The 72089-nt window shown below is 47.8% G+C and overlaps 1 protein-coding gene across 2 annotated transcripts; it reads left to right on the forward strand.

Moving 5' to 3' along the window:
* The first annotated feature begins 2425 nt into the window (after window positions 1–2425).
* On the forward strand, window positions 2426–54540 carry LOC144607627 (uncharacterized). 2 transcript variants are annotated; one of them, XM_078424573.1, is made up of 19 exons: window positions 2426–2527; window positions 2643–2689; window positions 5240–5420; window positions 7730–7829; window positions 10989–11158; window positions 17635–17793; window positions 18592–18741; window positions 20110–20258; window positions 21275–21344; window positions 23335–23505; window positions 25323–25538; window positions 33132–33287; window positions 34644–34710; window positions 36877–36968; window positions 43251–43346; window positions 45480–45633; window positions 50319–50377; window positions 52079–52119; window positions 53130–54540. In XM_078424573.1, the coding sequence occupies exons 3-19, from the start codon at window positions 5250–5252 to the stop codon at window positions 53320–53322; spliced, it is 2214 nt and encodes a 737-aa protein (XP_078280699.1). In that variant the 5' UTR covers window positions 2426–2527; window positions 2643–2689; window positions 5240–5249; the 3' UTR covers window positions 53323–54540. The 2 variants fall into 2 exon arrangements, with proteins under 2 accessions (XP_078280699.1, XP_078280698.1); XM_078424572.1 differs by lacking the exons at window positions 33132–33287; window positions 34644–34710; window positions 36877–36968.
* Window positions 54541–72089: the final 17549 nt, after the last annotated feature.

A 72089-nucleotide genomic window follows, 5' to 3' on the forward strand; every position in this document is an offset into this window, starting at 1 on the left:
CCACGCTGACCAACAGTCACCCAATAACATAGCATTATCCTACACACCTGGGCCAATTGACATCCAAACCTGCACATCTTTGGAATGTGGAAGGAAACCATAGCCCCTGGAGAAAACCCACGCGATCTCAGGGAGATCGAACAAACTCCGTCGAGACAGCACCCGTAGTCAGGATCGAACCTGGGTCTCTGGTAATGTGAGGCAGCAAATCAACCACTGCGCCACCGTGCCATCCAGGTCCTTGTGAGGCCTTTAAAATTATAATGGGTTTGAACAAGGTGGACAGAAACCTCTTCTGGGTAGAGTTAACTAGAAACTATTAATCGCCCCTTACCTGTGACATCACAGGTGGCATTCAAGAGAGAGCTAGATAGAGCTCTTAAGGATAGTGGAGTCAGGGGGTATGGGGAGAAGGCAGGAACGGGGTACTGATTGAGAATGATCAGCCATGATCACATTGAATGGTGGTGTTGGCTCGAAGGGCCGAATGACTGGAGGAGACCTATTGTCTATTGTTTATTGTCTATTGACATCAGCATGATTAGGGCCTTGCAGGTCGGTGCAAGAACATGGTGATTATAGAAATGTCGCTGTTCCTGAAGCTGGATGTGTGGAACTTCTGGCTTCTGTACCTCCTGCCCGATGGCACCAGTGAGAAGAGGGCACGGTACAGATGGTGGCGATCCTCGATGATAGATGCTTCCTTTTTAATGCAGCGCCTCGTGTAGATTTTATAAATAGTGGGGTTAATGTAGCCATCTTCAATACCTCCAGGTACAATTCCATGTGTAGGAAGGAACTGCAGATGCTGGTTTAAACCAAAAGTAGACACAAAATGCTGGAGTAACTCAGCGGGACAGGCAGCATCTCTGGAGAGAAGGTATGGGTGACGTTTCGGGTCGAGGCCCTTCTTCAGACTCCAGAATTGACCCGAAACATCACCCATTTTCTTCTCTCCAGAGATGCTGCCTGTCCCGCTGAGTTTCTCTAGCATTTTGTGTCTATCTTCAGTGTAAAGCAGCATCTGCACTTCCTTCCCATGCTGCGGACCTTTCACCGTCCGGCACGGCCTGGAACGTGGCAACTTCAACAGCCTGACCGCGGGAGAAGAAGGCAGGGGAAGAGAAAATACATTCTGGCCTTCCATCACAGTGAGGAGGTGACTGGAGGAGACTCACTGTGATGGATGTTTCTTCTTTTTTTGTTTTGTGTTGGTTTGTGATTGTGTGTGTTATTGCTTATTTTAATTGCTCTTATTGTTGGACTGTGGGTAACAGAATTTCGTCCAAAAGTCTTGTTTTTTTGGATGACAATAAAGGCTATTCTGTTTCTGATTTTATACATTCACAAAATGCTGGAGTAACTCAGCAGGTCAGGCAGCATCTCAGGAGAGAAGGAATGGGTGACATTTTGGGTCGAGACCCTTCTTCAGTCTGCAGAAACGTCACCCATTCCTTCTCTCCTGAGATGCTGCCTGACCTGCTGAGTTACTCCAGCTTTTTGTGAATAAATAACTGATTATATACATATATTGTTTCCCATCATTTCTGCTCAGGCAGATTTATCTGAGATGAGGAAAAACCTTTTCAAGTCAAGTCAAGTTTATTTGTCACATACACATACACGATATGCAGTGAAATGAAAGTGGCAATGCCTGCGGATTGTGCACAAAAAAAAATTACAGTTACAGCATATAAATAAAGTTAATAAGTTACTATAGTGTAGACAAATATTTAGTCTCTGGAGTTATAAACGTTGACAGTCCTGATGGCCTGTGGGAAGAAACCCCGTCTCATCCTCTCCGTTTTCACAGCGTGACAGTGGAGGCGTTTGCCTGATCGTAGCATCTGGAACAGTCCGTTACTGGGGTGGTAGGGGTCCCTCATGATCTTGCTTGCTCTGGATCTGCACCTCCTGATGTATAGGTCCTGCAGGGGGACGAGAGAGTTGTGAATCTGTGGAATTCTCTGCCTCAGAAGGCAGTGGGGGCCAATTCTCTGAATGCATTCAAGAGAGAGCTAGATAGAGCTCTTAAGAATAGCGGAGTCAGGGGGTATGGGGAGAAGGCAGGAATGGGGTACTGATTGAGAATGATCAGCCATGATCACATTGAATGGCGGTGCTGGCTCGAAGGGCTGAATGGCCTCCTCCTGCACCTATTGTCTATTGTCTATCAAATTGTCTTATTATTCTGCAGGCTGCCCAAGGCCTAGCCTAGCCTGTTGCCAATTATCAGCTCTCATATTTCCATTCCTACTCTGGACTTGGTTTCACTCCAGGGACAAACTCCCCCATAACGATGTCATTAAGTCCCAGTGGGGAATGGGGAGCAGAGGCTGCCGGGTGTTGTAGTCCGCCCGGCCTGGGTCTGCGCAGGCTCTGTGGGCGAGAGGCCGACTTGGGGACTACAGCCCCCAGCGTGCCTTGCGGCAACAAGCCCGGCAGGTGGGTTTGTGACGCACTCGGCATTGGCTACACCGGGAAACTTTCTGATGACTTGAAGCATAACCTGGGCCAGCGCAGAAAAGTTGGTATCTTATTTGTTTCCCCCCCCCCCACCCTCCTCCATCTCCTTTTAATCCTTTATTTCTGTTATTGTCCTATGTGGCTGCGTATTAAAAAAATTGTGCTTTCACTTTCAGTTCTAATCCTGGTGAGTCAGGTCCGTCCTTTCACACGTCTCAACTCGGTAAGGTTGGAGTTGCTGCACTCTCTGTTCAATGTCCTTCACTCGTGTTTGATGCGGTTAATGGTCATGGCATTGGGGGAGAGAGGGAGGGAGAGAGGGAGGGAAGGGGGGAGAGGGAGGGAAGGGGGAGGGGAAGGGGGAGAGGGAGGGGGAGAGGGGAGAGAGGAGGGGGGGAGAGAGAAGAGGGGGGGAAGGGGAAAGAGAGAAGAGGGAGGGATGGGGAGAGGGAGGAAATGGGGGAGAGGAAGGGGAGGGAGGGAAGGGAAGGGGGAGAGAATGGAAGGGAGAGAGAGAGAGAGGGAAGGGGGGAGGGGTGAGAGAGGGAGGGAGAGGGAGGGAAGGGGAGAGAGAGAAGGTGGAGAAGAATGGGGGAGGAGGGAAGGATTTGGGTCCCTTCCACAAATCCGTTCATTGGAGTTACCAGGGGTGTGGTAACTGGAGATTGGGGATGAAGATTGGAGATGGCATTGGGTGGTGCCCCCAAGAAATTGGGGTGGGAGAGACTGGAGATTGGGAGGAAAAGACTGGAGGAGGTGATTGGAGTGGGGGGAAGGGGTGATTAGAGATGGTTGGGAGGAGTGGTGACTAAAGATGCGGGTTAGTGGGAGACTGGACATTGGGGGGGGGGCGCTGTAGATGGGAGTGGGTGGGTGGTGAATGGTGGGGAAGGGGGTGAGTAGAGATGGGGAGGGAGAGGTGACTGGAGATGCAGGGCTTTCCAGATGTTGAAGTGACTGGAGTTCACCATTTATTGCTAACGATAAGAAAATTAAAAGGCCTGGTGGATTGCTGCATTTGGAATTTCTTTGTACCTGAATGTAGAACACAGAAGGAGCAAGCCCACGATGCCTTTGTCAAACACAATGCCAAGATAGGCTAGTTTAGATTAGTTTATCATTGTCATGTGCATTGAGGTACAGTGAAAAGCTGTTTGATGCGTGCTATCCAGTCAGCAAAAAAAACGATACATGATTATAATCAAGCTGTCCACAGTGTACAGATACAGGATAAAGATTATAATGTTTAGTGCAAGATAAAGTCCTGTAAAGTCTGATTAAAGATATGTAGAAAGGAACTGCAGATGCTGGTTTGCACTGATAGACACAAAATGCCGGAGTAACTCAGCGGGACAGGCAGCATATCTGGCGAGAAGGAATGGGTGATGTTTCAGGTTGAGACCCTTCTTCGGACTCTATCTAATTCTGTCTATCTGATTAGAGATGTTCATAGGTCTCCAATGAGGTAGATGGGAGGCAAGGACCACTCCCTAGTTGGTGACAGGGCAGTTAGTTCATGGATGTTATCAATCTAATATTCAGTTCATGGGAAGGATCAATGTGCTAAATGTCTCTGGGCTTGGATTGTCCCCTCTCCCCCCTCCCCCCAACACTCAGTAAGCAAACCCTTGGTTTTGGCAATAATATCACTGACTACAGAAAAAATGATTTACTAGTTCTATTATTTCCAATTTGTATTAAATTGACGGCTCCCTGGATTTCTGACATTAAAATAACATGTGGTGTGCAGGTTTTGTGAAGCACTGTGTATAAATATCAAAGACATGTGTATTACAGGTGCTATGGGATATCTGCTCGTCAGTGCGTGTTGGAGAGAACACAATAGTTCACGTCCATCTGGGGATTTCTGCTATTTGATTGAATTCTCTGCATAAACTCGTAACACCCTTTATTCCTCTCGCCATCTTGACATATGGGGAAAAACAAATATGGGGAACCAACTTTTTTTATTCAGTTGTTTCCGAGACACAACTGAAATTCATTCTGGTGTTTAAAAAAAAATATTTTCCCAATATGCCAGTTGCCTTGGAGACCCCTGGATATGGTCTTCATCTCTGTAGTGATACAAAATAGTATCCACACTGCAAAGATAGTCCATTGCTTGCGGAGCACTTTTTGGATAAGGATAAGGCAGATGCTACATGACAGGATGTTTTTTCTTGTGCACACAAGGAACTGCAAGCACTGGTTTACCAAAAACGAGACAAAGTGCTGGATTAACTCAACGGGTCAGGCAGCATCTCTGAAGAACACGGATAGGTGACGTTACAGGTCTGAAGAAGGGTCCTTAAACTTTAGAGAGATATACAATGTGGAAACAGGCCCTTCAGCCCACTGTGTCCATGCCAATCACCCCCGTTCACTATGCGACTCACTAGTTACAATTTTATCAAAGCCAATTAACCTACAAACCTGCACGTCTTTGGAGTGTGGGAGGAAACCAGAGCGCTGGAGAAAACCCACGCGGTCACAGCGAGAACGTGCAGACTCTGCACAGACAGCACCCGTAGTCAGGATCAAACCCGGGCCTCTGGCGCTTTACAGCAGCAACTCTACTGCTGTACCACCATGCCTCCCTGATCCAAAACATCACCTATCCATGGTATCTCGTGATGCTGCCTGACCTGAGGAGTTATTCTCCGAGCACTTTCTGTCTTTTTAAGGTGTTTTTCTTTTTTCTGAACTCGAATTCTCAAAGAGTCGGTGGTGTTTTTCGGTTTACTAAATGCAATTTATTTCTGTGTGTTGTCAGACCACTCACAATGAACGAAGATCTAGAACATGACATCGCGACAATGTATTCCAGCACCTTTGCCCAGGTTATCTTCGTCAATGTGGAAAAACTGTACATGACCGACATTCCAGTAAAATGCAACTACACTCTGACATCCAAGATCGCAGCCCACAAGAAGGATTGGATTGGAATTTTCAAGGTAGGAATTTTTTTTCCGAATGCATGTTGGAGTGAGGTGTGACAAAAAGGAACAGTGTCACAGTATGCATGCTCATGGTTTACTTCAGAGACACAGCGCGGGAACAGGCCCGCACCGACCAGCGATCCCCGCACATTAACACTATCCTACACACACCAGGGACAATTTACATTCATACCAAGCCAATTAACTTACAAACCTGTACATCTTTGGGGTGTGGGAGGAAACCGAAGATCTTGGAGAAAACCCATGCAGGACAAGGGGAGAAGGTACAAACTCCGTACAGATAAGCACCCGTGATCAAGATCGAACCCGGGACTGGGTAACTGGCGCTGTAAGGCAGCAACTCTGCCGCTGTGCCACCGTGGCGTGCCGCCCATTGTTTTTTACTTATTAATGAAAAGAAAACGGGCGTAGATGTGACCAGAGGGAGAACATGCAAACTCCACACTGACAGCAGTGGAGGTCAGGATCGTACACTGGGTCTCTGATGTTGTGAGGCCACTCCTCCACCAGCTGGGTTTGTTGTCTTTCCTGGCATCCAGCATCATCAAAGACCCATAACACCCTGGCCACACTCTCATTTCACTCCTACCACCAGCATGAAGGCATAGAAGACTGAAAACCGTGAACTCCAGGCTCATGAATAGCTTCTTCCCAACAACTGTTGATTAATTTTGGCATTTTCCTTTTTAATTTCAAATATCTGGCATTTCCAGTATTTCATAAGTTCATTAGTCGTCGGAACAGAATTAGCCCATTTGGACCATCAAGTCTACTCCAAAACTCAATCATGTCTGATCTCTCTTTCCCTCATAACCCCATTCTCCTGCCTTATCCTCATAACCCCTGACACCTGTACTAATCAAGAATCTATCCATCTCCACCTTAAAAATATCATTTGATGGCTTCCACCGCCTTCTGGGGCAATGAATTCCGCAGATTCACCACCCCCTGACTAAATAAATATCTCCTATCTACGGGTACACTCTTTTATTCTGAGCCTTTGGCCCCAGACACTCCCACTAGTGGAAACATCCTCCCCACATCCATTCTGTCCAGGCCTTTCAGTATTCGGGAAGTTTCAATGAGGTCCCAACCTCATCCTTCTAAACTCCAACGAGTACAGGCCCAGTGCCGTCAGACGCTGATCATATGTTAACCCAATCATCCCTGGAATCATTCTCGTGAACCTCCTCTGCACCCTCAACGTCAGCACATCCTTCCTCAGATGTGGAGCCCAAAACTGCTCGCAATAGTCCAAGTGTTTTGCTTTTGTGTCATAGAAACATAGAAAATAGGTGCAGGAGTAGGCCATTCGGCCCTTCGAGCCTGCACCGCCATTCAATATGATCATGGCTGATCATCCAACTCAGTATCCCGTACCTGCCTTCTCTCCATACCCCCTGATCCCTTTAGCCACAAGGGCCACATCTAACTCCCTCTTAAATATAGCCAATGAACTGGCCTCAACTAACTTCTGTGGCAGAGAATTCCACAGATTCACCACTCTGTGTGAAAAAAAACTTTCTCATCTCGGTCCTAAAAGACTTCCCCCTTATCCTTAAACTGTGACCCCTTGTTCTGGACTTCCCCAACATCGGGAACAATCTTCCTGCATCTAGCCTGTCCAACCCCTTAAGAATTTTGTACGTTTCTATAAGATCCCCCCTCAATCTTCTAAATCCCAGCGTGTAATTTCTAGAAGTGTTGTGTTTTGGATGAGCCACTGCACTGACCTTCTAGGTTTGTAACATGAGATGGGTAGCAGTCAATGTGTACACAGGCACCTCCTGTACACAACAATGTGATCACCACTGAACAAAGTCTGTTTGTGCTGGACAATCAACGACTCGGTGACCTTTCTGCTTGCCATTTCTGTCCTGAACCTTCTGAGTTGGCAATAAAAATATCCTTGCTTGGTGCCGTGGTAAAGTTTCTGCCTTATTGCGCCGGAGACCCGGGTTCGATCCTGACCACCGGTGCCGTCTGTACAGAGTTTGTACGTTCTCCCCGTGACCCGCGTAGGTTTTCTCCGGGTGCTCCGGTTTCCTCCCACACTCCAAAGACTCACAGGTTTAGAGGTTATTTGGCTTCGGTAAAATTGTAAATTGTTCCCAGTGTGTAGGATGATGTTCGTGTACGGGAATGCTGGTCGGCACGGACTCGGTCTGTTTACGCGCCGTATCTCTAAACTAAACTAGACTTATTCAATCTTTTTTGACTTTGAGAATAAACTTTCCACCGATGCGTTTCCACAGCTGTTTGGTGAGGTCGGTTTATTGTTGTTTATTTTCCTTTGCGTGTAGGTTGGTTGGAGCACAGCCCGAGATTACCACACTTTTGTTTGGGCTCCTCTGCCAAAGGGGGACGGTCATGTCGAGCGGCAACAACAAGTGACGTTTGAGGGTAAGAACTTTCAAAGTCTCCAATCTCGCCAGCGTGCAGTCTTGCCTCATTGTTACAGACCTCTTTACAATGGATAGTGGCGATAACAGAACATTTTCACAGTCATGGTAGATGCCTGGAACATGCTGCCAGAGGTGGTGGTGGCGGCAGATATGATAGTGACATTGTAGAGGGATTTACACAGGCACATGGATATGCAGGGGATGGAAGTATATGGATGGACTGCAAGCAGCGGTGACTGGTGTAGGAAGGAACTAAAACAAAAAGCTGGAGTAAAGATGAGGAAAACCTTTTTCACCCAGAGAGTTGTGAATCTGTGAAATTCCCCCCCCCCCCCCCCCCCCACCCCTCAGAAGGCAGTGGAGGCTAATTCACTGGATGTATTCAAGAGAGAGCTAGATTTAGCTCTTAGGGCTAAGGGAATTGAGAGATTTGGGGAAAAAAGCAGGAATGGGGTACTGATTTTTGATGATCAGCCATGATCATATAGAATGGTGGTGCTGGCTCGAAGGGCCAAATGGCCTCCTCCTGCATCTGTTTTTCTATGTTTCTAACTCAGCAGGACAGGCAGCGTCTCTGGAGAGGTGACGTTTCAGGTTGAGACCCTTCTTCGGGCAGCGGAATTTAGTTCAACTTAGCATCATGCTTGTCACTGACTCTTTAAGAACACAGGCTGCTGGTTACACTGCGGGAGGCCATTGACATTGACAAGCGATTACTTAGATCGACGCTAGTGCAATGAGGAAAACCTTTTTCACCCAGAGAGTTGTGAATCTGTGGAATTCTCCCCCCCCCCCCCCGGATAATCAGTCATATCAAGGATTATCTGTATTGGCCAAAAGGGAGCCTCATGTTGCACATGGTGGAGATCTTAGTTCATGTTAATTACTCATTCTGTGAATGCAGGTGATGTTGGTGAGGCTGGAACTTATCACTGACAATGTGAGGCTGGTTGTAGTTATAAATTGAGTGGTTAGTTTGGCTATTCTGGAAGACGGGTAAAGTTATGGCTGGTAAAGCCCAGAGATGAGGCCTGTCCCGCTGAGTTACTCCAGCATTTTGTGTCTATCGAAAGTCAATAGACAATAGGTGCAGGAGGAGGCCATTTTGGCCCTTCGAGCCAGCACCACCATCCAATGTGATCATGGCTGATCATTCTCAATCAGTACCCCGTTCCTGCCTTTTCCCCATTGCCTTAGAGGGAGTACAGAGCAGGTTCACCAGATTGATCCCTGGGATGGCGGGACTTTCATATGAAGAAAGACTGGATAGACTAGGCTTGTACTCGCTGGAATTTAGAAGACTGAGGGGGGATCTTTTAGAAACATATAAAATTCTTAAGGGGTTGGAGAGGCTAGATGCGGGAAGATTGTTCCCGATGTTGGGGGAGTCCAGAACCAGGGGTCACAGCTTAAGGATAAGGGGGAAGTCTTTTAGGACCGAGATGAGAAAACATTTCTTCACACAGAGAGTGGTGAGTCTGTGGAATTCTTTGCCACAGAAGGTACTTGAGGCCAGTTCATTGGCTATATTCAAGAGGGAGTTAGATGTGGCCCTTGTGGCTAAAGGGATCAGGGGGTATGGAGAGAAGGCAGGTACAGGTTACTGAGCTGGATGATCAGCCATGATCATATTGAATGGCGGTGCAGGCTCGAAGGGCCGAAGGGCTTACTCCTGCACCTAGTTTCTATGTTTCTATACCCCCTGACTCCGCTATTGTTAAGAGCTCTATCTAGCTCTCTCTTGAATGCATTCAGAGAAATGGCCTCCACTGCCTTCTGAGGCAGTGAATTCCACAGATTTACAACTCTCTGACTGAAAAAGTTTTTCCTCATCTCCGTTCTAAATGGCCTACCCCTTATTCTTAAACTGTGGCCCCTGGTTCTGGGCTCCACGCACCAGACTGGATAACAAAGCTAATGTTCTTCACACGGAGAGGATAATGAAGTGGGTCCTTTTTTTAACAGCTGCACATTCACGGTTGCCCACAATAGATTTTGATTTCCATGTATCTGAAAATGAATTTTCAATCTCTCCATGGTGCAACTTAAATACACTTTTTGATTATCAATATAAACAGTATAAACAACTTTTCACATGATTGTAGAAACAAAAAACTGCAGATGCTGGTTATTACAAAAAGTGCTGGAATAACTCAGCAGGGCAGGGAGCATTTCTGGAGTACATGAATAGGTGACATTTCGGGTCGAGACCCTTCTTCACAAGTCTTATGTTTTGCACTACCTGATGTGCTCATGGAAAGTATGTTTTGCCTGGAAAGCATGCAAAACAAAGTTACCGACTGTACCACAGTCATGTGACAACACTAAACCATTGCAAGATCAACTTTGACCAATACTTTATCAATAGTCATGCAAAGGTACAATATTCTTGAATTGAAAAAATAATGCAATGAGTACTTTAGTTGCAAAGTAAAAGGGTAGAAATGTCAAAGGCCAGAGGGCATAGCTTTAAGGTGAGGGGGAGAAGTTTAAAGAAGATCTGTAGGGCACGTTTTTTACACAGAGGGTGGTGGGTGGGTGCTGTCAGTGGTGGTGATGGCAGTCGGTACTAGAGTGGCATTTTAGATGCTTTTAGGCACATGGATATGGATTGCCTGCAGGCTGTGGAGATTAGACTCAAAAAGCTGGAGTAACTCAGCCGGCCAGGCAGCATCTGTGGATGGAAGGAATGGGTGACATTTTGGGTCGAGAGCCTTCTTCAGACGGCAGTGGAGACTAGTTTAACTTGGCATCATGGTTATCACGGACATTGGGGGCAGAAGCGTCTGTTCCCGTACAGTATGTAAACATGATCATGATGAGGGTTTCGTCTGTACCTTTGTTTTGAAGATTATTCAGTCAGAGAGTTGTGAATCTGTGGAATTCTCTGCCTCAGAAGGCAGTGGAGGCCAATTCTCTGAATGCATTCAAGAGAGAGCTAGATAGAGCTCTTAAGGATAGCGGTCAGGTGGTATGGGGAGAAGGCAGGAACGGGGTACTGATTGAGAATGATCAGCCATGATCACATTGAATGGTGGTGCTGGCTCGAAGGGCCGAATGGCCTACTCCTGCACCTATTGTCTATTATAATGCTTCTTGTGATGGAAACCATTAACCAATAAAGCTAATCATGCAAACGTGTGGGGTTTTTTTCCAGCTTATTATCTTCCAAAGGATGAAAATGACTTCTACCAGTTTTGCTACGTCACACAGAGGGGGGAGGTCCGTGGGGCCAGCACTCCGTTTGGGTTCCGGGTTATGAGCCACAACACACCTGAACGGCTGGAAAGTGATTCCGCTCAAGAGATGCTCATCATCACGACACAAGTGAGCTTTTTCTTTTAAAACACACTCCTTTTCTCAGTCATCTGAGTGGGCTCAGTGGTGCGGCGGGTGGAGCCGCTGCCTCACAGCGCCAGAGGTCCGGGTTTGGTTCCGAATAGTGAAAGGGCTGTGTCGAGTAGATGTGGAGAGGATCTTTCCACTAGTGGGAGAGTCTAGGACCAGAGGTCACAGCCTCAGAATTAAAGGACGTTCATTTAGGAAGGAGATGAAAAGACATTTCTTTAATCAGAGGGCGGTGAATCTGTGGAATTCATCACCACAGCCTGCAGAGGCCAAGTCAATGGATATTTCTACTGCAGAGGTAGATTCTTGATTAGTACGGATGTTGGGTTATGGGGAGAAGGCAGGAAAATGGGGTTAAAAGGGGAAGATGGATCAGCCATGATTGAATGGTGGAGTAGACTTGATGGGCCGAATGGCCTAATTCTGCTCCTGTCCCTTATGAACATAATTCTGACCTCTGATTCTGACTGTGTGGGGTTTGCATGTTTTCTTTGTGGCCCCCCAATTTCATATCTACATAGATACCTAGACAATAGGTGCAGGAGTAGGCCAGGCCAGGAAGGCCCTGCAGAGAGTAGTGTGTTCGGCAGAACGCACCATGGGAACTACACTCGCCCCCCTGCAGGACCTATACATCAGGAGGTGCAGATCCAGAGCCAGCAACATTATGGGGGACCCCTACCACCCCAGTAACGGACTGTTCCAGCTGCTACGGTCAGGCAAACGCCTCCGCTGTCACGCTGTGAAAACAGAGAGGATGAGACGGAGTTTCTTCCCACAGGCCATCAGGACTGTTAACTATTATAACTCCAGGGACTATATTTTCTTTTCTGTATTATTTTTAATTTATATGCTGTAATTGTAACTTTTTTTTTGCACAATCCGCAGGCATTGCCACTTTCATTTCACTGCACATCGCGTATGTGTACGTGACAAATAAACTTGACTTGACTTGAGATTTGGCCCTTCGAGCCAGCACTGCCATTCAATGCAATCATGGCTGATCATCCACAATCGTGTCCCCGTTCCTGCCTTCTCCCCATACCCCTTGATTCTGCTAACCCTAAGAGCTCTTTCCTCCTACATCTTTAAGACTAACAGAATTGTAGGCTAATTGGCCTCTGTAAAACTACCCCTAGAATCTGGGAGTGGATGAGAAAATGAGATGACATAGAACTCGTGTGAACGGGAGATCGATGCTCAGCGTGGGTTCTCTTTCAAAGTCATGCACACTGTCACATTGCTGTTTATCTGACATGTAAATCATTAGGTCAATTCCTACAATTTCTAGGGTTTACTTCATCATTGTGTGTAATTATTTGAATAGGGCCTAAAAGGTGGGACCAAACCCTGGCCACTTGTGTACTGTCCCAGTGTGCTATTCCGATACACGTTTACTTAATCTAAGATTGTGCTTCTGTATAGTAATACTTTTACTGAACTATATGCAAGAAAAATAATTTCACTCTATCCTAACATTTCAGGTCGGTACCTTTCTCTAGGCCGAAAGTCTTAACCCAAAACGTTGCCTCTCTGTCCTCCAGAGATATTGCTTGACCCACAGTGCGACTCCAGCACCTTTTAGATTTAGATTTAGAGATACAGCGCGGAAACAGGCCCTTCGGCCCACCGAGTCCGTGCCGCCCAGCGATCCCCGCACATCAACACTACCCTATACACACAAGGGACAATTTTTATTTTTTTTTACATTTACCCAGTCAATTAACCTACAAACCTGTACGTCTTTGGAGTATGGGAGGAAACCGAAGATCTCGGAGAAAACCCACGCAGGTCACGGGGAGAACGTACAAACTCCGTACAGACGGCGCCCGTAGTCAGGATCGAACCTGAGTCTCCGGCGCTGCATTCGCTGTAAGGCAGCAACTCTACCGCTGCGCCACCATGCCGCCCTTTGTTCTCCACGCAAGATTCCAGCATGTGAAGTTCCTTGCCTTTACAAAAAGACAGGACAGGGTTAAAAATAGCATCTTCTTTGAAACAAAATGGATTGTCTTTGACTTTCATAATGCATAGAACCATTGAAGGGCAGAACAGTGGTGCAGAGGTAGAGTTGCTACCATAGACCTGGGTTCGATCCTGACTACGGGTGCTGTGTGTTTGGAGTTTGTCCGTTCTCCCCATGACCTGCGTGTGTTTTCTCCAGGTGCACTGGTTTCCTCCCACACTCCAAAGACCTGCAGATTTGTAGGCTAATTAGCTTTGGTAAAATTGTAATTGTCCCAAGTGTGTGCAGGATAATGTTCGCGTGCGGGGATCGCTGGTCGGCGTGGACTCGGTGGGCCGAAGGGCCTGTTTCCGCGCTGTATCTCTAAGCTAAATTAAATGTATTTCAGTGGAATTGTGGCCGGTAATCTAATTGGTATCTGGAGTTGGATGTGACAGTCCTGAATAACTCCAGAGTCAATGAACTGTGAAATGCCAGTGGTCATGCTTCCCCTGCCTCTTGCTACGATTAAAGTCGTATTACTCCTCGGGTTGATTTCGATATCGTTCATCTTTTCACAAGTCTCCTGGCAAGCACTGCTGAAGTTTGCAGGGTGGGTTTTAAGAGGCAGGGATTTATATTTTGACATTCTCCAAAAGTTAGGTGAGACTGCAGGGCTTCTCGGTGTGAATGTTGGCTGCGGTTACACTTTTTATCTAGGAATCTAAGTTGCGAATGTTTTAAATCAGTAATGCTCATAAAAGTGAGCCGTGGTCTGCTTTTCCTTTATCTGTGACCCTGAGTATGTGTTCTACTGCCAGATGTCATCAGGCAGTCCTTTCACCGGCCGGCCAGCACTCTGCGGAATGCTGACAGTGCTCTTCCTCACCGCCTTTTTTTCTTGCTCCAATAAAAAAAAAAGACCTGGGAATGCTGGAATGTTCTTGGGGGGACGGGACGGGACGTTCTTATCTCCAATTTCCATACTGCAAGTTAAACAGCCCCTTTAAAATGGGATGAAATGGAGCTGTGAGTCTAGCCCACCCCTGAGAGTAAAGCTGAGTTCACTTTGCAACGGACACGGTGGAGCAGCGTTAGATTTGCTGCCTCACAGACCCGGGTTCCATCCTGACTGCGGGACCCGCTGAGTTCCTCCAGCACTTTGTGATTTGCTCGAGACCCCACCATCAGCGGTCTCTTGCGTCTCCATTTCTATCTGTATCAACCAGCAATGAAAACCCAGTGGAGGAGTAACTCAGTGGGTCTGGAGAACAAGGATAGGTGGTTTCCGAATAAGACCCTTCTTACATAGAAAATAGGTGCAGGAAGAGGCCTTTTAGCCCTTTGAGCCAGCACCGCCATTAATTGTGATCACGGCTGATCATCCACAATCAGTAACCTGTGCCTGCCTTCTCCCCATATCCCTTGATTCCGCTAGCCCCCAGAGCTCTATCTAACTCTATTAAATTCATCCAGTGAATTGGCTTCCACTGCCTTCTGTGGCAGAGAATTCCACAAATTCACAACTCTCTGGGTGAAAAAGTTTCTTCTCACTTCAGTTTTAAATGGCCTCCCCATTATTGTTAGACTGTGGCCCCTGGTTCTGGACTTGCCCAACGTTGGGAACATCTTTCCTGCACCTAGCTTGTCCAGTCCTTTTATAATTGTATATTTCTCCATAAGATCCCCTCTCATCCTTCTAAACTCCAGTGAATACAAGCCCAGACTCTTCTTCAGACTCTTGACTGAACATCCTCCATCTATGTGTAGGAACATAACTGCAAATGCTGGTTCAAATCGAAGGTAGACACAAAATGCTGGAGTAACTCAGCAGGTCAGGCAGCATCTCAGGAGAGAAGGAATGGGTGACATTTTGGGTCGAGACCCTTCTTCAGACTACGTTCTCCAGAGATGCTGCCTGACCCGCTGAGTTACTCCAGCAATTTGTGTATGTTTATTTTGTTAACCAGCATCCTTATTTCTACAATGAATTGGTTGAATAAGGAACTAAGTGCTGTGTTTAGGGTGGAGATTAATTTGTAGATTCCTTGGTGGATTTTCATACCTGTCCTCCAAATCTGCTCCCAATTACGGATGTTTAAATAATCCAAACACATCGGCTTAAAGCCATCTGTATTAAATGTACTGTCCGTGGCTCCAGTTGTAGGTTGACTTGCTTGTAAGAGTTGATGAAGTCTTATTTATAATCTCAAGACTGTATCCGTTTGACCCAGGAAGTCCATGTTGGCTGGCAACTCGGTCCTCTGAAATGTACCACCGTATTCTGCATAGAAAAAAACTGCAGATGCTGGTTTTAACCGAAGGTAGACACAAAATGCTGGAGGAACTCAGCGGATCAGTTAGCATCTTGGGAGAGAAGGAACGGGTGACGTTTCGGGTCGAGACACACTCCTCTCCCGAGATGATGCCTGGCCCGCTGAGTTACTCCAGCATCTTGTGTCCACGCTGTTTCCTCTCAGTTTGCACCATCTGTTGTGGTCGTGTACAAATGTTTTTGATTGTAGCAGTGGCTGATCGCTTTTACCTGGCGAGCAAGCAAAACAAAAAGTGTTTAATTGCATCTCGGTACCAGGCAACAATGAACGGACAGAGTCACCTGGCTCGCACATACATCTACTCCCCCTTTGCCTCGCTGCTGCCCCACACCTTGGTGAACGGTGCAAACTTCTTGCATGCAGCACCTGAGGTTGGGTCCCTCAAGCTGTGGAGCATCCATGTTGCTCAGGAAGGAACTCTAGATGCTGCTTTACACCAAAGGTAGACAAAATGCTGGAGTAACTCAGCAGGTCGGGCAGCATAGAAACATAGAAAAATAGAAAATAGGTGCAGGAGGAGGCCATTTGGCCCTTCGAGCCTACACCGCCATTCATTGTGATCATGGCTGATCATCCACCATCAGTAACCTGCGCCTGCCTTCTCCCCATACCCCTTGATTCCACTAGCCCCTTGAGCTCTATCTAACTCTCTTTTAAATTCATCCAGTGAATTGGCCTCCACTGACTTCTGTGGCAGGGAATTCCACAAATTCACAACTCTCTGGGTGTGATCTCTGGAGAGGAGTAGTAGATGACTACTTTAAGAATAAGGGGTCGGCCATTTAGAACAGAGATGAGGAAAAACTTTTTCACTCAGAGAGTTGTAAATCTGTGGAATTCTCTGCCTCAGAAGGCAGTGGAGGCCAATTCTCTGAATGCATTCAAGAGAGAGCTAGATAGAGCTCTTAAGGATAGTGGAGTCAGGGGGTATGGGGAGAAGGCAGGAACGGGGTACTGATTGAGAATGATCAGCCATGATCACATTGAATGGTGGTGCTGGCTCGAAGGGCCGAATGGCCTCCTCCTGCACCTATTGTCTATGACGTGAAGAAAGGTCTCGACCCGAAACGTCACCAATTCCTTTTCTCCAGAGGTGCTGCCTGACCCACTGAGCAGCAATGCTGACTGCTGCCCCACCACACCAACAATGACTCTTTATTCTCACACGTCCCTAGGCACTGAACTTTGTTATTTGTGCGTACAGAACGCAAAGAGTCGCCATTTATGTGGGGCCGACAAAGTTACAAAAGTAAACAGACTCCCGATGGTCCCTCGATGTTCTCACGGGCTCTTTCCCACCCCGCCCCGCCAGGTCCCTCTTTCACCTCGGCGGCCCTCCGTCCCGTGGGTCCCTCTTTGTTCTCGACCACATTCCTCCCCCGCTCCCGCCAGATCTCACTTTGTTCATCGGCGAAACCAAGCGCAGGCTCGGCGATCCCTTCGCTGAACACCTGCGCTCGGTCCGCATTAACCAAACTGATCTCCCGGTGGCCGAGCACTTCAACTCCCCCTCCCATTCCCAGTCTGACCTTTCTGTCATGGGCCTCCTCCAGTGCCATAGTGAGACCCACCGGAAATTGGAGGAGCAGCACCTCATATTTCGCTTGGGCAGCTTGAGCCCAGTGGTATGAACATTGACTTCTCCAACTTTAGATAGTTCCTCTGTCCCTCCTGTCCCCTCCTCCTTCCCAGATCTCCCTCTATCTTCCTGTCGCCACCTATATCCTTCCTCTGTCCCGCCCCCCTGACATCAGTCTGAAGAAGGGTCTCGACCCGAAACGTCACCCATTCCTTCTCTCCCGAGATGCTGCCTGACCTGCTGAGTTACTCCAGCATCTTGTGAACAAATACCTTTGATTTGTACCAGCATCTGCAGTTATCTTCTTATACTACTTGTTCTCGGCGACCCCTTGTACGGTTCAGCAGCTAGCCATCACCCTCCTCTTCGGCCTTCGTGCCCTGGGTGGCACTTCCAGCAGCCAACCTTTGTCGGTGGTTCGATCCCCGGTCCTCCTACCGGCCCTTTGTGAAGTGTCGGCCGGCCCAATCACTGGGATGTTTGCTTGAGCAGCTCCAGTTTTGAGAGAGGATGCGAGTTGCCTCTGAAGCATCAGCCTTCTCCCCTTGTTCTCCAGTCTGCCTGACATTTTGTCTCCTATTTCCTCCTGCAACAGGAGAAACAAGAAGAAACGGAAAGAGAGAAAATTGAGCTGAACGAGAACAATCTGAAGTTAATAGAGGAAAATGCATCCTTGAAGGAAAAGATCAAAGAGCTTGAAACCCAGGCAGCGAAGGAAAAGGAGGAACATTGTACAGCGCTGGAGATAAATAAGGTACAGTCACACTCTGAATGGCTTGCTTGATTTTGCTCTCAAATATCCCTCCTGTTAATTCTGTTAAGTTAGATGTTAAGGATGTTGACAGGTCTTGAGGGCCTGAGCTATAGGGAGAGGTTGGGCAAACTAGGACTTTATTCCTTGGAGTGCAGGAGGTGAAGTGGTGATCTTACAGAGGTGTGTGTGGTCATGAGGGGAATCGATCAGGTAACTGCACACAGTCTTTGAGCCAGGATAGGGGAATCATGAACGAGAGAACGTAGGTTTAAGGTGAGAGGGGAAAAATTTAATGGGAACCTTTTTCACACAGAAGGTTATGGGTATGTGCAATGAGCTGCCAGAGGCGGTAGTTGAGGCAGGCACTATAACATTTGGACAGGTACATGCGCAGGAAAGGTTTAGAGGGATATGGGACAAACACAGGTAAATGCCACTAGCCTATGTGGGGCATCTTGGTCGTCACGGGTTAGTTGGGCTGAAGGGCATGTTTCCATGTTGTATGACTGTACCTCTACTCTAGGGTGATGGGAATGTCTCAGAGGAATAGATCCAGGCCATTTGGGAGCAAAGAAAAACAAAAATAGATGTGTGAATTCTGAAATAGGAAATATTCCTTCAAGTCAGGTAGCACCTGTGGGTAGCGTTTTGTGCTTTGTGCTATATTTCCAGGTGTTTGGCTGATGGTATGTTGGTATTCTTCTTAGTGTGGACAATGATTACTTTTGCTTTCTCTCCATCGCACGCCTCACCTCGCCCCCCCCCCCCCGACCCACTTAATTTTCTTGTGCACAACAGAAGGAGGTGACGGCACTTGAAAAGCAAACGCTGGAACAGAAGGTGAAGAGCGAGTTGGAAATGAAAGCCCAGAATGAAAAGGCAGAGCACCTGAGAAAGGATCTGACTGAGAAAGAGACTGCATGTTTCAACTTGCAGAAGGAACACAAGGTAATATAAGAAGATAACTGCAGATGCTGGTACAAATCAATTTATTCACAAAATGCTGGAGTAACTCAGCAGGTCAGGCAGCATCTCGGGAGAGAAGGAATGGGTGACGTTTCGGGTCGAGACCCTTCTTCAGACCCTTCTCCAGTCTGAAGAAGGGTCTCGACCCAAAACGTCACCCATTCCTTCTCTCCCGAGATGCTGCCTGACCTGCTGAGTTACTCCAGCATTTTGTGAATAAATCGAACACAAGGTAAACTTGGAATGTCACTCGATGCCATCTATTGCCAAGCTAATAATTTCAGACTCTCTGGAATCTACTCGCTGGCTTCAGAATTGTTCGTTAAGTTTGGTATTCCCCAAAACAGCCGCTCCTGGACTGGCGTAAGCTTGCAGTTGTGTAAAGAATTCTTTAAGCCAGCTGAGTGCACCAGTACAGTCGCACACGGCTGTTTCAGCGAGTCAGTCAGCTGTCCTCATGGATGCTCCCCTCCACCGTCTCCGCGTTGGAGCCCCTCACCGTGCTCTCCGCCCAGAAGCTTTCCCCCCACCCTATCTCCCCCCCCCCCCCCCCCCCCCCGTGCTCTCTGCCCCGGAGCTTCCCACCCCCATCTCCTCCCATGCTCCATGCTCTCCGCCCCGAAGCTTCCCCCCACCCCCATCTCCTCCCGCCCCCTCGTGCTCTCCAACCCGGAGCTTCCCCCCACCCCCATCTCCTCCCGCCCCCCCCCCCCCCCCCCCCCCCCCGTGGTCTCCGCCCCGGATCTCCCCGGTGGTCTTCACATCGAATGGGTAAATTTACTTGTGCGCTGTAGCACTTCCGTTTCTGACTTGCATGACATCTGACTTGTGCAAGGATCCGCAGAAGTCGAGGAGTGCCAGTACATCTAATTGCATGGGGGTGGCACAGCTGGTAGAGCCACCTGCTCGCATCGCTGGAGGCCCGGGCTGCGAACCTGAACTTGGGTGCTGTCTGTGTGGAGTTTGCGCGTTCTCCCTGTGACCACGTGGGTTTCCTCTGGGTGTACCGGTTTCGTACCACATCCCAAAGATGTGTGGGTTTGAAGGTTAATTGGCCTCCATGAGTTGTCCCTCTTGTGTGGGGAGTGGATGTAACATAGAACTAACGTGTGAACATGTGAACAATGGAACGCACGGACTCGGTGGGCCGAAGGGCATTTCCATGCTGTATCTCTAAACCACCATCAACCTTCCATTGCCTGTACTTATTGCCCCTGCAGTTGTGGAAGTGTCCAGCTGCCCCTTTGAGCCCCTTGTAACTGGGAAGAGTCTGTGAGGATTTAGACAGAACATTGATTTGGACAGAACATCGCTCTGTGCTCATCAGGTCCGCTTCCTTTTCTTTCTAAGAGCTTGCTGGCAAAGATGGAGACATCACAAGGCTGTCTTGAGCAACTGAAGCAGAAACACGAGAAAGCTGTGGAGAAACTGAAACAACTGCAGCAGGAAAGCAAGCGTCTCAAAGTGGAAATCAGTGCAAAGGAGACAGAGTTGACAAGGTAAAAGGGGAGGGTGTTCATTGTTCTGGCACCTTTCACTGTGTGGGGTCATCTCAAAGTAAGTGCAGACAACAAGGGGCTGTTACAATGTAGAGCGAGCTCCACACACGAAGATTGCCACTGCTTGCTTTGTCAGAAAGACACTAAATGTTGAAGTAACTCAGCGGGACAGGCAGCATCCCTGGATAGAAGGAATGGGTGACGTTTCAGGTCGAGACCCTTGTTGAGACTGGGAGTTGGGGGACTGGGAGACACCGAGATAAGGACGGGTAATGTGTGTCAGCACTAATTGAATGATAAACAGGCCAGACTGTTGGAGACTGCACCTTTGTGACTGCTTAAGAAAGCACATTCAAGCAGAGCTGTGATTCCTCATTCCCTGTTGGGTGTGCGCCTCAGAAAATTGTACTCTGGTCTCTTGAGTGAACTGCTTGTGAACCCACAAGCTTGTTGGCATCTCTGACTCACAGTCAATGCCTGTGGTAAATGTAGAACGCAAAGCGCTGGAGTAACTCAGCCGTTCAGGCAGCATCTATGGAGGACGTGGACAGAACGTTTTAGGTTGGGTCCCTCAATGGTTCCATGGGGTCAGTGAAATTCTGCTCTAAGGAGGAAAATATGCCCCTCTAATCTGGTATGATCCCTGTGTGACTCCAAGCAAATCCCAATGAGGTTTACTTTTAACTTCCTCCTCCATGCGGGACATGAGGAAGTATCGTACTTTCATACTCCCTCTCTCGCCCCCCCCCCCCCCACCCCTTGCTCTCTCCCACATCTTCCCATGGAAGACTTCATCAGAGGAATTAATCCAGACACACTATTGCTGGGATTTTCAGGTTTGGTTGAGTTTCACCTGGGTTGCTCTGTCCCAAAGTGGAATCTGATGTAAAGCATTAGGAATGCAGGTGTGAATGCCAGTATTCAACAAATAATTGTGAATGTTTTGCATTTTATGCAAACAGAATTTGGCGAAATGTATTTTGACTTTTATATATTTTTGGCGTTTTGATTTGCAGTTTGGCAGAAATAAAGAATAAGACCGCGATCGAGTTGAAAGTTGCACAGGAGAACCTCGAACTAGTTCGGGTAAGGCCATTAACATCCGGCACTGGCTTGTGTTAACATCCTGCTGAGTGTGGGAGAGATTGTGGGAAGATTTACTGAGACTGATGGTTGTAACGTAGCAAGAAATGGAGATGGGATAGACAGTGAGAACCTCCCCTGAACACATCTGTTCCCAGCGGGATCTCCCACTTCCAAGTTCCCTTCTGCAGCATGCAAGGAAAATGGGAACTCTACTCCAACAGCATCCTGGAAAACTAGCAAGAGTTTTGGTAAACTTGGTAAATGAAGGAAAGATGCACGATATCTGCTCAGTCCGACTCAACCAACCTGATCTCCCGGTGGCTCAGCACTTCAACTCCCCCTCCCATTCCCAATCTGACCTTTCTGTCCTGGGCCTCCTCCATTGTCAGAGTGAGGCCCAGCACAAATTGGAGGAACAGCACCTCATATTTTGCTTGGGCAGTTTACACCCCAGCGGTATGACTTCTCTAACTTCAGGTAGTCCCTGCTTCCCCCCTCTATCCCCTCCCCTTTCCCATTTCTCCCACTAGTCTTCCTGTCTCTGACTACATCCTATCTTTGTTCCGCTCACTCCCCTGACATCAGTCTGAAGAAGGGTCTCGACCCGAAACGTCACCCAATCCTTCTCTCCCGAGAAGCTGCCTGACCTGCTGAGTTACACCAGCATTTTGTGTCCACATACATGATGTACGAGCGCCTTTTCTGATCATTTCAGAATAATCAGTTCAGGACCTTTTGTCCTGCCCCTCCTCTCTTCCAAGCAGCTTCCCCCCCTCTTCCCCCAGTCAATCAGTCCGAAGATGAGTCCCAACTTGAAACATCATCGATCCGCGTTCTCCAGAGATGCTGCCTGACCTGCTGAGTTACTCAGTATTTTGTGCCTTTTTCTGTAAATTGGTCTCAGAGTGTGGAAGAGCAGTAGATTCTGAATGGGGAAAGTGGAGGGAATAGTTTACAGGGAAAACTAACAAAGAATGCAGTTGGATGGACAGAAATGGCCACCATCCGTGTTATAAGGAAATGTTGGCGATTTCCAAACAACCATCGTAAGGATAGCGGAGTGAGGGGGTATGGGGAGAAGGCAGGAACGGGGTACTGATTGAGAGTGATCAGCCATGATCGCATTGAATGGCGGTGCTGGCTCGAAGGGCTGAATGGCCTACTCCTGCACCTATTGTCTATTGTCTATCATAAGGTAGAGGAGCAGAATTGGGCCATTTGGCCCATCGAATCTACTCCACCATTCAAACATGGTTGATCTATTTTTTCTCTCTCAACCTTTCTCCCTCTTCCTTCTCCCAGTAACTTACGACACCCTTTCTAATCAAGAACCTATCAATCTCCACTTTAAAAACACCCAAAGACAGCCTCTACCACTGTCTATGGCAATGAATTCCACAGATTCACCACCCTCTGGCTAAAGAAATTAGTTTAGTTTAGGGATTCAGTGCGGAAACAGGCCCTTCATCCCACCATGTCCGTGCCGACCAGCAATTCCCGCACATTAATGCACTCTACTCACACCAGGGACAGTTTATAATTATACCAAGCCAATTTACCTACGAACCAGTACGTCTTTGGAGTGTGGGAGGAAACCGGAGCACCCAGAGAAAACCCACACAGCTCACGGGGAGAGCGTACAAACTCTGTACAGACGAGTACCAGTAATCAGGATTGAATCCGGGTCTCTAACACTTTAAAGCAGCACCTCCACTGCCACCCACGTAATCTTTGCTATCTCCTTTCTAAAAGTACATCCTTTCATTCTGAGGCTGTGCCCTTTGGCCCTATACTCTCTGCATCACACCATCAGTGCACAACCCTAACCTCAGCACCTGCGACACTTGCATAACGCACACTTAAACATCTACCAACCTGCCCACCAGGAGTCCACCAGCAGGTTGGTAGAGGCAGGTTAATTCCACCATCCTCCTCGTTTTATTTTCTGCCGAATAAGTGTCGTTCTCTTCCATTTTTGCTTGCTCGCCAGTTTGACTTTGAAACCCAAAAAAAAGAAAACGAGAAGTTGAAGGAGAACCTGAAGAAGTTGGTGGAGGTGCAGAACCTGCAGCAGGAGTGTGTGGCTGAGATCAGCCGCCTACGTCAAGCCCTGAGCAAGTCTGAGGAGCTGAAGGCTTCCAACGCCAAAGCGATCCAACAGGTACCCAGCTTGTGTACACTGGAATGTAGACGATGAGAGGGGATCTTACTGAAACGTATAAGATTATGAAGGGATTAAACGTAGAAAATAGAAACATAGAAAATGGGTGCAGGAGTAGGCCATTCGGCCCTTCGAGCCTGCACCGCCATTCAATATGATCATGACCGATCATCCAATTCAGTATCCTGTACCTGCCTTCTCTCCATACCTCCTGATCCCTTTAGCCACAAGGGCCACATCTAACTCCCTCTTAAATATAGCCAATGAACTGGCCTCAACTACCTTCTGTGGCAGAGAATTCCACGCTAGAGGCAGGAAACATGTTCCCGATGTCGGGGGAGTCCAGAACCAGAGGGCCACAGTTTAAGAATAAGGGGTAGGCCATTTAGAACGGAGATGAGGAAGAACTCTTTCACCCAGAGAGTTGTGAATCTGTGGAATTCTCTGCCTCAGAAGGCAGTGGAGGCCAATTCTCTGGATGCTTTCAAGAGAAAGTTAGATAGAGCTCTTAAAGATAACGGAGTCAAGGGATATGGGGAGAAGGCAGGAACGGGGCACTGATTGTGGATGATCAGCCATGATCACAGTGTTAATGGCGGTGCTGGTGCGAAGGGCCGAATGGCCTCCTCCTACACCTATTGTGGATTGTCTACTAACCCCAGCTCGTCACTCCCCTAACATTGCCTCTTCTGTACCCGCTGCTGCTTTCTCCCTCTCCTTATCACCTCATTCATGAGGGGAATAAACCGGGTAGACGCACAGAGACTCTTGCCCAGAGTAAGGGGACCAATAGTCAACAAGTGATCAATGACTGGTGCGGTCTCAGTGGGCCGAAGGGCCTGTTTCCATGCTGTATCTCTTAACGAAACTAAGCACTAGAAACCTGAGATATCACCTAGGCTATGATCAGCGTTCCCTGCACATTAACGCTATCTACACACAGTAAGGACAATTTATAGGATCTTCTAGCGGTGTACAAAATCATGAGAGGAATAGATTGGGTAGACTAGGGGAATCGAGAACCAGAGGATATAGGTTTAAGGTGAGGGGGGGGAACCTCTTTGACATTACCAAACAGTGAAAGACCTGGATAAAGTGAATGTGGAGAGGATATTTCCACAAGTGGGAGAATCTAGGACCAGATGGCACAGACGCAGAATAAAAGGACATGCCTTTAAAAAGGAGATGAGGAGGAATTTCTTTAGTCGGAGTGAGGTGAATCTGTGGAATTCATTGCCACAGACGGCTGTGGAGGCCAAGTCATTGGGTATTTTTAACATGGAGATTGACAGGTTCTTGGTTCGTAAGGTTGTCGGGTTAAAAAAAACATAGAAACGGAAAATAGGTGCAGGAGGAGGCCATTTGGCCCTTCGAGCCAGCACCGCCATTCATTGTCATCATGGCTGATCATCCACAATCAGTAACCCGTGCCTGCCTTCTCCTCATATCCCTTGATTCCGCTAGCCCCTAGAGCTCTCTTTTAAATTCATCCAGTGAATTGGCCTCCACTGCCCTCTGTGACAGAGAATTCCACAAATTCACAACTCCCTGGGTGAAAAAGTTTTTTCTCGTCTCAGTTTTAAATGAGACTGTGTCCCGTGGTTCTGGACTCCAACATTGGGAACATTTTTCCTGCGTCTATCTTGTCCAGTCCTTTTATAATTTTATACGTTTCTGTATGAAGGCAGGGTTGTGTGGAGAAGGCAGGAGAATTGGGGTTGGGAGGGAAAGATTGCATGGCGGAGTAGACTCGATGGGCCGAATGTCCTAATTCTGCTCCTATGACTGGTGACCTATTTTCTTGTTGGCACCGACAGCTCCAGGAGCAGGTGGAGAAGCTCCAGCAGTGCCTGAAGGAGATGGAGGAGAAAGTCCAGGAGTCCCAGCAGCAACAAGTTGAGACCAGGGAGGAGCTGAGAGCAGCACAGGCCAGCCAGCAGCAGAGTGAGCAGAAGCTGTCTGAGGCCCAGCAGGAGATCCAGCACTGGAAAAGCAAGTTTGAAACGGTCGACCAAATCTTTTTGAAGAAGGAGGTAATGATGCCGGAAAACTACTTCCAAATATGTCCACAACACACTAGTTGGTTAATGTGGCTGTAAAAGGAAATCAACAGAGCTTTATTTATTTGTCATTCGGTACCAAGGTACCGAACGAAACTACATAGCAGTCATACACAAAAAAGAACACAAGACACATAACCCCAACACAAACGTCCATCACAGTGACTCCAAACACCCCCTCACTGTGATGGAGGCAACAAAACTTCCACTCTCTTCCCCACGCCCACGGACAGACAGCTCGTCCCCGAACGACCCGCACAGTCCCCGCAAGGGGATGGAAGTCCCCGCGGCCGAGTCGCACCGGGCGCTGAGACGTCTCGCGGCCGAACCGGGCGATGGAAGGCCCCGCGACCGAGCCGTGCGCAGCTAAGTCCCGCGGCCGAGCCGCACCGGGCGATGGAAGGCCCCGCGGCCAAGCCGCACCGGGCGATGGAAGGCCCCGCGGCCAAGCCGCACCGGGCAATGTTAAGTCCAGCAGCCGAGCCGCACCAGCAATGAAAAGTCCCGCGGCCGAGCCGCGCCGGGCGATGTTAGGCCCCGCGGCCGAGACGCACCGGGCACTGTTAAGTCCGAGCCGCACCGGGCGATGGAAGGCCCCGCGGCCAAGCCGCACCGGGCGATGTTAAGTCCAGCGGCCGAGCCGCACCAGCGATGAAAAGTCACGCGGCCGAACCACGCCGGGCGATGTTAGGCCCCGCGGCACGGGCACTGTTAAGTCCAGCGGCCGAGCCGCACCAGCGATGTTAGGCCCCGCGGCCGAGCCGCACCGGGCACTGTTAAGTCCAGCGGCCGAGCCGCACCAGCGATGTTAGGCCCCGCAGCCGAGCCGCACCGGGCGATGGAAGGCCCCGCGGCCGAGCAGCACCCCGCTCGGAAGAGACCTAAAAGAGAAAGGTTTCCCCCACCCACACCACCACCCCCCACACCCACACCACCACCCCCCACACATACACAACCAAAAAAAAAAAAAAACCCATCCCAACACCGACACACAACAAAAAAAAAAAGGGAAAAAAGACGAACAGACTGCTAGCGAGCCGCAGCCGTTAGGCGCCGCTACTTGAGATTGGTCAGCTCAGCTCAGACTCGGTAGGCAGAAGGGCCTATTTCAAGAGTTCACTGAAAGTATCCAATCTCCTCGAAGATCTGGTAACAACTCCTTGCATTCATTTTTCTCGCGCTTTTATACTGTTCCAGAACTGTACATGCGAGCAGATTCATAACTGTGTAGTTTGTCCAATCTCTCTCTATGTAGCTTTAGGAGATTAGATGAGAGAGAGACAGCGCAGAAATAGGCCCTTCTGCCTACCGAGTCTGACCTGACCAGCAATCCCTGTACACTAACGCTATCCGACACACTAGGGACAATTTGCAATTTTTACCTAAGCCAATTAACTTGCACGTTTAGTTTAGTGTAGAGATACAGATTTAGTTGAGGAAACAGGCCCTTCGGCCCACCGAGTCCGTGCCAACCAGCGATCCCTGTTACACTAGCGCACACCACACACTAGGGACAATTTACAATTTTTACTGAAGTCAGTTAACCTACAAGCTTGCACGTCTTTGACATGTATAAATGAAACCAGGGCACCCAGGGAAAGCACACGCAGTCACGGAGAACATACGAACTCCATGCAGACAGCATCCTTTGTCAGAATTGATCCTGAGTCTCTGGCGCGGTGAGGCAGCAGCTCTACTGCACTGCTGTGCCCATCTCCCAGGTAACCAGACGTCCTGCCACACATCAATAGGTGTGCTAGTTACTAGGCCAATTTGCGATAGTAAATTGCCCCAAGTGTGTGTGTGTGTGTGTGTGTGTGGACAGCATGAGAATCAAGGGAACCTTAGAAAAGTACAGCACAGGAACAGGCCCTTGGGCCCACAGTGTCTGTGCCGAACACGATGCCAAAATGAACTAATCTAATTTCCCATATCCTTCCATTCTCTGCACATCCAAGTGACTGTTCCACACTGTCGTGCGCAATAACTAACGGAAAGAGAGTTCAAGAATGGAGGTCCGCTCTCGTAGGCTGTCGAGTATCGGGGGATCCTGCATACTGTAGCAAAACACCTAGGCAATAGCAGGTATCTCAAGGCAAAGGCATGGCTCCTCCAAACCTGCCTGAACAACGTTCTCCAAATCCATCGTCAGATGCCAGCATTCCGTCCGGTCAAGGTCGGGGATGTAATTTGTGGTTGGTCTGCTCCACTAGAAGGCCAGACAATTCTTGTGTGGAGGAAGGAACTGCAGATGCTGGTTTTACACCGAAGATAGACAAAAAGTGCTGGAGTAACTCAGCAGGTCAGGCAGCATCTCTGGAGAGAAGGAATGGGTGACGTTTTGGGTTGAGACCCTTCCTCAGATTCAATTCTTATGGCTGCCACCAAGTTCCACAGCATCTGCTCCCAAGATGAGGTTTTCCATATGAGGGCATTCGAGATGTCCTCGTTCTTTAGTGAAGGTGGATCCTCCCCCCACCCCCAGCCGTTGTAGATGGGTCTCTGACCCACAACTCTTCTGTGTCTCGCAGTTCTGCTCTCACTTCCTGTCCCCCTCAGATGCACCAAGGACAGAGTCCCCTGGTCCCTGCCTTTCATCCCACCAGCCTCCACATCCAACGCACCATCTTCTGACAATTCCGTCACCTCCAATGTGATCCCACCACGTATCACAACTTCACATCTCCGCCCCTTTCTGCCCTCCGCAGAGACTGCCCCCACCACACCTCCTTGATTCCCTCATCCCTTCCTACCCGAACCGCCTCCGTCCAGAGACCCCGACAGTCCCTCCAGGTGAGGCAGAGGTTCACATGCACTTCCTGGAACCTCATCTGCAGCATCGAGTGAGACAAATCGTAGACTCGGCGATGGTTTCGCCGAACACTCGTGTGCTGTCTGCCAAGGCCTACTGGATCTCCCAAATGCTAACCACTTTAGCTCCCCTTCCCATTCCCACTCTGATCTTTCTGACCTGGGCCTCCTCCATTGCCAGTGAGTGTAGGAAAATAACTGCAGATGCTGGTACAAATCGAAGGTATCACAAAAAGCTGGAGTAACTCAGCGGGTCAGGCAGCATCTCAGGAGAGAAGGAATGGGTGACGTTTCGGGTCGAGACCCTTCTTCAACTAGGATAAATCGACAAATCGGGCCGTCTACAGATGACCCAAGGCGTGGAGGTTCCCTGATAGGCTGTTTGTTGGGTGTAGACAGCATGAGCACAAGAGGGTTGCAGTGTGTCAATTGTGGAACCGGTTAGTGCACCTTTAGAGGAGAAAGGGGAGGAAAGGTGGTGGTGGGGGGGAGGGAGGGGCGGGGAGGGGGGGGGGGCGGGGAGGGCAGTGTTTGAAGTTAGCTAAAATGAGAGAATTCAACATTTACACTGCTGGATTGCAAGCTACCCTAGCAAAATAAGAGGTGCTGTTCCTCCAATATGTAGCCTCACTGGCAATGGTATCACAAAAAGCTGGAGTAACTCAGCGGGTCAGGCAGCATCTCAGGAGAGAAGGAATGGGTGACGTTTCGGGTCGAGACCCTTCTTCAGTCGTAGCTTGCAATCCAGCAGTGTAAATGTTGAATTCTCTCATTTTAGCTAACTTCAAACACTGCCCTCCCCGCCCCCCCCCCCTCCCCCGCCCCTCCCTCCCCCCCCACCACCACCTTTCCTCCCCTTTCTCCTCTAAAGGTGCACTAACCGGTTCCACAATTGACACACTGCAACCCTCTTGTGCTCATGCTGTCTACACCCAACAAACAGCCTATCAGGGAACCTCCACGCCTTGGGTCATCTGTAGACGGCCCGATTTGTCGATTTATCCTAGTTTTTTTATGCTCCTAGATTCTTCTCCCATTCCACCACCCCCCCCCCCCCCCCCCCCCCCCCCACCAACAATCCGACTGGTCCCGACCCAAAGCGTCATCTGTCCATTTTCTCAGAAGCTGCCTGACCCACTGAGTTACAATAGACAATAGGTGCAGGAGGAGGCCATTCGGTCCTTCGATCCAGCACCGCCATTCAATGTGATCATGGCTGATCATTCTCAATCAGTACCCCGTTCCTGCCTTCTCCCCATACCCCCTGACTCCGCTATCCTTAAGACCTCTATCTAGCTCTCTCTTGAATGCATTCAGAGAATTGGCCTCCACTGCCTTCTGAGGCAGAGAATTCCACAGATTCACAACTCTCTGACTGAAAACGTTTTTCCTCATCTCAGTTCTAAATGGCCTACCCCTTATTCTTAAACTGTGGCCCCTTGTTCTGGACTCCCCCAACATTGGGAACATGCAGCACTTTGTGTCTATCTTGAAATTGACACCCTGCTCTGATGTTTAATGTGGTAGGGAGATCCCAGGTAGACAGAAAACACATCCAGGATGTTCTCAAAGCCTCCTGATAAAATTGCTAACGTTGTCTTCAACTCATGGGAATCCTAGTCCCTGAACCACTCGAAATGGAGTAGGTGATTCCAAGATTGGCACTGAATATATGTGTAGGAAGGAACTGCAGATGCTGGTTTAAACCAAAGATAGACACAAAAAGCTGGAGTAACTCAGCGGGTCAGGCAGCATCTCTGGAGAAAAGAAATAGGTGACCTTTTTTCAGACCTGATCAGGTTAGTGCTTCTTCACACTGAGTATGTCAGCAATTGCAGCACATAGAGGCCAAACACTTGCAGCATCAGGAGCACTTAGCATCCACTGGCACCAACCATTAGTACTTGCTCAGAATGCGTAAAATATACCAGTCAAAATATATATGTCAAAATATACATCAGGCTCAGGAGTGGAAGCAGGTCATCCTTGACCCTGATGGACTACCTTTGAAAAAGGACTGCAAGATACACAACACTCACCAATAGATGGGCTTTTATTGATGTGTGAACCTGCAATTCCTGCAGGTATGTTGTTCTGTTGGTTCATATTACATGCACAGCCTTGCTTCTGAAGCCAACACGTTACTTGCTGTGTGGCTGATATCATAGATTTATGTCTGTTTGCTGAAGAATCTACTTCTGGTAAGCCACATGAGGGATTTTTTCATTTCCTCTCACTGTCTAACCCGCGGCGTGCTCAAAATAGTTTCCAGCACCGGTCCGAGACACACTTGCTGTGTGACGCTGTGAGCTTTTTCATGATATCACTGAATCCATCATTTAGTTGCAGCTCAAAATGTATTTTGGGCTAGGTTGATGAACTGCCAAGTGCGTGGCTACGAAAAATCAGTAAGTAAGTTTGCAATCTTAAAATAAGTTCAACTTCAGTTGGTCTGTGGTATCGTGCATGTGATTCTAAGTCAAGAGAACGTCTTTTAAGAAATCTTGTTGATTGATTAAGACTGATACTGTGCGGTCCAGTCTTAGCCAATTTCCTGCCGTGTCTAGTGAATGTTCAAACAGGAACTGCAGAGGCTGGTTTACACAAAAGGACACAATGTGCTGGAGTAATTCAGCAGGTCAGGCAGCATCTCTGGGGAAAAAGTGGCTAGGTGATGTTTCAGGTCCGAAGAATGGTCCCTACCTGAAACGTCACCTGTCCATGTTCTCCAGAGATGCTGCCTGACCCACTTTGTGTCCATATCAAGTGAATATCTTGACATATCTTGACTTTATATAGAACTTTCTCCAAACTCTAGGTGGTAAAAGCGGAGCATAATATAAATTTATGTACTATGATTTATTTCCCTGTCTTATCCACATTGGTGTTGTGTTGGATTCTTAGTTCAAATGCAGTTACCAATTGAAGTTATCATTTGATAGCCTTGTATTCTGCTTGTTGCCACGTTGGGTGGCTTCCCAAGTGCACAAGTTTCAGGTGGCATTGATTCCTGCCTTTCCACCGTGAACTCGGCATCTCCACCCTGTGATGTCATGGTTTGGTTTCATCGTGCTGGTCATACACAAACGATCTGTTTGTGGGCCATTCCTTGGACAGTGAACCAAAATGTCACACACGTGACCAGACGTTGTCACATAAAGTGATATATTAAAAAAATCTTGTAAACCATTAATCTTATTCATTGTTATTTTCCTACCTACAGAACTATAATGCATGTCTGCTAAAGATATGAGCATTCCAGCTTTTTTTAATTCACAGAGTTTGTAAGATAAATGTAGGCACAAAATGCTGGAGTAACTCAGCGGGTCAGGCAGCATCTCAGGAGAGAAGGAATGGATGACGTTTTGGGTCGAGACCAGTCTCGACCCGAAACGTCACTCATTCCTTCTTCCAATAGGCAATAGGTGCAGGAGTAGGCCATTCGGCCCTTCGAGCCAGCACCCCATTCAATGTGATCATGGCTGATCATTCACAATCAGTACCCCGTTCCTGCCTTCTCCCCATATCCCCTGACTCCGCTATCCTTAAAGTGACGTTTCGGGTCGAGACCCTTCTTCAGACTGTAAGTCTGAAGAAGCGTCTTGACCCGAAACTTCACTCATTCCCTCTCTCCTAGATGCTGCCTGACCTGCTGAGTTACTCCAGCATTTTGTGATACCGACTACGGGTGCTGTCTGTACGGAGTTTGTACATTCTCCCTGTGACCGTGTGTTTTCTCCAGATGCTCCAGTTTCCTTCCACACTCCAAGGACTCGGTTTGTAGGTTAATTAGCTTCAGTACAGATTGTAAATTGTCCCAAGTGTGTGTAGGATAGTGCAAGTGTACAGGGTGATCGCCGGTCGGTGCACATTTGGTGGGCCGAAGGGCCTTTTTCCGTGCTGTATTTCTAAACTAAACTAAAACCCTTGGGCCAAAATTGGGGCATTAAACTACTCTAGGGGGTCATATCTGGAAACTCAGGAAGTAACGTAAAGTGTTTGTGTAATATATGATCTCGCCTACACACAGTCACTCCATGGCTTGCCTAAGGGTAACGTTCTTTGAACCCACACATGTCAGACTTTGGTCAAAATCGCCATCCCCCTCCCCTGCCTGAAATAACTCGCTGAGATCGTTTAGGTCATAAGTGATAGGAGCAGAATTAGGCCATTTGGTCCATCAAGTCTACTCTGCCATTCAATCATGGCTGATCTATCTTTCCCTCTCAACCCCATTCTCCTGCCCTCTCCCCACAACCCCTGACACAGTCTCAGTGGTGCCCAGTTGTGTCCAGGGCACTTTCCGCAGCGCGCGGCCTTCTGGGTAAGTACTGCCGCCATTGCCGGCTTGTTGCCGATGTGAACTTGAGCGATCCGATCGTACAGCATGGTGGGAATTACAATCTGCCTTGATTGCACTGGGAACTGAGTACTGAATTGTTTAGGTAAGTGGCCTATTGCCTAAGTTGGGGAGTGTCCGTATAGCATGAACTCGGGTGTGTCATGCAGGCAAGAGAGTGCGCCAGTAAGTTCCACATTGAAGAAGGGTCTTCACACTGAAACGTCACCCTTTCCTTCTCTCCAGAGATGCTGCCTGTCCAGCTGAGTTACTCCAGCATTTTGTGTCTATCCACATTAAACCATACACCTTTTGGCTGAGCCTCGAGACTCCGCAATGCCACACACAACACGTTGTCTATAGAAGCCCTCCTGAGACTGCCGTTATGTATCCATGTGTGTCTGTTATGCTTATAGGCTTGTGCTGAGGGGGGTTCCACTGCAGACCATCACATCCAGAAGGAGATTGCAAGTTTAAAGACTAAACTGCTGACAGGAAAGTCTTGCTATGTACAAAAGTACAAGGAGTGCCAGAGACTGCATAAACAGATCGACAAGTTGAAAGCATTATTGGTAGGTTGCTAGGATCTTTGCATGAGAGTAAGCAGCCTACCTGAGAGCACAGTCCAGTTTTATTTTAAACATGCCCTTTATATGCATGATGAAATTGTAGTAACATCTATAGATAGATGTTCAGTAAGTGCCAATTCTGGGACTTGCTTGCAATATCATGTCCAAGATGTCAGGACTGCTGCTGTTAATTACAAAGTTTTCAGGTGATTTTATTATATGCTAATTTTGGGCTTCAGTGTTTACACTGAAGAATAGAGAGGCCAGTGGAGAGTAAATTCTTCCACACATTAATATTGGAAACCCTGGCCTTGCCACGCATGAAAGGGGAGCCTTTCCTGTGCTACTTGTACCCGTCGTGGCAGCTGCGAATGTGCCTCAACCAGTGGGCCCACTTTGGTCAGATTTGTCCTCGATATGTGACAATAAAGTATCATTGGACCACGTGGGATTCCAATGGGTGCTCCGGTTTCCACCCACATCCCAAAGACAGCGTGTTTGCCTCTGCAAATTGCCCCTACTATGTAGCAAATGGAGGAGAAAGTGGGACAGCATAGAACTAGTGAACAGGTTCTATCGGTACGGATTCTATGGGCTAAATAGACTGCTTTCATGCTGAATCTCTAAACTAAACTGAAATGTCAGAGATTACCAAAACATGGTATACTTTTATACCGTGTTGCCATAACCTGCGGCACGGTGGCGCAGCGGTAGAGTCCCTGCGATTCAGCACCAGAAACCCGGGTTCAATCCTGACTTCGGGTGCTGTCTGTACGGAGTTTGTACGCTCTCCCCTTGACCGCGTGCATTTTCTCCGGGATCTCCGGTTTCCTCCCACACTCCAAAGGTGTGCACGTTTGTAGGTTAATTGGCTTCGGTAATATTGTAAATTGTTCCAAGTATGTGTAGAATAGTATTAGTGTGCGAGGATCGCAGGTCGGCAGGGACTCGGTGGCCCAAAGGACTTGTTTCCGCACTGTATCCCTAAACTAAACTAGTGTGAACGGGTGATTGATGGTCCGTGCAGACTTGGTGGGCCAAAGGGCCTGTTTCCGCACTGTATCTCTAAACTAAAAATGGAATGGATCCAGAATTTGTTGCCACCATCTATTCTAAATTCAATTGGAGCGAGAACTAACGTGGAACTAGTGTTTAGGTTCTGTGACCAACTTTGCCATTGACACAGCCAGTGTCAGTCTTGGCATCTGCCACCTCGTGGGAAGATTTAGTGAGACCTCTGACCTCCTCTCCCTGCCTCCCAACTTGCTGAATTACTTTTGATTGTATGAAAACATTTTGTCGTAAGCTCTTTCTTGCATTTCCAAAATTAAAATCTGGTATCTGTTTTCTGTGCAACAGGAAGACAAGAACAAATGCAGCTTTCCATTCAAGGAGATTGTTGAGATCACGGAAAATGCAGAGACAGGTAGAGAAATGGAAAAATGTAGAAACAAGGAACTGGTTTATACTAAAGAGAGACACAAAAAGCTGGAGTAACTCAGCGGGTCAGGCAGCATCTTTGGAGGAAAAAGGATAGGTGGCGTTTTGGGTCGGGACCCTCTTCATAGTGGAATGATCAGGGGAAAGAGAAAGACTTAATTAATTGTTTCAAATAAGTTGCCTTAAGTGTGAAGCACGACTACAAATTTCAGTACATTATCTTGGGTAAATTGGCCAGGTTAGGATTTCGAGGATTCAAAATAACAGGACAGATTTTAATGCCTGTGTGTGTTTGTGACTGCATGTGTGTCTGTGTGAATAGACAGCTGTGCTGAAATACTGTTTTAATCCAGTCTGACAAAGTATCTCAACCTGAAATTTCACCTATGCCTTTACTCCAGTCTGACATCTTTCGCCTGACCCGCTGAGTTACTCCAGCATTTTGTGTCTTGTGTTAACGTTGTAGCTGTGGTACTTAGCTCACTGAGGACCCCTTATGCAGCAGCCTGGTACTGCAGTATTGCATAGCTCTGTCAGTTCGCTGCAAAGATAATAGAGCAGAGCAAGATAGACCACTCGACCCTAAAAACTGTAGTAAGTCACAGCGCCATTTTAGTAGGCAGAAACTTGCAGGGACATTTGAAAAGAAAAATAACAAAAATCTGTGAGTTGATGGATGAGATATATTCTGCATTTTAATGGTATCATCAAACATACTGTTCCCCCAAAACACTGATTACACTGCGAGAGGCATAGCGAACGGCGGGTTTTGCCTACTAAAATGGCAGCCGTTCCACTCCTTTGCGTACTACACTTCAGTATAGGCGATTTCAACGGAGTGGTTCATCTTATTACTCTAAGAAAATAACTGCAGATGCTGGTACATATCAAAGGTATTTATTCACAAAATGCTGGAGTAACTCAGCAGGTCAGGCAGCATCTCAGGAGAGACGGAATGGGCGACGTTTCGGGTCGAGACCCTTCTTCAGACTGATGGTCGAGACCCTTCATCTTATTACTCTAGTATCTCTCGTTCTCTGTGCCATGCCTGAACCATTTTGGGACTTGGGCTGCACACCTGCAAATACCACAACCATGGGTGTCACAGCTAGGAATGCGACTGCCTCACAACTACAGTGGCCCAGGTTCAATCCTGACCTTCAGTGCTGCCTGTGTGGAGCTGTGACCACGTGGGTTTCCCCCGGGTGCTCTGGTTTCCTCCCACAACCCAAAGACATGCGTGTCAGTAAGTTAATTGGGCTGCCTAAATTGCCCCAAGGATGCAGGGTAGTGGTCGATTCTGGGGGGAAAACAGATTACCATAGAATTAGTGTGCAAGGGCGCTCAATTGTTGATGTCGACAGTTGGCTTAAAGGGCCTGTTTCCGTGCTGGATATCTTTTTTCATTAAAAAAAAATTAAATTCCCTCCATCCCACCCCCCTATACGGCCAAGAATGTATTTCTTTCTGTGCTGCGTGATTTCAAAATGGGAAGAATTTTATTCTTCGGCATTTTCTGTAGCTTTGAAACCTCCTGAAGCCTCTTGTACCCAGTGGTGGTGCCATCTCGTTATAGTCAGAGAGTGATGTAGCGTAGGAACAACCCCCACCCCTGACATCAGTCTGAAGAAGGGTCTCGACCCGAAACGTCACCCATTCCTTCTCTCCGCAGATGCTGCCTGTCCCGTTGAGTTACTCCCGCACTCTGTGAAACGTCACCTGTCCATGTTCTCCAGAGATGCTGCCTGACCCGCTGAGTTACTCCAGCACTCTGTGAAATGCCACCTATCCATGTTCTCCGGAGATGCTGCCTGACCTGCTGAGTTACTCCAGCACTCTGTGAAACATCACCTATCCATGTTCTCCAGAGATGCTGCCTGACCAGCTGAGTTACTCCAGCACTCTGTGAAACGCCACCTATCCATGTTCTCCAGAGATGCTGCCTGACCCGCTGAGTTACTCCAGCATTTTGTGTCTCCCTTCGATTTTAACTAGCATCTGCAGGTTTTTTTTCCCTACACCTTAAAAATGACCAATCTTGCAATAGGTTTGCACGTGCTCCTTCAGTGGCTGTTTGTAGCATTGTAAGCGTGTACTCTACAAACTGTGTGCTGGTCTTTGTCTCTTTACCCTGTGCTTTCTGCCCCATGAGGAGAAGCGAGTTCAGTGGGGTTGACAATGCAACATCCGGGGACTGAGTTAGCTGAAATAAGGACAAAGCATGGGGACAGGTTGGAGGCTGTGGTGAGTGACGATTTACAAACAAGATGCTGAGTTCACGCTGGTTAGTGGTGTACTTGTCCATAAGACAAATGTTCACAAGAGCGGATGCAGTCCCGAGGCACAGAATGTGGCCATTCAGCCCGTTCATATTCATGCTCCTTTAGAAGAGTTTTTTCTAATTGGTTTCTCCCCAACCTATGGGGAGAAGAATGGGGTTATGGGGAGAAGGCAGGAGAATGGGGTTAGGAGGGAGAGATAGATCAGCCATGATTGAATGGCGGAGTAGACTTGATGGGCCGAATGGCCTAATTCTATTCCTATCACTCATGACCTCATCTCCAATCCTAGTACTGGATGCCTTACACATTTGCCATCGTCAGCCATTTTATTTTTGTCCGTTCTTTTTTAATCTTGCAGCTGTCGTCCTTCAAACAATGTGCTCCAGATCCCAGCCACGCTTTGAATTGATAAACTTTTCCTTGGTCCTCCTCTGTTCTTTGAGGCTTACCTGAAATTTTTGCCCCCGGTTGTTGATCCAGTGGCCGGTGGGAATTGCTTTTCCCTCTCGTGAGTTTTTGAACATTTTCGAACCTCGCATTGGGCCAAGTGCTTCGTGTGGTTTGCACAGCGAGGCTTTGAACGAGCTGCCTGAATGGGCTGGCCGCCATTCACGGTCCCATTGATCACAACTCTGTGCCAGGCTCTCTCCAGAAGAGAAAGAGGCACCACCCCGCACCGCCAGACTGCCCACATGGGGTGCAACTACTTGCAACGTCCGAGTGACTGTGTGGGTTTCCCCCGGGCACTCCGGTTTCCTCCCAAACTACAAAGACGTACAGATTTGTAGGTTAATTGGCTTCGGTAAAAATTGTAAATTGTCGCTAGTGTGTAGGATAGTGTTAGTGTACGGGGATCGCTGGGCGGGGTGGACTCAATGTCCCCACTGTATCTCTAAACTAAACTAAATAGACACGCCATCGTGCCGTGGAAATGTCTCACCGTTACGTCATTGTGTCTGGAATTAAATCCTTTAACTCCCTCCCCATCAGCGCTGGTCAAGGATGTTGACCACCCCCACCGACCCCTTCTCCGGGCCAATAAGGGACACGTATTAAATAGCGGCCTTATCAATGATACCCGCAAGTTGAAGATGAATAAATTGTTTATTTTAATAGTTATAAGTAAACTGTACATTTGGAGTCAAAATAACTGCAGTGTAAACGTCAACCGAGGTGACACAATGAGTTTCACAGCGGTAGAGTTACTGCCTCACAGCGCCAGAGACCCGGGTTCGATCCTGACCACGGGTGCTGTCCGTACGGAGTTACTACATTCTCCCTGTGACCGCGTGGGTTTTCTCCGGGTGCTCCGGTTTCCTTCCATATCCCAATGATGTGTGGGTTTATTGGCCCTCTGTAAATTGTTCTTACAATGTAGGGAGTGGATGTGAAAGTGGGGTAACACGGAACTGATCGATGGTTGGCGTGGGCTCAATGGGCCGAAGGGCCTATTTCCGTGCTGTATCTTTCCATCAATAGTCACAAGGTAAGAAAGTGTTTTAAGTTGGAAAGGGTGCAGAGAAGATTTACGAGGATGTTGCCAGGACTAGGGGGTCTGATCTATAGGGAGAGGTTGAGTAGACTGGGTCTCTATTCCATGGACTGCAGGAGGATGAGGGGTGATCTTATTGAGGTGTATAAAATCATGAGAGGAATAGATCAGGTAAATGTACAGTCTCTTGCCCAAAGTAGGGGAATCAAGGACAAGAGGACATAGGTTTAAGGTGAAGGGGAAATGATTCAACAGGAATCTGACGGGTACCTTTTTCACACAAAGGGTGGTGGGTGTATGGAGCGAGCTGCCAGAGGAGGTAGTTGTGGCAGGGACTATCCCAATATTTAAGAAACCGTTAGACAGATATATGGATCGGACAGGTTTGGAGGGATATGGGCCAAATGTGGGCAGGTGGGACTAGTTAGCTTGGACGTGTTGGCCTGTTTGGGCGTTGGGCTGAAGGGTCTGTTTCCACACTGTATCACTCTACGACTCCAAGTACTTACTTTGACATTGACTGAAAGTAACAAGAAGGACTCATTTCAACACTAATAAAAGTGCAGGTCCACTGGGAATGATTGGGCATGTTGTGATTTTGGATTTAGATTAGATTTTATAAATCTTATTAAAATGCACAGGTGCAACTGTCCTTGGGAACTGTCAGAAGGTGATTAATCCTTTGTATTTCATTGGTTTTATGTTGTTTGTTCATGAGTTGCCAGTGTTTCTCCAGGATTGAGTACCATCAATAACACTTTTTAACGAGGTCAATGATTCTCCGGTACTCAACAGTAAAGCAAAGTTTGACATTGAACAGCATCAGAAGTTGTTCAACCCATGACCAGAAAATTTGGTCAAGGAGTGCGATTCAGAAGTAGTCAGAGAGGAAGATGGGTTTTAGCAGGGCCAAGCATGTGCACTTGTGAGAACATTAATCAAAACATTCAATAGTCCGTAATACTTTATTGTCCTATGTTTAGCTGAGTTTAGAGATAGACGTGAAAACAGGCCCTTCAGCCCACCGAGTCCATGCCAACCAGTGGTCACCCATACACTAGTTCTAGCGGAGTCAGGGGGTATGGGGAGAGGGCAGGAACGATGTACTGATTGTGGATGATCAGCCATGCTCATATTGCCTTGCGGTGCTGGCTCGAAGGGCCGAATGGCCTACTCCTGCACCTATTGTCTATCCTACGTACTAGGGAGAATTTGCAGAAGCTAATTGACCTACAAACCTGCACGTCTTTTGAATTTGAGAGGAAACCGGAGCACAGGGAGAAGGTACAAACTCCGTACAGACAGCACACACAGTCAGGATCAAACTTGGGTCTCTTGCGCTGTAAGGCAGCATCTTTGCCACTGTGCCACCGTGCCAGACTTGTGCCTCGATACAGAAATTCTTTGTTTTGCATACAATCCTGTAAAATGATACCATACATAGCACAATCGTACACAAATACAAGAGTTTAGTTTATTATTGTCACGTGTACCGAGATACAATGAAAAGCTTTTATTTGCGTGCCAACTAGTTAAAAAAAGACAATGCTTGAATACAGCCAAGCTGTCGACAGGTCAAAGATAAAGGATAAAAGGTACAACATTTAATGCAAAGATAAAACATTGAAGTCTGAGGAGGTCTAATTAAAGAAAGTTCAAAGTTCCAATCAGGTAGACGGGAGGTCAGGACCGCTCTCTCGCTGATGGTAGTGTAGTGGGTGCGGTCACCGCGGTAATCAGGCCAGACGCCAGGTGAGTAATTAATAACTTTATTACCTGTGGTATCAAACACCGCACTCAAGAATAACGTGAGTCGACACACCCAAACCCTTTATAGTCCCAGACCACCTGACCCAAGGGGACTGACCCAGGAAGTGACCTAATCCCTCCCGTCCACTGAGTGCCGAGTGGAATGACCAAGGGAGTGGCCTAGCCCCCGGGTGCCGCCACAGGACCCCCCCCCCCCAAGAACCGAAGGCACGAAACGGACAGGGGGACGGACGAAACGGCCAGCCCGTGTGCGCGCCACGGCGGGCGCAGGAAGCAGAACCACCCCGCCAGGGGAAGGCACCCGCGGGAACTTCGGGGGTAAGGGCCGGGACACGGGACGACCCCGAGGGCGAGGCTGCGCCAGTAGCACCGGCTGGCTAATGTCCACATGCGCCGGCTTCAGCCGTGAAAGAGAGACCGTCTCAGGACGACCCCCCATGTCCAACACGAAGGTGGCAGAGCCCCGCTCAAGCACTTTGAACGGTCCCTCATAAGGCCGCTGAAGGGGTGGCCGGTGGGCATCCCGACGCAGGAACACAAAAGGACAGTCCTGCAGGGCGGAAGGGACATGTGACCGAACCGTGGCGAGACGTCGGCACTGGCGCCAGCGAGCCCACCGTCTCCCGAAGGCGTTGCAGGGCGGCTGAGGGCTGTTCTGCCTGACCCTGGGCGGGGGGAGCGAACTCTCCGGGCACCGTCAACGGAGCCCCGTAAACCAATTCCGCCGAGGAGGTGGCCAAGTCCTCCTTGGAGGCGGTGCGGACACCCAGTAAAACCCACGGCAACGCGTCAACCCAGTCCGGGCCAACGAGCCGGGCCTTCAGAGCGGCCTTGAGCTGGCGGTGGAAACGCTCCACCAGGCCGTTCGCCTGCGGATGGTACGCTGTGGTGCGGTGCAGGTTAACCCCCAGCAGTTGGGCCATGGATGACCACAGCTCGGAGGTGAATTGTGGCCCCCTGTCGGACGTAATATGGAGCGGAACCCCAAATCTGGCAATCCAATTTGCCGCCAAGGCACGGGCACAAGTAGAGGCACACGTGTCCGGCAGTGGAACTGCCTCCGGCCACCGCGTGAAACGGTCCACCATTGTCAGGAGGTAGGTGAAACCCCGAGAAGGCGGCAGCGGCCCCACGATGTCCACATGGATGTGGTCAAAATGGTGGCGAGGGACGGGGAACTCCTGGAGCGGCGCACGCACATGCCGCTGTACCTTTGAGGTTTGGCACGGGATGCAGGTGCGCACCCAATGCCCAACCTGCTTGCGTAACCCGTGCCAAACGAAACGGGAAGCCACGAGGGTCGTCGTCGCCCGAATGGAAGGGTGGGACAGCCCGTGGAGCACCTCGAACACCCGGCGTCGCCAGGCAACAGGCACGATTGGGCGTGGCTGCCCGGTGGACACATCGCAAAGCAGTGTCGCGCCCCCAGTGCCACAGGGAACGTCCTCCAACCTGAGGCCCGAAACGGCGGTACGGTAGGCGGACATCTCGTTATCGGACAGCTGGGCCGCCGCCAGGGCTGAGTAGTCGATTCCATCAGCCACTTGCAGGACGGCGTGGACAGCGGGTCGAGACAAGGCGTCGGCCACCCGGTTGTCTTTACCCCCGATGAAACGGATGGAGGTAGTAAATTCCGAGATGTAAGCCAGCTGCCGCTGCTGGCGAGCTGACCACGGGTCGGACACCTTGGCGAAAGCGAAAGTAAGGGGCTTGTGGTCCGTGTACGCGGTGAAAGTCCGCCCCTCGAGAAAATAGCGGAAGTGGCGGACCGCAAGGTAAAGGGCAAGGAGCTCGCGGTCAAAGGCACTGTAGTTCCGCTGTGCGCCGCTGAGGTGCCTACTGAAGAAGGCCAGATGCCAGGTGAGTAATTAATAACTTTATTACCTGTGGTATCAAACACCGCACTCAAGAATAACGTGAGTCGACACACCCAAACCCTTTATAGTCCCAGACCACCTGACCCAAGGGGACTGACCCAGGAAGTGACCTAATCCCTCCCGTCCACTGAGTGCCGAGTGGAATGACCAAGGGAGTGGCCTAGCCCCCGGGTGCCGCCACAGTAGGACAGTTCAGTTGCAACGATTGTAGTGTGAAAACAGCTCGTTTCTTCAGGCACCTTGTGTTTCAAGCGGGATGTGGGGGGGGTGGGGGGTGTTACGTGCTTGAAAAGCAGTGGTTCATTCAAAGACGTGTAAATTAAACATACACATGACGATGTTGCCAGCAGTAAACATTAGAGTGAGTTATTCCGAAAATATGGGGGCGTAAATCAAGCTTTAGTATTAAAGGAACAAACGTGCTATTTGAAACATCAAACGCGTACAGCACGTGACACCTGTACATAAAGAGATGTCATGTTCCCGTGCCATCTTGCACCTTTCAATTATCAACCTTTAAAATATCAAATCTTATCTTGGCCTTAATGGCGTGTAAATTTCCTAAGGCATTGGACAGGCTAGATGCAGGAAAAATGTTCCCCATGTTGGGGGAGTCCAGAACCAGGGGTCACAGTTTAACAACAAGGGGTAGGCCATTTAGGACTGAGATGAGGAAAAGTGTTTTCACCTAGAGAGTTATGAATCTGTGGAATTCTCTGCCACAGAAGGCAGTGGATGCCAATTCGCTAGATGTTTTCAAGAGAGAGTTGGATTTAGCTCTTAGGGCTAACGGAATCAAGGGATATGGGGAGAAAGCAGGAACAGGGTACTGATTCTGGATGATCAGCCGTGATCATATTGAATGCCAGTGCTGGCTCGATGGGCTGAATGGCCTACCCCTACACCTATTTTCTATGTTGTCCTGGTGGTGGCAGTGGGTTGATGATGTAGGCGTGTCTGTGCTTTCCACTGCTGTGGAGGACACCGAGAGACAGAGCACTTGTGCTGTTGAATAAGGAACTGCTGCTCGGATGTCGAAGATTTGATGCAATTGTGTCCTTTTGAATCACTGCAATGAAGTGAAATGCTCCTGCTCCTTTTGTAGATTAGGTACACAAGCATTGAACGCGAGCTGGAAGACAAAGCCCACATCGTGGACCTTCGAAACGTAGAGGTGACTGCGTTACAAGAGGAGATCAAGGTGTGTGCTGTCAGTCTCGTCATCAGTGTTGTGTCTGTGTTTTATTGTTAGAGGTACTGCGCGGAAACAGGCCTATCGTCCCAAAGAGCCCGCACCGACCAGCGATCCCCGCGCATTAACATTATCCTACACACATTAGGGACAATTTTACATTGACACCAAGCCAATTAATCCACAAACCCTGCTCTCTGGCACTGTAAGTGCTATAAGGCAGCAACTCTACCACTGCACCCTGTCGGCACCTCCAATATCCAGGGGGTGCATCTAACTTGGTTGGACATCCCAAATCTACTAGCAAAGCAAATTTGACATTGAGTCAAAAAAGGAGAGCCTTGGCCAAGTGTCCAGATCTTTGCCAGTGAGTTTGGGTTAAGTTTATTGTCTCAAAAGATTTTGTTGCATGCTAACTATTTAGTGGAAAAACAATACGTTTTCACTTTTAGTTTATTGTCACATGCACCGAGGTACAGTGAGAAGCTTTTGTTGCGTGCTAACCAGTCAGCAGGAAGACAATACATTATTACAATCAAGTCACCCACAGTGTACAGACACATGATAAAGGGAATCACAAAATGCTGGAGTAACTCAGCAGGTCAGGCAGCATCTTGGAGAGAAGGAATGGGTGACGTTTCGGGTCGAGACCCTTCTTCAGACTGATGTCAGGGGAGGGGGCGGGACAAAGAAAGGATATAGGGGAGACAGGAAGGCAGTGGGAGAACTGGGGAGGGGAAGAGAGGGAACTATCTAAAGTTGGAGAAGTCAATGTTCATACCGCTGGGCTGTAAGCTGCCCAAGCGAAATATGAGGTGCTGTTCCTCCAATTTCCGGTGGGCCTCACTATGGCACTGGAGGAGGCCCATGACAGAAAGGTCAGACTGGGAGTGGGAATGGGAGTTGAAGTGCTGAGCCACCGGGAGATCAGGTTGGTTTAGGCGGACTGAGCAAAGGTGTTGAGCGAAACCATCGCCGAGCCTGCGTTTGGTCTCGTCGATGTAGCGAAGTTGACATCTGGAATCATGTTTTGTGCGAGGTAAAGCCAGTAAAGTCCGATCAGAGATGGATATAGTCCAAGGGTCTCCAATGAGGTAGATGTTAGTTCACGACTGCTCTCTAGTTGTTGTTAAGATGGTTATTAGAATATCAGAATAGATATTATGCAGTGTTTTCTACTAGGATGGAATGATGATGGGGTTGTTGGAGGCAAATCCTTAGTTTAAGGAGCATTCTGATGAAGTTATAGCCATCAATGATAGAACATTACAATATCGGAACAGGCATTAGACCAGAACATGAATAAATGCAGAGACCTGGGAGGGTCAGATGGTTGGGGAGGTTTTGGAGACAGAGAAAACTGAGGTGCTTGGAGAGTGCGAAACAGAATAATAGAGTTTGGAGACACCAGGAACTGCAGATCCTGGTTTGCAATAAAAAATAAATGAAGTGCTGGATTAACACAGCAGGTCAGGCAGCATTTCTGGAGGTCATGGATAGGTGATGTTTTGGGTCAGGTGTAAAGAAGGGTCCTAACCTTTGCAACATTGCCTGTCCATGTTCTCCAGAGAGGCCACCTGATCCGCAGAGTTGCTCTGTTGTAATCCAGCATCTGCAGTTCCTTTGTGACCTTTTTTATGAGAAATTGGAGGTCGCATAACCAGGTTCGTGTCTGATGTTGTCTCGACATGACCACGAGCACTGCTTGTTCATCTGCCGGCTTTACGAAGAGCATTCTGCTTAAGAGTCTGTGGTGAGCTTCTGATCACAGGTGGGGTATTGGTAGCATTACTGTTGCCAATAACTGCACAGTGACGTAGCAATAGAGCTACCTCCTCACAGCGCCAGAGACCCAGGTTCGATCCTGACTACGAGTGCTTTCTGTGCGGAGTTTGTACGTTCTCCCCGTGTCCTGCGTGGGTTTTCTCCGAGATCTTCGGTTTCCTCCCACACTCCAAAGACGTACAGGTTTGTAGGTTAATTGGCTTGGTGTAAATGAGCAATTGTCCCTAATGTGTGTAGGATAGTATTAGTGTGCGGGGATCGCTGGTCGGCGCGGACTCGGTAGGCCGAAGGGCCCGTTTTCACACTGTACCTCTAAACTAAACTGCAACCAATAAATAATTTGATTTCCATTCACAGAAGCTGAATAAGAAGATTGATGAATTGAGGTTCAATTCAAACCATCAGGGTGGAACTTTTAAATTAGAGCATCCTAACCCCTACAGCCTGAGTGTTCCTAAGGTCCACGCTGCACATTCTGGGCTCCTGTTTGGCAACCCGTACTCCGAGTGCGGTAAGTAGTCTAACGTTCAGCATTAACTTTGCCTGTGTTCTTGCATGTCTGGTGTCGGCTCAGGCTTGCTTTGCCCTGAACTTAATGTGGGAGAGAGTAACAAATCCTCTGAGGTTTATCACAGAGAAGTTAGCAATGCAAAGAGAAAGGAGTTTGCACGTTCTCCCTGTGACGGTGCCTGGTTCCCCTGGGTGCTCCAGTTAACTCCCATGTCCCAAAGACGTGCGGGTTTGTAGGTTGACTGGCCCTCTGTAAATTGCACCTGGTGATGAGAATGTGAGATAACACAACTGGTGAGAACAGCTGATCGATTGTTGGCGTGGACTTGGTGGGCCAGAGGACCTGTTTCCATGCTGTATCTTTTTTAAATTGTTGCGATGATTATGAAAGAGATTGAAGAATTTTTAAGGAGGGAATCATGGGAAGTTGGCACTTGGGCAACTCAGGAAAGAGCCCAACTGGCAAGATGGGGGTGGAGGTGACCAGGGCGCCTTGAGGAAGGTTGCACTTTGGGCTTCAGCTGTAGCTAAGGGGAGGTCTTGTGGAGATCTGAAGGTGGAGTGAACATTTTGAAACCAATGGAGATCAAGTGATTGGTGAGCAGATTTTTGTGGCAGCAATTTTGTGACAGCAGAGCTTTGGATGAGGGATGGGAAGTGCTGGGGGTCGGGCAGTTTGCAAGGAGAGGGTGGGATTAGAGGAATCTGAGGAATTAGAGAAAAGCTTGGAGGCACTTCAGCACTAAGCTGCATGGGCAGGAGCAGAGACACAATGCCACAAGTGAGGAAATGGTCACCAAAGCACCACGAGTGGTATCTTGGTCAACAGATGAATTTTGACATTAGAGGTTTAGTGAGAATGTTCACAACATGATTTTTCCTATCTTTCTGAAAGTTGCAGTGTCCATTTGTATAGTTCATGCCTCTTAATCTGTGATGGATAGGGCAGGTTTAGAAGGATATGGGCCAAACCCAGCCAGGTGGGACCAGTGCAGATGGGACATGTTGGTGGTTGTGGGCAAGTCGAGGGCCTGTTTCCATACACTTTCACTCTTTGACTCCACGGATTTCAAGTTTAAATAATCAGTATGGAGAATAAATTTAAACTGCTGTTCAAGACAGTGGTAAAGAATGCATATGGAATGCTTGCTTTCAGAGGTTTGGGTGTTGAGTATAAAAGTCAAGATGTCATCATGCAGTGCTTTAGGACTTAAGGCTGCATTTGGAGTATTGGGACCAGTTCTGGTCGCCCTATTCCAGGAAGGGTGTGGAGGCTTTGGAAAGGGTGCAGAGGAGGTTTACCAGAACGAGTCTTGATCAGGGGGTATTAGCTACAGGGGTTGGACAGACTGGGATTGTTTTCTCTGGATTGCCAGAGGTTGCAGGAAGACCTGATCGAAAAATATAAAATTGGGAGGCATAGTTAGGGTAGATTCAGAATCTGTTTCCCAGTGTGGAAAAAATTATTATGAGAGGGCATAGCTTTAAGGTGAGAGGGTCAAGGTTTAAAGAGGGGCAAGGTTTGTACACAGAGGGTGGTGAGTGACTGGAACGAACTGCCAGGGGTGGTAATGGAAGCAGATACCTCAGAGGTATTTGAACTACTTTGGATAGGCATATGGATTTGCAGAAATCTGAGGGATATGTGTTAAACGCAGGTAGATAAGTGATGGTCTTGGCATCACAGACATTGTGGACCAATGGTCCTGTTCTTTTGCAGTACTGTTCCACAAAATGTAAACTGGACAAATTTCATAACCAGTGTAGGAAAATAACTGCAGATGCTGGTATATCACAAAATGCTGGAGTAACTCAGCAGGTCTGGCAGCATCTCAGGAGAGAAGGAATGGGTGAGGTTTTGGGTTGAGACCCTTCTTCAGACCAAATGGTCTGACAAATTTCATAACCAAATGGGTTCAAGACCCCTGTGTGTTGTCACCATGAATGATTGCGTAGATGTTCACCAATTCACTTGTGATTCTACCTGCATGTTGTACCTGATGTCTGAAACCTAAATGAGGTGTGTGTGTGTGTCTCTGTTTCTGCGCACATTTGTGTGCATGTCTGCACCTGTTTGTGTGCGTGTCTGCACCTGTCTGTGTGCACATGTGTGTATCTGTGTGTGGGTGCACGTGTGTCTGCGTTGGGGGTGTGTGTTATGCATGTGTGTGTGCGTGGTGTCTATGTCTATGTGGCTTGTGATGTGTGTGCGTGTTTCTTTCCCCCTCCTCAAGCAGGGCTAGGGAGATGGGGCTCACCTGCACGATAGAGGGGGGAACAAAAGGCGTCAGTAGTGTTGGAGTCGCATGCAAAGACAGCACCAGCCCAGCGAGTGACCGGCAGGAGAGAAGAGGCAGCACGCTTTGCAATTATTTCAATAAAGAGTCCAAAGATTGACATTTGCGTCTCTGCATTTGCGTTGTTCTTGTTTGCCGTTCCTAACCCGCACACTCCGCACCTACAATTGTCCACTGGCCACTTACTTTTGCCAAATAACTTCAACGCAGTGTTGTCGGCAAGGGAATAAAATGTTTTTTGGTACAATTGTTTTTGATACCTAAAATAATTCCTTGGTGTTAACCACAGGATAGTTTGGACAAACTGGGATTGTTCTCACTGGGAAAACATTCGCCCTCTTGTCCTTGCGATAGTGGCATTTAGGAGGATTGTAGATGGGCACATGGAAGTGAAGGCATAGGCATCGTGTGGAGGCAGAGGAGATTCATTCGTTGGCATCATGTTCAGCATGGACATTGTGGGCCAAAGGGCCCGTTCCTGTGCTGTACTCTTCTATGTTCTATGTAAATATTCCAGAGCCACCCACCCCCTCCTTCACGTTTTAAACAGACCAACAGCTTGAACCAACAAGTCTCAGCAGCTTCACTCGTGGACAGTCTTTCACTGGGTCTCGCCAGGTGTATCTCTTCTTGCACCTTTTAATCCAGTCTCGGACCCATCTGGTCTAAGCACACACCATAACCCTGCTGCTAACCACTGGTTTCCACATCACTTCCTCTGCATCCCCACACCCTAAACTGGTTTCACCAATTTGGTTGAAAAATCAGTCTTCCAACAGACAGTCCTCCCTTGCAGCCCCTCATCTTTCCCTTTCTCATTATCTCATTCTATCTATTTCCCTCTTTTTGGTCTTTCATGTTTCTTAATGTGTTCCACCCTCTGTATGAAAGATTTCCCGCTCCGGTTACTATTATCTTTTTCTCCCTCGGTAAACACAAAATGCTGGAGTAACTCAGCGGGTCAGGCAGCATCTCGGGAGAGAAGGAATGGGTGACGTTTCCGGTCGAGACCCTTCTTCAGACTTCTTCTGAAGAAGGGTCTCAACCCGAAACGTCACCCATTCCTTCTACCCTGAGATGCTGCCTGACCCGCTGAGTTACTCCAGCATTTTGTGTTTACCTTCGATTTTAACCAGCATCTGCAGTTTTTTTTCCTACACATCTTTTTCCCCTCTCTCTTTAAACTAATGCCCTCGGGTTCTCTGTTTCCCTGCCCTGGGAAAAAGACTGTCCATTCAGTTTTCATGCACTGAGCATTTTATTTACAGTTTGATTACTGTCACTGCGGTCAGAATTCATTCTTTATTCAGAATAGTTTTTTTTGGGGGGGGAGGGTAGAAAGAAAACCCATCTCTGACACCTCATTGAAACGTACAAAACAATGAAAGGCTTGGATTGAGTGGATGTGGAGAGGATGTTTCCACTAGTGGAAGTCCAGGACTAGAGGTGATAGCCTCAGAATTAAAGGACGTTCTTTTAGGAAGGAGATGAGGAGAAATGTCTTTAGTCGGAGGGTGGTGAATCTGTAGCATTCTTTGCCACAGGAGGCTGTGGAGGCCACAAGTCAGTGGATATTTTTAAGGCAGAGATAGATAGATTCTTGATTAGTACATGTGTCAAAGGTTATGGGGAGAAGGCAGGAGGGGGAAATAGATCAATCATGATTGAATGGCGGAGCAGACTTGTTGGGCCGAATGGCCTAATTCTACTCCTGTGACTTGTGATCTTATGACATGTTCAAAGGGGGTTCCAGTTTAGTGGCTTCAGCCAAAAGCTGCATTTGTGTCTTGTTTATAACAATGCAGGAATTCCTAGTTGGGGCCACCTTCAGATTTATAGAACAGAGAGCAGTACAGCCCAGGAACAGGCCCTTCGGCCCACAATGTTTGTGCCGAACAGCTGAATTGATCTCGTCTTCCTGCACGTGATCTATATCCCTCTATTCCCTGCACTTCCGTGTGCCTGCCTATCTGAAAGCCTCTTAATCGCCACTGTTGTTTCTGCCTCCGCCACCATTCCTGGCAATGCTTTTCAGGCCCCCAGCCTTGACGCCTGAGGCCTATCATCAAGGTGAATGGATGGCGTGGGGTGAAGGGCCTGTTTCTGTGCTACAGAACTCTTTGATCAGCAGGTGATGTGCTGTTACCTCAGTGCCCCTGCAGCTACTGCAGTGAAAAGCTTTTGTTGCATGCTAACCAGTCAGCGGAAAGGCAACACTTGATTACAATCGAGCCAGCAGCAATGTACAGACACATGATAAAGGGAATAACGTTTAATCCCTGATACACAAGCGCCCCACAACTGTAAAGTTGCATGAGTGTGACTGAAGTGAGACTGCAGATCATTCTCTTGGTTGCTCTTGATGTGTCTTATTATTTTAATTCTGCAGATATCAAGCAATCGCAAACCACTGAAGGTGTTGACCTTGAGCGAGATCTGGATGGCTTGGTAAATCTTGTATCTAAACTGACTTTTGCATTTATTTCCTCCTGTTGTGCTGCTTTTGTTGTTGGTGGCTGGTCGTTGGCAGGGAACTGCTGTCTGAGGCTATCAGCAGTCCCAGGTGCTGATATCTATCCCATTGCACGTATCATTTGAAATCCAGTCCCATTCCTCGCTCGAACTCACACTTGTACAGGGATGATTTTGGATTCAGCCACTCAAGTTGGTAGAATGTCGGAATAGATCGGTTAGACGCACCGAGTCTCTTGCCCAGGGTAGGGGAATCGAGAACCAGAGGGCATAGGTTTACGTCGATGGGGGAAAGATTTAATAGGAACCTGAGGGGGAACTTTTTCACACAAAGGGTGTTGGGTGTATGGAACGAGCTGCCGGAGGATGTAGTTGAGGCAGGGACTATTGCAACATTTAAGAAACAATTAGACAAGTATATGGATAGGAGAGGTTTAGAGGGATATATGGGCCAAACACAGGCAGATGGGACTAGTGTAGATGGGATATGTTGGGCAGTGTGGGCAAGTTGGGCCGAAGGGCCTATTTCCACGCTGTATGATTAATGTTATTTGGGCCTATTGCAAACAAAAAGTTTCAGTTTAAGAAATCTTAAAAATAAGAATCCCCTTAAAGCTCTGCCCTCTCGTCTTTCTGCCACTGAGGGCATAACTTTAAGGTGGGCGAGGCCACAATGTAAAAGAGATGCATGTGGCAAGTTTTTGTTTAGAGGGTGCTGAGCCTGGAACAAGCTGTCGGGGGGTGGTGGAGCAGAGCTACGTGATGGAGTGGAAATGATTCCCGTCCCATTTAAAAATTCCACCAGCTCTTTCTGGAAGAGCTTGTGTTTGAAATTGGACCCGTCCAAAGATGCATTTCGGCAGATCTTGATAGACCCAAGCTGAGAATAGTGAAAGTGCTGGAGTAACTCAGCGGTCAGGCAGCATCTCTGGAGAACATGGGTAGGCGACATTTCGAGTCGGTACCCTTTTTCAGACTGATTGTAGGGGAGGAGTAAAAAGCTGGAAAAGAGGACAAAGCGTGGCAGGTTGGAGGAGGACTCGAGAGAAGGGCGGTTACAATAGGCAGGTCGTTGGAACAAAGGCAAGAGATCAGAGCAGAAGATGGGAAGGGACCCCAGCATTCCTTCCAGGTGAGGCAGGTGCACCTCCTTTTTTAGTTTAGTTTAGAGATACAGCGCAGAAACAGGCCCTTCTGCCCACCGGGTCCATGCCGACCAGCGATCCCCGCACATTGACACCATCCCACACCCACTAGGGACAATTTTTTTTGCATTTACCAAGCCAATTAACCTACGCCTGTATGTCTTTGGAGTGTGGGAGGAAACCGTAGATCTCGGAGAAAACCCACGCAGGTCACAGGGAGAACGTACAAACTCCGTACATACAGCACCCGTAGTCTGGATCGAACCTGGGTCTCCGGCGCTGCATTCGCTGTAAGGCAGCAACTCTACCACTGCGCCACCGTGAACGGGCCTTACCTCTAACCTCATCTACTGCATCTGGTGTTTCCAATGTGGCCTCCTGTACATCTGCGAGACTTAGCGTAGACTCGGCGGCCGTTTCACTGAACACTTGCACTCGGTCCACCATGGAATGTTCCAAGGTGTTATATGCTTGAAGACCCAACACTTGGTGCATGTGATCACATTGGTCTAACTCTTGTTTCTGTGCACAGGAGAATTTCCAGGACATTGAAGAGGATCCACCAGTTGAAAGGTACAGGCTTATCATTGCAACCGTTCTCTGTTTACTGAATGAAATATATTCATTGGATTGTACGGAAATCTCTGAAATTAAATGTAGCAACTTGCAACTTTGCACATTCACCTAAGGGGCGGGCCCAATCCAGGTTTGATCCAGGTCGGGTGCTGTCTGTGTGGAGTTTGCACATTCTCCCTGCAACCACATGGCTTTCATCCAGATGTTTTGGTCTTAGTTCAGAAATACAGTGAGGAAACGGGTCCTTCGGCCCACCGAGTCCGCACTGACCAGCGATCCCCGTACACTAGCACTATCCTACATACTAGGGACAATGTAAAAACATTTACTGAAGCCAAATTAACCTACAAGCCTGTATGTTTTTGAAGTGTTGGAGGAAACCAGAGCACCCGGAGAAAACCCCACACAGTCATAGGGCGAATGTACAAACTCCATACAGACAGCGCCCATACAGGATCGAAACCGGGTCTCTGGCGCTGTAGGCAGCAACTCTACCACTGTGCCGCCCAAATGGTTTCCTCCCACATCCCCTAAATGTACATGTTTGAATGTCAGTTGGACTCTATAAAAATTAATCCGAATGTGTAGGGAACAGATGAGAAAGTACAATAACAGAACTAGTATGACCGGGTGATTGCTGGTCGGCGTGGTCTCGCTGGATCAAAGGGCCTGTTTCCATGCTGTATCCCTAACCTAAATTATTATGCTTCAACCTAAACAATGTGATATGTTTGCAGTCAAGGAAAGGACACAAAGCGTTGGAGAAACTCAGCGGGTCAGGCAGCATCTCTGCCAAACGAGTTGAGAAAGAGTTGAGGGATGGTGCCAGTGTCACTACTAACACCAACACCCAATGCTTTCTCCCAGTCTGAAGAAGAGTCCCAACCTGAAAAGTCATGTGTCCATGTTCTTCGGAGATGCTGCCTGACCTGCTGAGTTCCTCCAGCACTCTGTCTTTTTTTGCATACCGACATCTGCAGTTCCTTGTTTCTCCATTTTGTTTGCAGCCGAACCTGCCCAATGTGTTCTATACAATTCCAAGCCAACATGGATGAGTCTGAAATGGAGCAACACATCTCCACGCACTTTGGTCATGAATGTCCCATTTGCCAAAAGACTTTCCCGGAGAACAAACTGAATCATTTTGAAAATCACGTGCAATCTCATTTTGAGGAGACCAACTGGGAGATGGTTGATTAACTGATGGGAATTCTGCTCTGTGAAGTTGACAACACCTTCTGGCCTTTAATCTTAAATATTGTTTCTGACTCATTTCATTCTGTTGTGCATTAACATGTAGCATTTCCACCCAGATATTATCACACAGTCAAAGGATCGGGCAAGTGGCAGGTCTCTACCAATGCTGCCTTTACCTCAGCCATGTAGAAGGTTGACACTTGTATGGAGGGATGGTGCAGGGCGTGAGTCCATGTCAAGACTTCAACTAGACTTGGACTGCCACGATATAGCAACCAGAGGACTTTCAGTTCAAATAACAGCCAATTTTTCCATTACTGTTATTTTTTATGCAATAATATGCGTCATACTAAATGTAACCTGGTCTACTTAAAGAGCCAGGTACTTATTGTTCGGTATGTGCGACTTGAAGCATGAGACTTGCCATCGTTTTCCCATCTCCAAAATTTCTGACATCCATTAACTTGAATGTGCACCAATCCAAATTGGCAGCAAAGTATTATTTTTAAAGGGCATTGCAGACCCGACTATCATTTCCCCATTACGTAGCTCTTTTGAGTATTAGTTAATGCTTTAAAAGTTATAGTTATACAACTCAACAAGAAAACCCAATCTAATTTAAACCGTAGCATAAATCAGGATTTACTGAATATCATAAAGTCTCCTCTTTTTAGCAGAACAGTACTTTCTGCATTTATTTCTTTGCACTCATCATATTTATATTGTCATAGTATTCTTCCCAATGGAACTGCAATACGGCTTGCTACAAGCAACACAGCATAGCATCTTTTGGTAAACCAAAGCGACATCTGCCGCTGAGGATTCCACTGCTGGTCTGGGTCAGCTACACTGGTTTGTTGCATTAACAGGAAAGTAATGTGTGCTGACTTTCACAAGCTCACATTTTGAATTGCATTTAATTAGATTTTTACTTTGATAACTTGCATTTCATCTAAATAGCTTGAGATTTATGCTGCCGTTGCATTAACATTGTTTTATTGTCATTTAGTTTAAATGGTTTATGAGGAACCCGCTGTGCATCTGGACTATTAATATATTTCCGATCCTGTGTATTTATTCCTGATTGTGTTGAAAACGGTGACACTTTTGCTGAATTTTGGAATTCAATTGTGTTTATTCAAGAGATCTGATTTGCATTTTGCTCATGTATGTTGTGATCAATTGTTTACAACATGGAATTCACGGATCCTTAAATCGATATGTACAAAATCAACGGTTCAATGATGATTTATTTGTCACATATGAAACTGCACAGTGAAATTCCTTTTGCATGTATCACACATGCGGGCACTGCCATGTTTTGGTGCCATGTCTTCCTAGCTCGGGAAGAATGGATTCAGAACTGACTCACCGACAGAAGACAGAGGGTTGTGGTGGAAGGACAATATTCGGGCTGGGACTGCTGGTGTTTGGGTAGATGCACAAAGTCTCTTGCCCCGACTAGGAAAATCAAGAACCAGAGGATTTAGGTTTACAGTGAGGGGGGGAAAGAATCCTGTTTGCCCACCTTTGACCCAAATCTTTCTTATCCATGTACCTGCCCAAAATGTCTTTTAAATATTGTTATGCTACCTGTCTCGCTTACCTCCTCTGGCACCCACCAACCTATCTGTGAATCTTGGAATTCTCCACCACTGAGGTTCAGACATAAGCATTTTGTTCAAAGCAGAAATTGATGGGCTTCTGAATGCTAAAAACTATTCAAAAAATGGTCTTCATGATTCAGTGGCAAAGTGATAGTCTTTACCTGTGATAAGCCTTCATTGAGGGCTGGCTGCAACCAAGGTGTGTTTAAATAGATTTGCTGCAGATGCATCCCACGACTGGAACTTTGTTGTAGTGAAGCTGCAATCCATCCACCTCTATACTCTGCTGAGGAAGGGTCCTGACCCGAAAGAATAAAATGTCACACCTTTAGAAAGGAGATGAGGAGGAATTTCTATAGTCAGAGGGTGGTGAATCTGTGGAATTCATTGCAACAGATGCTGTGAAGGCCAAGTCAATGGGTATTTTTAAGGCGGAGATTGATAGATTCTTGTGTAGGAAGGAACTGCAGATGCTGGTTTAAATCGAGGGTAGACACAAAATGCTGGAGTAACTCAGCGGGACAGGCAGCATCTCTGGGGAGAAGGAATGGGTGACGTTTCGGGTCGAGACCCTTCTGATAGATTCTTGATTAGCACGGGTCACAAGGTCATTATGGATAGGAGTAGAATTAGGCCATTCGACCCATCAAGTCTATTCTGCCATTCGGCCCGGATTGGCCTCACCAGTCACTTCCTGGTGACCAATCCTCCAACTGAAAGTGAAGTCATGGTCATCTTCGAACCCGAAGGACAAACAACAAGAACAACAACACTCTGCCATTCAATCAGGGCTGATCTACCTTTCCCTCCTAAACCCATTATTCTGCCTTCTCCCCATAAACTCTGACACCCGTACTAAGCAAGAATTTCTATCTGGGTGTCAGGGGTTATGGGGGAAAGGGCAGGAGAATGGGGTTGAGAGGAAAAGATAGAACAGCCATGATTGAATGGCGGAGTAGACTTGATGGGCTGAATGGCCTAATCCTGCTCCTGATGAAACGTCGCCCTTGCATTCCCTCCACAGATGTGGCTCTGTGCTCTGCTCTGCGCTCTTCCCTGTTGCTGGAAGCGGGGCTCCCCCTACTGTGACAAGATGGAACTGACTGCCAACAGCACCGGGAACAAAATGTGTGCATTTCCCATGTGAACAACATCCCACATCCACAGAGGCTTCTATAACTGGGTTTGTGCCTCTGCAACCTGTCGCTCCCAGTCACTGTAGAAAGCTGCATTTGTTGCACTAAGCCTGCCGCGAGCGATGGTTTGTTTGGAACAACTTAACATAATTTATTTTTGAGATACAGTGTGGAATCAGGCCCTTCCGCCCACTGAGTCCATGCCCACCACTGATCACCTGTTCACACTAGTTCTAACCAACACTCACTAGGGTGAAGAAGGGTCTCGACCCGAAACATCACCCATTCCTTCTTTCCATTGATGCTGCCTGTCCCGCTGAGTTACTCCAGTATTTTGTGTCTGCCTTCGGTATAAACCAGCACCTGCAGTTCCTTCCCACAGGGATAATTTACAATTTTACTTAAAGCCAATTAACCACCAAAACCTGCAGGTCTTGGGGAGTGTGGGAGGAAACCAGAGCACCCAGAGAAAACCCACGCAGGTTACGGGGAGAATGTACAAACGCCGTACCGACAGTACCCGTGGTCAGGATCGAACCCGGGTCTCCGGCGCTGTGAGGCAGCAACTCTACCGCTGCGCCAACGTGGGACTTTTCTTTAAGAAAACACCTGCGATGCTTTGTGAATGCAGGCATAGTGTTTTGGAGAAATATTAATTGTTTCCTTGCATGCAAGCCAGTCCAACGGTTCAATTAGATAGCACCAAATCTGACTCTTAATTCACCGGTCTTGATTCCAAAGTATTACCTTCCTGCTACCTTCGGCACCTGCTGCCTCACAGCGCCAGAGACCCAGGTTCGATCCTGACTACGGGTGCTGTCTGTACGGAGTTTGCACGTTCGTCCTGTGACCGCGTGGGTTTTCTCCGGGTGCTCCGGTTTCCTCCCACACTCCAAAGACGTACAGGGGGGGTTTGTAGAAAAAATTGTAAATTGTCCCTAGTGTGTGTAGGATAGTGCTGGTGTACAGGGTGATCGCTGGTCGGCGCGGACTCGGTGGGCTGAAGGGCCTGCTTCCGTGCTGCATCTCTGAAGTCTAAAGTGCTCTGTATTGCAGCTTTTTTGCTGCCTTAAACTAAAAGCCGAGTTACTGACGAACCATTTGCTTCATTTACCATCGGATGGTCTCTCAAACTGAGACAAACTCCCTCTGCTCAGTTCATCGTGCAAACACAGCACCACCCCAACACAGACAGCTCATGGCTCGAGACAGCCTTCTTGCAAATAAAAATAAATTGAATCATAAATAATGTTGTGGTGCACTGCAGTAGATGACCATAAAAGCCAGGCCGTGCCGTGTGTCAGGTCCCAGCTGGTACATTACACAGTGCAAGTCCCTGCACCTTGTCTGCACTGTGTTCCTCTGCTGTTTTCCTCATCTGCATACAATGCCCTTTGGTAGACACACAATGCTGGAGTAACTCAGCGGGTGGGGCAGCATCTCGGGAGAGAAGGAATGGGTGACGTTTCGGGTCGAGAACCTTCTTTGCATCGGTCACACACTAGGAACAATTTACAATTATACCACGCCAATCAACCTACAAACCTGTACTACTTTGGAATGTGGGAGGAAACCGGAGCACCCGGAGAAAACCCACGCAGGTCACGGGGAGAACCAACGTACAAACTCCGTACAGGCAGCACCCATAGTCAGGATCGTACCCGGGCCTCTGGCGCTGTGAGCAACTTTACCACTGCGCCACCGCGCCGCCCTTTGTGCAATGGTTTTCCTGACCCGGCTGGGCGGCCGCCATTAGTGGAGCGGGAGTATGTGGCCGCTGGCTGGGTGAGGTCACCCTTTGTCCCTTTTTTCGGAGTGAGGAAGTTGGCAACCGTACTAACACGGGACAAACTAATTTAGCCCAAGATACGGGTGTCCCGGCTAATATGGGACAGTTGGCTACCCTAAATGGATGGTTAATGTTTGCAGAGAAGGTGGCAGGAAGCAGGAACACAAAGTAGGTACAGCCACCCCTATCTATGGAGGTGATAACGTTTCATGACAGCTGTCTCAATGTCAAGTGAAAAGATTGTGCGAAAAAGCCCTTTATTCCTCAGGTTTTCAGTGCAACCCAGGCAGATTAACTTCAAACGCAGCTGGGAATTTGGGGCTAAATCTCTTCCAACATAAAAGTTGGGCCTTTAAGTGCATCTGCAGATGCTGCAGGTTCAGATAAGGTGCCAAGGGAAGCAGGCAGCAGGCAGCTCGTTGTCCCATTCATTAATCGGATCAGTGGGGAAAGAGCAGGCAATAAAATTCACAATCTCTTGTCGAGCCCCAGAAACAAGCTGTTAAAAATCCAAGACTTTGTGAATTAACCTGTGGCATCCTTTGGGAAGGCTGTGCAGTGTTAGAGGCAGCCTGCTCTGACAGCTGCCAATGCCTTCTACCGCAGTGAGACCCAGTCTGCACCATACACAGAGGGGAGGCGGCTTACGAAGCTGCTGGAGGTAAGGCAGAAATTATAATTCATTTTCAGAAGTTGGAAGGTGAAGGCAGATTGTGTGTAGGGACCGCTATTTGCCCTGGGAACCTGTGTTCACACATTGTCACTGGTCGGTTAATGAGGCATCGGTGCGTGACTAAAGCAGAGACACTTTTATGATCATTTCTGAGAGTTATTACCCTCATTGCTTGAGATAAAAGCTTCATGCTTTTAACCTAGAGTGCAGCACATTCTGGATATTGGAGTGAGCGTGCTGCCAATAAAGGCAAGCATTCCTTCTTCGTCCCTGTTCCCCTCTCCGTCCCCTGTATCAAAAACCAGAGAGTGGAGCAGGAGGAGGGCCCACTGGCGACGACGGATGGGAGGAGTGGGCCGGTGGGAATAGGGTTGCCAACTGTCCCGTGTTAGCCGGGACATCACGTATATTGGGCTAAATTGGTTTGTCCCATACGGGACCGCCCTTGTCCCGTATTAGGCCCGGGGGGCGCTGTAGGCCCGGACACTGTAGGCCCGGACACTGTAGATCCGGACACTGTAGGCCCGGACAGCGTAGGCCTGGACAGCGTAGGCCCGGACAGTGTAGCTCCGGACACTTTAAGTCCAGACAGTGTAGCTCCGGACAGTGTAGGTCCGGAGGCCCGGGTGCCGCCTAACGGAGGTTGCGTAGCAACCCGCTTCCCAGCCCGGGCGGCCGCCATTGGTGGAGCTGGCTGGGTGAGGTCACGTGGGGCGCGGGGCGGTGACGTCACCTTGTCCCTTGTTTAGGAGTGAGATAGTTGGCAACCCTAGGTGGGAGAAGGAGCGGGGTGTTGCCCCAGCGCCTGCAAGACCGGCTGCAGGAACCTCCCCCCCACCCCCCACCTGCAACCCCCCCCCCCCCCACCTGCAACCCCCCTCCCCCACCCCCACCCCCCCCCCCCCACCCCCCTCCCCCACCCCCACCGGGACACGGAGACAGTCGGGCGTGTGAGGAGAGGAGAAGAGAGGGACGTCGGTCAGTGGGGGGTGGGTGATGGAGGAGGCCCTGCACCAGCCTGGAGCTCACCTGGATCGGGAGCTGCTCCAATACATCGAGCACGTGGACCGGATTTGAGACTTTTCGAAAATGGCGCCAAAATATGGTGACTCGCGTTTGTGTGATCCATGCAAGATGCATATCACGATGCAGAGCACGTGTGACAATAAAGCACCATTGTTGATCTCCACTTTTTATGTCTCCTCCACGTCTCACTTCATCTGATCTCTCTTCTGCTCCTTTACGTTGAGACGAGGGCGCTACACTGAAGCTTGATGCTGTCCTGAGAGAGTGTTGGAGCTGCTCACCTCCAGCTAAGTCATCAAACCAGAGTCAAGACTGTTTCAATGTCAAATGTCACAGATAGAACAATGAAACAATGATTGAGAATGATCAGCCATGATCACATTGAATGGTGGCGCTGGCCTCCTCCTGCACCTATTGTCTATTGTCTAAATTCTTACTTGCAGCAGTACAACAGAATATGTACTGGAAACATAGAATAAGATAGAATGTTTTTGGATGAAATTACGTTACCCACAGTCAACAATGAGAGGCAATAAAAAAGAAAGCAATAAAACACACAATCACAAAACCAACATAACAATATAATAAAGGAAAAGAAGTTCAGTATGTATACATATAAACACACATACACAGACATATATGTATATATGTGTGTGTTTATATGTATACATACTGAACTTCTTTTCCATATATATATATATATATATATACACACACACACACATATAGACACACACATGCATACAGTGTATGTATATATTTATATATATATATATATATATATATATATATTCATATATACACACAAACACGCACATACTGTAAAACAAACAAACAATTATAGTGCAAGAAGACAAAACCAGTGCCCCAAGTCTCTGCAGTTCAGAGCTTATAAATTAGACACAAAATGCTGGAGTAACTCAGCAGGACAGGCAGCATCTCTGGAGAGAAGGAGTGGGTGATGTTTTGAGACCCAACTTCAGTGTTTAACAGCCTGATGGCTGTAAGCTGCTCCTGAACCTGGACGATGCAGTTTCCAGGCTCCCGTACATTCTTCCCAACGGCTGGACTCAAATGAGAGTGTGGTGTGGGTCTCCGATGATGCTGGCTGCCTTTTTGAGTGTGTGGCCAGGATGGACAGCCTGAAGATCATTCTACACCTGAAACATCGCTTGTCCATTTCCTCCACAGATGCTGCCTGACCCGCTGAGTTCCTCTAACGCTTGTGTCTACATTAAACCAGGATCCCACCTGCTCCATCAAGGAAGGGTCGAGACGTGATCGTGAAGAAGAGTCGAGTGTGTTTAGATATCCTATGTGCCGACAAGGGAACCATGAAATTCTTCCTTGAAGAGTTGGGGAGAGCTCTCCAATGTCCTGGAACTAATGTACTTTTATTATTGCCGTGACGTTCGTGGGATCAAGTTGTGCACAAATTATCTGCCATGTTTCTACATCACACTTCCCAGTCACATGCAGTTTAGTTTAGTTTAGTTTAGGGATACAGCATGGAAACAGGCCCTTCGGCCCACCGAGTCAGCATCGACCAGTGATCCACAGACAGCAGGGACAATTTACAATTTCACCAAAGCCAATTAGCCGACAAACCTGGACATCTTTGGAGTATGGGAGGAAACCTGGGCACCAGGAGAAAACCCACGCAGGTCACAGGGAGAACGTGTGAACTCTGCACAGACATCACAAGTAGTCAGAATCAAACCCGGGTCTCTGGCGCTGTGAGGCAGCAACTCTACCGCTAGGTCCTTCACGGCAGAGGGGTAGTTGATGGGAGTGTGGTCATCTCCACACTGACCATGATCCCAAACTGTGGCATTTCATGTCAGTCGCACCCGTTGTCCTCAGCTGCGAACCACTGGAGCACCATTGCTGATCTGCAGTGCAATATGCTGAGGCACAGTGGCCCAGCGGTAGAGTTGCTGCCTTACAGCGTCAGAGACCCAGGTTCCATCCTGACTAACTGTGCTGTCTGTACGGAACTGATACTGGAGGGCGGGAGTAATTCAGCGGGTCAGGCAGCATCTCTGGAGAGAAAGGATGGGTGACATTTTGCGCCGTGTCCCATCTTCAGACCCTCAGTTTGAGTGGGAGGAGAAATCCCACAGATCCCACAAATCCCACAGATCAGTCAGAAAGTCACCCTTACATAGAGGGTGGTGGGTAGAGGGAGCAAGCTGCCAGAGGAGGTAGTTGAAGCAGATATTATTAAATAGAGGTAGATAGTAGCTCAGGACCGTTTCTTGTTGGTTGGATGCTTCAGTTACCTGATAACAGCTTAGAATAAACAGTCCCTGAATGTGGAGTTGTGCGTTTTCACACTTCTGTACCACTTGCCTGATGGGAGAGGGGAGAAGAGGGAGTGACTGGGGTGAGACTGGTCCTTGATTAAGCTGGTGGCCTTGCCGAGGCAGTGTGAGGTGTAGATGGGGTCAATGGAAGGGAGGTTGGTTTGTGTGTTGGTCTGGGCTATGTGCAAAATTCACTGCACTTTCTTGCGGTCTTGGATGGAGCTGTTCCCAAACCGTGCTGCGATGCTTCGCGATAAAAAGCTTTTTCAGGGCGCACCCTGTGGAAGTTGGTGAGAGTTGTTGCAGACACGCTGAACGTCCTAAGCCTTCTGAGGAAGTAAAGGCTTTCCGTTCCTTGTTTGAGGGGTGTCCCCACTGGACTCTGCCCCCCCCAATGTGCAGCAGCGGAAGGACCCTAGACTGTGGTCCTCTCCCACAGAGCCTTGGCGTTGGCTGCGTCGAGCATCAGTGCGTCCCTCAGCACGCACTCCTGCAGTCTGGAGCGGGCCAGTGGTGCACAATCCCTGACAACCATCTGACGGCGATGGCGTGGAGGGCGTGGAGGGCTGTCGTGCGGTGTGTAACAGGTTAACCATGCTCTTGTGTGCCAGTACCTCCACTGTGTGCGCTGCTCTCAGCCTGAAGTTTGGAGCCTGGAGCCAAAGTAAAAGCAGAGCCTTGGGCAATTACCCATCCCTTGGTAAACAAACGAGTAGAACTGCGGCTCTCCATCAATTAGCCTGCAGTCATTTATTTTTGCTCCAGTCTTCACACAACACCGCGGGTCATTAATCCCTACCATGTCTGCCTCAGTGTCCAGTATCTGCAGGGTGATGGACCGCTGGGAATGTCCACAGGAGTCCTCGCCATTACCCGCGGGCACGCTGAAAGGCGCTTCCATTTTTAGGAAGTGAATTTAAACATCCAATGTTTGCGGCCATTTTTTAACAAATGGTTCCTTTAGCAGCCCAGGTCTCCGCGTAAATGGGTCGGTAAACACAGGCCCAGTGTCACTGAGAGCCCAACACAAAGCAGCGACTTGTGTTTTAAGTTAGAAAGCTCTCAGAAACATCTCAAATTGCTGTACAAACTTCAAAGTCCTTTGAAGTGCACTCAGTGCTAAATAGGCACACACACGGCAGCCATGAAACACGTTGAGAGGCTAGCAATCAGCGACGTGTAGCACGGTGGTGCCACACCAAGGAACCACAAAGGATGGCATGGTGGCACAGCGTTAGAGTTGCTGCCACACAGCGCCAGGGACCCGGGTTGGATCCTGACTACAGGTGCTGTCTGTACAGAGTTTGTACATTCTCCCTCGTGACCATGCGGGTTTTCTCCGGGTGCTATAACATCTATGACATTTCTAGGTTCAGGTTTATTATTGTCACCCTGCGATGTAGTGAAAAGCTTTTTTTGTGCATGCTATTCAATCAAATCAGATAATACTGTACATGAATACAATCAGTCCAAACACAGGTACCAACGCTGGAGAAAAGACAAGAGTACTGGAGCACAGAATATTGCTTCTCCGACAAAATGTGTAGGAAGGAACTGCAGATGCTGGTTTAGTCCGAAGATAGACACAAAGTGCTAGAGTAACTCAGCAGGCCAGGCAGCATTTCTGGAGAGAATGAATAGGTAAAATAAAAACTTAAGGGTGAGGACCAGCTCCACTAGGTGGAGGAGAATGTTAGTAGAGGGAAGGGTCTCGACCTGAAACATCACCCATTCCTTCTCTCCAGAGATGCTGCCTGTCCCGTTGAGTTACTCCAGCATTTTGTGTCCATCATATAGTTTCTCAGCATTGTAGCGTAATACTTTAAGAGAAAATGTCCAATGTCCACAATGAGGTAGGTTGGAAAATCAGGCCTGTGCTCTAGTTTATGGAAGGACCGTTCAGAAGGCTGATCTGCTTCTTACTTTCGTGTGACAACTACAACAATCAAAAGTGGCAATTGGTGCTTCAGAGTACCGTAGTTAACGCTTTGCTGCAAATTTTGCCAGTTCCGTAGAACTACCAGGGTGGACGATGAGGACGTAAAGCTGCTCACACCCCAGAACCCTGATAACAGAGGGGAAGAAGCTGTTCCTGAGTCTGGTGGTGTGCTGTCTCCAGCTTCTGTACCTGCCGGATGCAAGCAGGGAGAGGAAGGAATGACCGGGGTATGGCAACTCTTTGATTATGTCGGAACCATCCTATCAACATCTAGAGAGCAGTCTACCTCAAACATTAGTGGAGACCCTCAGACTATCTACAATCAGACTTTATCTTGCACTAAACATTACTCCCGTTATCCTGTATCTGTACACTGTGGGCAGCTTGATTGTAATCATGTATTGTCTTTCCACTGTACCTCGAAACACCTGACAATGAACTCAACTAAAACTAAAAACGTAATAAAAAACTAAATCCTGACAGATGCTTTCTTGGTGGAATTGGTGAGATTGATCCTCATCCAACCCTGGCGCTCCTGATTCCTCCCACGTCTCCACGACATGCTGGTTGGTTACAGTTTTACAGTTTAGTTTATTGTCACGTGTACCGAGGTACAGTGAAAAGCTTTTGCTGCGTGCTATCCAGTCAGCGGAAAGACAATACATGATTACAATCGAGCCATTTACAGTGTAGTTACATAATACGGGAATAACATTTAGTGCCAGGTAAAGCCAGCAAAGTCCGAACTAAGGTAGTCCGAGGTTCACCATTGAGGTAGATAGTAGTTCAGGACTGCTCTCTGGGGATGGTCGCCTGATAAGAGCTGGGAAGAAAGTGTCCCTGAATCAGGAGGTGTGCGTTTCACACTTCTACACCTTTTGCCTGATGTGAGAGGGGAGAAGAGGTTTGTGGGTTAATTGGCCTCACTGTTTTCATCCTTCCCACCCAAACCACTCCTTCCCCTGCAACCGCAGGAGATGCAACACCTGTCCCCATACCCCCTCCCTCGATTCAGTCCAAGGACCCCGGCAGTCCTTTCAGGTGAGGCAGAGGTTCACTTGTACCTTCTCTAACCTCATCTTCTGTATCCACTGTTCTAGTGCGGAGTCCTATATATCGGCAAGACCAAGTGCAGACTCAGTGATCATTTCGCTGAACACTTCTGCTTAGTCCACCTTGGCCTTCGCGATCTCCCGGTTGCAAAACACCTTAACTCCCCCTCCCATTCCCACACTGACCTTTCTGTCCTGGGCCTCCTCCACTGTCAGAGTGAGGCCCAAAGCAAATTGGAGGAACAGCACCTCATATTTTGCTTGGGCAGTTTACAGCCCAGCGATATGAATATAGATTTCTCTAACTTCAGTAACCCTTGCATTTCCTCTCTCCCCGTTCCTCCCCCACCCAAGTCATCCTGTTAGTTTCACTGTTCGTATCCCTTCGTTATCACCTCCTCCACAGCCACCAATGGACCATTGTGGGCTCATTGGTCACCGGTGCCGGCTCTGATTTGTTCTGTACCTTTCATGCCTCTAGTTTCCCACTCCCCTGTCTCTCAGTCTGAAGAAGGGTCTTAACCCAAAACGTCACCTATTCCTTTTTTCCAGAGATGCTGCCTGACCCGCTGAGTTACTCCAGCACTTTGTGTCTATCTTCGGTGTAAACCAGCATCTGAACTTCCTTCATACAGGGTTTGCGACGGAGAAGGGGTTGTGAGGAAATGGCATTGACAGGATTACTGCGAGAGCTACCATAGCTTTGATGGACCAAATGGCCACCTGTGAGGAAAAACAAGAAGCTTGGGCTATCACAGACAAGGTGGGCTGAATCGTCTCCTCGTGCTGTGAGCTCCCACAGTTGTCCAAGTGCTGGCAAGCTGCCAGACCTGCTAATGAACATGTTGTTGACAGGTCAATATATCCAGGGCATCTGGAGCCATTACTACTCCTATGGACAATTAGAAAGATGCAGCAGACCAGAGAAAATAAATCCTGTGTAATCAGCCGTCTCACTCCAGTCCGAAGCAGCTTCATCGCTTAAAGGGACCGCGTCACCATTGCAGGGCCCATCATCAGACAGGGCTGACGACTTCAGACTTTAGATTTTAAAGATACTGAGCGGAAACAGGCCCTTCGGCCCACCGAGTCTGCGCCGACCAGCGATCCCCGCACAATAACACTGGGGACAATTTACAATTTTTACCAAGCCAATTAACCGACAAACCTGTACATCTTTGGAGTATGGGAGGAAACCGGAGTACCCGGAGAAAACCCACGCGGTCACAGGAAGAATGTAATGCAATGTTGGCAGCAGTTGAAACTCACAGCATGGCTATTACGCCAGTAATGGGCAATGGAAATTCATTCCGTTTACCCACCACCTTCAGGTCCCTAGTTCCAGATTCAGGGACAGTTTCTTCCCTGTTATCCCTGTAAGTTGCAACTGAACCATCCTCTAACCAACCAGAGGGCGGTCCTGAACTCCCATCTACTTCATTAGAGACCCACAAACTATCTTTAATCATAATCATATTTTATTAGCCAAGTATGTTTTGCAACATACAAGGAATTTGATTTGCCATACAGTCATACCAATAAAAAGCAACAAAACACACAAAATATATTTTAACATAAACATCCACCACAGCGACTCCTCCACATTCCTCACTGTGATGGAAGTCGAAAATAAAGTCCAATCTCTTCCCTTTGTTCTCCCGCGGTTGGGGGGCTCGAGCCTTCTGTGGACGGGACGATCTTGGCTCCCGTTTTGTAAGAAAATAACTGCAGATGCTGGTACAAATCGAAGGTATTTATTCACAAAATGCTGGAGTAACTCAGCAGGTCCCGTTTTAATCGGCCTTCACTGGAGTTCACTATGCACCAAATGTTTTTCCCTTTATCCTGCATTTGTACACTGTGGACGGCGTGATTGTAATCATGTGTAGCCTGTCCGCTGATAGACACAGAGTGCCGGAGTAACACAGCGGGTCAGGCAGCATCTCTGGAGGAAAGGAATAGTGACGTTTGGGCTCTGAACCCTTCTGCAGACCCAGTCTTTCCGCTGGCTGGATAGCACGTGACAAAAAAGCTTTTCACTCTTCCTTGGTGCACGTGACAATAATCTAAACTAAGCTAAACTAGCTCTTATTTCCCCACGAGTGGTTCCACTTGCTCTCTGTCAACCCTGCTGAACAGTCGCGGGTTCCCATTCCCACAGATCCAAGTCACTCGCTCTCAGAGATCTTGCAGTTTCACCCAGCGCCCAGCAAGTCCACCAGCTGCTCCTGCAGTTCCTCTTAAACCCTGAGCCGAACCTCCAGTCACAGAGCCAAGGCCAAGATCAGCATCCTTTCGAGTGGAAGTTAATTAAACTCTGCATTAAAGGTGTGCCTGAAAACGTCCTTGTAATATGGCTTTCCTGAATCACAGAAGCAATAATTTAATGAACCAGTGGAATAATGACAGGATTTGCTAAAATATTAAAATGCTTAGCAGGCTTTCTGAATATCAATGAGACCGGGAGAACGCGTGTGTGTGTGTGAGTTTGTGTGTGTGTGTGTGTGTGTGTGTGCGTGAGTGTGTGCGTGAGAGTGTGTGTGTGTGTGTGTGTGTGTGTGTGTGTACCAGATACACCTGGTGAAGTAGGAAAAACACTGCAGATGCTGGTTAAAATCGAAGGTAGACATAATGCTGGAGAAACTCAGCGAGTCAGGCAGCATCTCGGGAGAGAAGGAATGGGTCTCGACTTGAAACATCACCCATTCCTTCTTTCCCGAGATGCTGCCTGACCCGCTTAGTTACTCCAGCATTTTGTGTCTATCTTAGACCTGATGAAATAATGTGATGTGCAGAGTGAAATTACACCATCAGAGACTCAGCTTCACAACCGACTGAGGTACGAGATCTCTCACGTCTATGCTCGAGATGACCGAGCATCAATCCTCTTCATGCCGACCTCTATTCCCAGACGGATCATTGCCTGCACTTGCCTGACAACTTAATTGCACAAAGCTGGGGGTTTCTCTCCAGAATTACGAGATTCGAATCAATATTACCGAAAGTAAATGTGTAGGAAGGAACTGCAGATGCTGGTTTACACTGAAGATAGATCCAACATGCTGGAGTAACTCAGCAAGGTGGGCAGCATCTCTGGAGAGACCGAATGGGTGACGTTACGGGGTAGAGACCCTTCTTCAGACAGTCTGAAGAAGGGTCTAGACCCGTAACGTCACCCATTTCTTCTCTCCAGAGATGCTACCTGACCCTGACCCAGCAAGTTGGGTCTATTACCGAGAGTAAAATGCGATCCCTGCAATATGACATTATTTCGAGGTATCTCGTCAGAAGTCTTACGAGAGATGTTAAACCATGGGGGTGATCGGCCAATTGGCCATTCTGCTGTTTTACTGATATGGAAACGGGTTGGGACCTTGTAGAAACAAGGAACTGCAGATGCTGGTTTACCAAAGAAAGACACAAAATGCTGGAGTAATTCAGCGGATCAGACAGCATTCTTGGAGAACATGATACAGTTACATTTCATGTTGGGACCCTTTTTCAGACCCCTGGAGAATACGGATAGGTGATGTTTCAGGTTGGGACCCTTCTTCAGTCTGACCTAAAGAGCCAGGGTCTCTGGCATTGTAAGGCAGCAACTCTACCACTGCGTCTTCGTGCCGCCCAATTAAACAGTGTTGACTTGATCATCTTTCACTTCACCTCAGAGTAGATCATTGTACAGCGGCAAAATCCTTCAGAAGATTTCCACCAGAATGTCTATGAGCATGAAGCTTTTATCTTTCAGGAAAGCTTTTTCTTTCTATTTAAACATTGTGAAAACTTCTCTGACAAGCAATGAGCAAAGGATCTAATAAACCGAGACATCAATAAAGAAATACTGGCGGTTCAAATAAATTAACTGTTATTTCATTCAAATCAAAAGGAACAGTTTTAATAAATCAGGGCACAAGCTGTAATTTAATACACTTGGATTTAAAGTTTCAATATCTTCACATTCAAAATTAAAGAGTTATTTATAAGGCAATATTGACAGAATCTGTGGGATTTATCTGCTATAGAAGATCATCATATTTGCAAAGGTTTGACAAATTGATGACATAAATCTGGAGTAAGTACATCGGGGGAAATACAACATGTACTTGATCTCAGTGATTCTTTTAGTATCAATATTGTGAAGATCTGGATTTTGAATTACTTTGAAATGTGGCCCTGGGGGCAGCACAGGCATTTTTTCTCTCACTGCTTTTTTTTACTCCAGGGAAAGTAACTAGAAAAATAATGGTAAATGATCACAAAATCCATTTACTGAATTATACGGTACAGTGTGTAAAAACAAAGACACAAAACACACGTGGGCCAAACACAGGCAGGTGGGACTAGTGTAGATGGGGCATGTTGGTCACCGTAGGCAAGTTGGGCCGAAGGGCCTGTTTCCACACTGTATGATTCTATAACTATGACTCGATGACTCTAAGAACTGGAGTAACTTAGCGGGTCAGGCAGCATCTCTGGAGAACATGGATAGGTGACATTTCAGAGTGCTGGAGTAACTCAGCGGGTCAGGCAGCATCTCTGGAGAACATGGATAGGCGATGGATAGGAACCCATCTTCAAATTCAACCTGAAGATGGGTCGTGACCTGAAACATCATCGATCCATGTACCCAAGAGATGTTGCCTGACCTGCTGTGTTATTCCAGTTCTCTATATATATATCTGTAAACCAGCATCTGCAGTTCCTCGTGTCTATGCGGTATGTGAACCTGTGACAGTAACTGCAATAATTTGGAGACACAAGTAACTGCAGATGCTGGAATCTTGACTAAAAGGTGAATTAGTTTGCTTTAATGTTTTTTACTATGTTTGTTCTTTATTTTATTCCAAGTTTAAAGTGGTGCAGTAGAGCTGCTGCCAAACAGCCCCAGAGACCCAGGTTTGATCCATATTACTACAGGAGTTTTCTGTACGCAGTTTGTCTCCCTATGGCCGCGTGGGTTTACTCCAAAGACGTGCAGGTTTGTAGGTTAATTGGCTTCTGTAAATTGTCCCTAGTGTGAAGGATAGTGTTAATGTACAGGGTGATTGCTAGATGGCGTGGACCCGGTGGGCCGAAGGGCCTGTTTCCACACAATATCACAAAAATCTAAAGTCTAAAGGTTTATGACTGTCAAGCATTTTAGAAAATTAATGACACAGCAGATGCTCGAACCTTGAGCAAAGTACAAAGTGCTGGAGGATCTCAGCGGGTCAGGCAGCAGCTGCGGAGGGAATTGACAGAAAATGTTCGGGATTGGGACCCTTCTTCGGACTGATTGTAGTGCCGGAGAGAATGGTGGAAAAGAGGTGAGGCGGGACAAAACCTGGCAAGTAATAGGTGGATAGACACAAAAAAATGGAGTAACTCAGTGGGACAGGCAGCATCTCTGGAGAGAAGGAATGGGTGACGTTTCGAGTCTGAAGAAGGGTCTGAACCTGAAACGTCACCCAATCCTTCTCTCCAGAGATGCTGCCTATCCCGCTGAGTTACTCCAGCATTTTGTGCCTATCTTCGGGTTGCAACAGGGTGTGGTTAATGGAACATTCCGGCAAAGGAGGTGCTCGGGAAGCTGAGAGATGTGAGCTGTTACGAAGGGTGGAAAAAGAGCTCAGAAGCACAAACTGGTCAAACAGGTCCATCCACGCCCGGCCCATCCGAATCTCAGACATCTCTGCAGAAACCAGTGGAAAATGTCCTTGCAGCAAATGAGGAAGACTTTCAGAGACTGAGCTCGATAAAAGAGTCAAGAGTGTTTTATTGTCATATGTCCCAGATAGAACAATGGCATTCTTACCTGCAGCAGCACAACCAAATATGTAAACATAGTACACTGTAAACAATATAATAAACAAGAAAAAACGTTCAGTGTGTGTGTATATACACATGCTCACACATATACATACATACACACGCACACACACACATATACATATATATATATATATATATATATATATATATATAGAGGAAGGAAGTGTATATATATAGGAAGGAACAGCAGATGCTGGTTTAAACCGAAGATAGACACAAAATGGAGTAACTCAGTGAGACAGGCAGCATCCCTGGAGAGGAATGGGTGACATTTTGGGTCAAAAAAAGGGTTTTGACCCGAAACATCACCAATTCCTTCTCTCCAGAAATGCTGACTGTCCCGCTGAGTTACTCCAGCATTTTGTGTCTATCTATAAATATATAGATATATATACACACACACACGCACACACTATATATATAGTGTGTGTGTGTATATAAATATATATGTATATGTGTGTGTGTATGTGTATATATATATATATGTGTGTGTGTGTGTGTGTGTATGTGTGTGTGTATATAAATATAGATGTATATGTGTGTGTGTATGTATATATATATATATATATATATATATGTATGTGTGTGTGTGTGTGTGTGTGTGTGTGTGTGTGTATACACAAACACACACAAGCACATATACATACACATAAAGAACAAACAAACAATAATAGTGCAATAATAACAATAATAGTCCATGTGGTTGCGAGCTTATTTGAGGTTGTGGTGTTTAATAGCCTGATGGCTGTAGGGAAGAAGCTGTTCCTGAACCTGGACATCAGTTCTCAAGCTCAGACCGCAGCTGCCCCTGTCTCCTCTGGCCCGTTATCTAACTTCTGAGGGTTATGAGGAGGCTTTTTTGCTTTGAGCTTTAAGGCCACAAGCCTGCCCTTGGTGAACTTTGTTCAAAGTTTTTCAGCCGTGACCTTCACCCTCCCACTTGGAGAGCAGGTTTGGGTCTGATTAAAACCTAATCTCACCCACTTCAGATCTGAGTGGGTCTGTGCTAACTTTTAGTCACGGAGGGTTAAGCCCTTCCCCGTAAACCTGCCGATCATACATGTTCGTTTGACTTGTCTCACAGCCATTAAACCTCCGCTGTGGCAATGTTTGAACTATTCTTTAATTACCTTTTCACATTTACTGTGTCCTTCAGATATGTCATCTGCCCGGCATTCTTCGTGAATGTTCAAAATCCCTCACCACCGTATCAAAGCAAAAGGAAATTCCACCCAGTAATCCCACCAATGTTCCTCCACAAGTTAAAATCATTGGTCACTCACCTTGAGATAAGAAATAGAAGACATTTTTTCTCCTTGAATTTGCATTACCATTAAGATTGTGGTTGATCCTGTGCCTTACAACAGAGAACAGTACAGCACGGGAACAGGCCTTTCAGCCCACAAAGTCTGTGCCGAACACCATGTCCAT

This window comes from Rhinoraja longicauda, chromosome 29, assembly GCF_053455715.1.
Source record: "Rhinoraja longicauda isolate Sanriku21f chromosome 29, sRhiLon1.1, whole genome shotgun sequence".
NCBI lineage: Eukaryota > Metazoa > Chordata > Chondrichthyes > Rajiformes > Arhynchobatidae > Rhinoraja > Rhinoraja longicauda.

Excerpts from the sequence above, each read along its gene's own strand:
- LOC144607627 (XM_078424573.1), top strand. The coding sequence starts at position 5,250 with ATGAACGAAGATCTAGAACATGACATCGCGACAATGTATTCCAGCACC. Across the intron at positions 17,794-18,591 it reads CAGCGCTGGAGATAAATAAG|AAGGAGGTGACGGCACTTGA; the intron begins GTACAGTCACAC and ends TGTGCACAACAG. Across the intron at positions 43,347-45,479 it reads CGTTACAAGAGGAGATCAAG|AAGCTGAATAAGAAGATTGA; the intron begins GTGTGTGCTGTC and ends TTCCATTCACAG.